Genomic DNA, 52609 nt, shown 5'->3' on the forward strand with positions numbered 1-52609 from the left:
CTTAAAACCTCCCACAGCTAAGTCAAGAAGAAATAGAGAATCTGAATAGCCCAATCACAAGTAAAGAGATTGAAACAGTAATCAAAAATATCCCACAGAATAAAAGCCCAGGACCAGATGTCTCCGCTGGGGAATTCTACTAAACTTTCAGAGAGGATGTAGTACTTATCCTTCTCAAACTATTCCCCAAAATTAGGGAAGATGGAACACTTAATAACACATTCTACTAGCCTAACATCACTCTGATACCAAAGCCTAACAAGGACAACACAAAAGAGGAAAACTACAGGACCATATCACTCATGAACATAGATGTAAATATCCTCAATAAAATTTTCAAACCAGAATACAGCAATACGTCAAGAAGATTATACATCATGACCAAGTGGGGATTTATTCTAGGGACGCAGAGATGGTTCAACATCTGCAAATCAAACAATGTGATACATCACATTAACAAAATGAGGAATAAAAACCACACAATCATTTCAATAGATGCAGAGAAAGCATTTGACAAGATCCAATAGTCAATTATAATAAAAACTCTTAACAAAATCGCGAGAGAAGGAAATTGCCTAAACGTGATAAAGGCCATATATGAAAAACACATAGCCAACATCATACTCAGTGGGGAAAAACTGAACTCCATCCTTCTGAGAACAGGCACAAGACAAGGATGCCCACTATCACCACTCTTATTCACCATAGTACTGGAGGTTTTGGCCAGAACAATTAGGCAACAGAAAGGAATAAATGAATCCAAATAGGTAGTGAAGAAGTGAAACTCTCATTGTTTGCAGGTAACATGTCCTTATATAGGAAACCTTAAAGAATCCATTGGAAAACTATTAGAAGTAATTAACAACTACAGAAAAATTGTGGGGTACAAAATCAACATACAAAAATCAGTTGCATTTCTGTACTCCAATAATGAACTTACATATGGCAAATTCAGGAATACAATTCCATTTAGAATGGCAAAAAAAGTACCTAGGAATAAATTTAACTAAGGAGACAATGGACTTTTACAATGAAAACTATAAGACACTATGGAAAGAAATAATGACTGAAAGAGATAGAAAGAGATTCCATGCACATGGATGGGAAAAATAAACAGTTAAAATATCCGTACTACCCAAAGCAGTCTACAGTTTTGATGCAATCCCAATCAGATTCCCAGTGACATTTTTCACAGAAATAGAGCAAAGAATCCTAAAATTCACATGGGGCAACCAAAGAACCCGAATTGCTAGGCTAATCCTGACAAAAAAGAGAAAGCTGGAGGCATCACTATCCCTGACTTCAAAATGTAGGAGAAAGCCATAGTGATCAAATTAGCATGGTACTGGTAAAAAAACAGGCACACAGATCAGTGGAACAGAATTTAAGGCCAAGAAATAAAACCACACATCTATGGACAGCTAATCTTTGACAGAGGTTCCAAGACCATACAATGGAGAAAAGATAGTCTATTCAATACATGATGCTGGGGAAACTGGACAGCCACATGCAAAAGAATGAAAGTAGACCATTGTCTCATGCCATACTCAAAAATAAACTCTAAATGGATCAAAGACTTGAAGATAAGTCCTGAAACCATAAAAGTCCTGAAAGATAACATAGGTAATACACTCTTTGATATTGAACTTAAAAGGTCTTTTCAAATATCATGTCTTCTCAGACAAGGGAAACAAAGGAAAAAATAAACTAGTGGTAGTTCCTTAGACTAAAGAGCTTCTGCAAGGCAAAAGAAACTAGGATCAAAACCAAAAGACAATCTACCAACTGGGAGAAAGTTTTTGCAAATCACATATCTGATAAGAGGTTAATCTCCATGATATTTAAGGAACTCACAGAACTGAACAACAAGAAAACAAACAGGCCAATCAAAGAAAGAGCAGAGGATATGAACAGACATTTTTCCAAAGAAGACAGACAGATGGCCAACAAACACATGAAAAGATGTACAGCATCACTAATCATCAGGGAAATGCAAATCAAAACTAGACTAAGATACCACCTCATGCCTCTTAAAATGCCTATAATCACTAAGACTAAAAATAACAAATGTGGGAACGAAGGGAGCGGAGAGAAGGGAACCCTCATACACTGCTGGTGGGAATTCAAACTGGTGCAGCCACTATGGAAAATAGTATGGAGATCCCTCGAAAAATGAAAAACAGAACTACCATATGACTCAGCTATCCCACTACTGGGTATCTAACCAAACAACTTGAAATCAGAAATCTGAAGTACATATGTACCCCTGTGTTCATCGCAGCACTATTCATATATGTATATATATATATATATATATATATATATATATATATATGTATACACACACACACACACACACACAAATACACACATACAATGAAATACTACTCAGTCAGAAAAAAAGGCAAATTCATCCCATTTGCAACAACATGGGAAGACCTGGAGGGAATTATGCTTAGTGAAATTAGCCAGACTGAGAAAGACAAACATCAGATGATTTCACTCATATGTGGAATATAAACAAGCACATGGACAAAGAAAATAGTTCAGTGGTTACCAGGGAAAGGTGGGTAGGGGGCGTCACAGGGGGTGAAGAGTAGCACCTATGTGGTGAATGACAAGAAATAATGTAGAACTGAAATTTCACAATGATGTAAACTATTATGAACTCAAAAATAAAATGAGATACCACTACATATGTATTAGAATGTCCAAAATCCAAAACAGTGACAATCACAAATGCTGGCAAAGATATGCAGTAACACAAACTCTCATTACCTTTGGGAATGCAAAATGTTACAGCCACATTGGAAGATAGTTCGACTGTTTCTTTCCAATCGAATTGTCCTTTTACCATACAGTCCAGCCATGGCAGTCCTTGGCATATACCCAAATAAGTTCAAAATTTATGGCCACCAAAAAACTTCACACAGAGTTTGTAAGAGCTTTTAATAATTGCCCAATTGTGTAGGGAGGTTCATTTGATGCAGATACTATACTATATCCAAAGAGTAGAATCTTATTCAGCGATAAGAAGAAACAAACTAGCCAGCCATGAAAAGACATGGGGGAAATTTCAATGCATATTACACAGTGGGAAAAGCCAGCCATATAAGAGTGTATGATTCCAACTGTATGACATTCTGGAAAAGGAAAACTATGGAGACAGTAAATAGATCAAGGTTCCAGGGGTTTGGAGGAAGAAAGGGAAAAATGGAAAAATGGAGCACAGAGGACTTTTAGGGTGATGAAACTATTCTGAAAGCAGACAGTAATGGTGGATACAAGTCAATATGTGTTTTTCAGTTTTTATGGAACTTAACAATACAGAATGCACCCTTATGTAATCCATGGCTATCACTTAATTATAATATATCAGTATTGGCTCATTTGTTGTCATAAATGTCTTACAGCAAAGGCATCGTGTTAATGATAGGGATAACTGGGGATTGGGCAACAGTGGGGAAACTCTGTACTTTATGTGTAATTTTTAGTTTATTCTGGTTAATTTAACTAACTTTTTGGAGTACCTAAGTGTCAGATTTTGTGACTGTCTTATGATACCACTGTTAAAGGATCTGATACTCACGTAGTCATAATGTTGGTAATTCTGATAGCTCTGGAGTCTGTGAAGGTGAACTGGGATAAGAGATGAGTTCCTTTTCTGATAATGACCTACATCGTAATGAACTAGCCTAGCAGGTTGCCAGACTTACTCACATGAGATCGTGTGGAGACAATTTTGAGGAACTGGTTTTCAGAGGCATATTACCTTCATAAGGAAAGTGGAATCAAACCTCAAGGGACCTTCCACCTCTGTGAGTTGACCTGCTTATCTCTGCAGGTTTGTGGCAGCTCTCCTAGGCTAGACATTTTCTGCCTGCACCAAACTTAGAGACGCCAAAATTCTTTTATAATCTTTCCAGAAAAGTAAAGTTTCATTGCATACTGGCTTGCAGTAGCACAAAGGTAAACAGCAGATATTCTCTGGGACTGTAGGCCGGTTCAGACATGAAACTGGAGAGGACATGGTCTGTGAATGTCACATATGCCAAGGAGAGATTACAACAGTCTTGCAAGATTTGCAAGACTGAGTTGTAGTTGTAGAACTGAGCCAATTGGCAAAATTCCAAGCTCAGTAATAATTTCTACATTACCTTCTATGGAATTGAAGCTACCCAAAACATTCCTTGCCAGTAAGAGCCCAGGAAAATTGTTGGGTGGAATTCCATGAGTGGAAAACTCATGGGATCAATTCCATAGATTCAGCTAAGATACTCCAAGAAAATGTCGAAGAGTTATACCAATATTGTTCTATTGGAATCAACGTTAGGCTATCTGACTTCAGAAGGAAGAGTGAAATAATCCTGAATCCTAACCTAAGACCTGGAACCACAAGAGTTACCACGAGGCCCCAGGTCACACAGTTACAAGACTGTTTCTCAAATAAAAAATAATGAGGCAAGGAATGAATTCGACTATCATGAAAAAGAACCAAGAGACCCAACAAATAGAAAAAGAAAACCACAATAAATATAATAGTAGAGTCAATTGAACAGGACGTGAAAATAATTGGCTTAGCACTTTCAAAGGAATTAAGAAGGGAAAAATATTTGTGAAAGGACAAGGAAACTAAGTAAGACAATGCAGATGGGAGAAAGAACTAATTGGAAGCCTTATAGAAAAATAAATTATTTGAATAAAAAAAGGGAAAATTCAATATATTCAATAAACAGGAAATTAGACACAACACAATGAATTGTCATTTAAATTAGTGATTGCTTTTAGAACCTGTTTGATTTCTCTTTAGCTACCAAAGCCAATGGCAACAGTGTACTCTGATGACTGCCATATAAAAGAGGTTGATCTCTGCTATTTTACCAGGAAAAATCATTTTTCCTCTAATGTTTTTTGGTGTTTGCTTTCAGTGTTAAGCCATACTTACAAATATTTATGCTTCAATCTTTATATAATTTGTTATATAATTTTCAAGCTTCAAGCCCATTCCATTTATGCCAGGCAACCACTCTTGGCTCCATCTTCCTGCCTCTCCTTCAAGTTCCTTCACTTCTGTTCCACAGTGGAAAGCTGAATCAGGTCAATTCATATTTAACCAGAAAATTCAGTGATTCAGTCACTTCAGCTTCATAATGTGTCTCTTTCAGGAACTTTCGCCTCCACAGAAATATATGCAAAGGCACTGCATGCTCCCTCACTTCTTCCTTTGCAGGCTCTCATGTTCTGACCGGAAGATAATGGCATTCCACAGGCTCTGATTTTTTTCTCACAGGTCACTTTTCTGTTCCCAGCACAACCCATGAAAATTTTCACATGTTGTGTTTTCACCTGTAATAACATCAAATCACTGGCATTGCCATTGGGACACACAAAATGGGAGCCTGAGGAATTGTGTCCAGCAGGAAAAATTGCTGATACTCTCCAATGACCTCCGAAACTAGGTATGGCAGAACTTTGTCCCATTATCAAAAATCTCTTGACTGACATTGTTACAATTCAAACAATATTCTCCATTTAATAGCCCCTATGGCCAGTTTTAAAGGCATACAAAACTGAGTGGTGACTCACAACTGACTATTATAACGTAAATGTGCTTGTTGTGCCAAATATTACTGAAGTCATCAAGGATATCCAGAGGACTCTCCATGACTACCTTGCTGGCATGATCTGGCTACTTACTCCATACCTATGTCTGGTTTGCCCTCAGGTATGAAAGCACTCAATTGACTTTATCCCAGCCTCCAGTGGATACCTCAGAAGCACTGCAGTGTCATATAACCTCTGCCACCAGGTTCGAAACAGACAAATAGTACCAAATTTTGTCTTCATATGAGGGATATCTTTTTGTAGAGCCTTGCTTTAGAACAGGTTACCCAAAATCTTAACTCTCTCACAAGTTGTTCTCAAAATAGTGGCTGAGCCACTGCCTCTTACAAGTTTCAAGGGCCCGCCAAATCAGTCATGTTCCTTGATTAACCTTACTTATTCCTGGCTACCACCACTATGCCTCTTGGAATTTATGGACCAAATATGGACCTAAGGGCTGCCCATGGGTTTTGAAACCAAACAGCTGCCACAAGGCATTTTGCAGGAGACACCTTAGAAAAGCTGATACTTGAGCCTACTGTGCTCTTGGATACTGACTTCCTGGGCCCTAGTCAGTTGCCTGAGGACTCAGAATCCTCTCTGCCATGGGTAAGAGACCCTTCATGTGGGCAGCTGTGCCTAGACATGGAACCTCCTTGGTTAAATTGTAATTGCTCCTAATTACAGGGCCAATCTACAGAAGGATGACTTCCCCCATGCTCAGGCCCTCACCTGTGACCATGGGCAAGTTGAAGACATCCCCTCTGCCCCAGGCAAAATGAGGAGTGCCTTTGGATGATGGAGGTGACATCATTAAACAGAATGGAGCTCGTGGGCCAGTGGCAGAATTCCACCCGCCTATAGCACGTCCCTGACCTGGAGGAGACAAAGGGCTCTGGTCAGTTGACAGGGTTTAAAGCTGTTCATTTGGCCCTTCCAAGATGCCCTGAAGAGAGCCTACCTGAAGTCTGAGTTTTTTCTTATTCATGGGCCGTTGATGGCACTGTTGTGACATGGCTTGTAAAATGGAAAAAGCATATATTGTTTTTTTATTACAATTGAAACTGATTTGAGCAGTCTACATTTGGCAGGCATTGATGCACTTTCTGCTCCATCTTGGGTAACCCTGTCTCAGCTTTCACCCTTTATGATGGGTATAAGGACAGTCTAAGAGGTAAAGAGCCAGGATGACTCATCCAACACCAGTATGTTTAAAGGAGGAATGTAGAGAGAATGAATGGAGTCTGATTTAACTTAATTTAATTTGTTACCTAAGCTAGGTTGGATATGTAAACTTCTTTGGGAAATGAAAGCATGAAAAGGAGAAAAAAACTCAGTGATTAAAATTCTTGATGAATCAATAACTTTACGGACTGAGGTGTAGTTCAAACCACAGAGGAAGAGAATTGATCAGGATGCACTAAGTTAAAGTTGAGACATCAGAGATGAAGCAGTTCTAAGAAGCAAACTTGGTATTGCTTACCTCCTGTAGTGTAGGTACAAGTAGACTCTCAGGAGTTGATAACATCAGAACACTGAGAAGCTTGCCTTGTTGGCATGAACAAGGAGGATGTCTACATATCCTGAGAAGGATTTACAAATGTTATAAACATTGCAAAGACAATGAAGGCAGTGTACTGAGAAGTAGGTAATATGGTATTGTCAACATGATGTCATCCTTAAAATGAGAGTCATGTGCTTCTCTGTAAGGAATTTAACATCCTCGATGCCATGGGCTATTGTCTGAGTATTCCCTGTTCTAACCTTTGCCCTCATAATATTACATTCTCAGTATTAGGTTATGAATAAACGTAGAAGGAAGCACTGGTTGGGATGAAGTCCAATTCTTAACAATTCAGAACAGAGTTCCATAGCACGGGGGTGTAGGGGATGTTTGGGGGAGCTTTGCTTAATTGGTGCAGCCTGTGTGTCTCTCACCTTGGCACTGACAACAATAATGGTGGAGCAGCTTCCCCTTAGTTCCCCCAAAGCCACACCGCTCTCTTTCAGACGTTGTAGTTCAGGAAACTGAACTTAAATCTTCATCTTCATTAAAGTTGTAATCAGAAATTATTCCCATTCTATTCTATTAGAAATTATATATAACACAATTCTATTCTAACTCTTGCAAATAGTTAACTGATATTCATTATTTATAAGGTGGACTTAAAATATCCTCTGATCTATATTTGATGTTGGAAACTCTTTTATCAGTATTTCTAATTAGGAGCAAATCTCTCTACCCACACTATAATTCCCCAGAAAATGAAAAGAATAGAAACTCTTATCTTTCTTTCATTTCAGAAACTAATTAAAAGAAAAACCACCATTCCTTCCCAAAGTGTGGAAAACTGACTATGATTCAGGTCTGTGAAGGAGCAGAGAAAAATAGAAATGATTTTAATATTAATCCAGACCCCTTCAATATACATATCAATGCTATAATAAGTATACTGTTCATCATATTAGGACATAATTGTTGGTGAAAGTTTACACAGAAAAAAATGGGTAAGAGTTTTTGGGTGTAATAATTATGTTTTATGTTATATAAGCTTAGAAAATAGCTTTCAAAATCTTTTTGGTAACTTAAAACTTTCAAGTTTGCTAACTTAAATGATGAAATTTCATTGAAGATCTGGATCATTTTCCAAATAAGATGAAATTTTAAAAATTGATTACTAAGCATATATTTCTCTATCTTTGGCTTTTTGTTTCAGATAAACTGAAAAATGCTTGTGTTTTTGATAAACAAGTTTTGTGTGTGCTGAAAAATTTCCTTTTAAAAAGCATATATTTCTACAGTTTGTATACAAGGAAAGTAAATGTATGTTTTCAGTAAAGAAGGTATAGAAAATAGAGATACTTTGTTTTTTCAAGAAAGATAAATTTGTCCTAAAGTAATAGTGAAGTAAACAGGAAAGAAAGTACAGGGCAAATTCCTAATGTGGAAAGTAAGTGACAGAATGTTTGTGGAAGTAAAACCACGAGGATTTTCTTTTTGAGGAATTTTAGCCCTGAGCTAACATCCACCTCCAATCCTCCTCTTTTTGCTGAGGAAGACTGGCCCTGAGCTAACATCCCTGCCCATCTTCCTGTACTTTCTGTGGGATGCCTGTCACAGCATGGCTGGAGAAGCAGTGCATTGGTCCACACCCAGGATCCGAACTGGCAAACCCCAGGCTTCCAAAGTGGAACATGCAAACTTAACTGCTGTGCCACTGGGCTGGCCCCAAAACCCTGAGGAGTTTTATGCATGATCAAGTTGGCTAAGATTGAAATAGATTTAATTAAGTAAATAAATTTCAATATCAAATGTAAGTTGTTGCAAAATTAGAATTTGGCTTTCTCTCTCTTGTGGTCTGTTCATGATAAAGAGGTTATAATTTTGTTTTCACCTTTGAGTAAGTCTACCTAAAAGACAAAACATCTGTTTAGTTAAAATAATTTCCTAAGTTCAAAAAGACAGAAATCTCTCTGATAAGGTTTTCTTGACTTTTTCTGTTGTCACTTTGATTGAATGCATAACTAAGCATTGTTTTCTATTTGACTAAGTATTTTAAAACTGTTTCGTATTTTTGACAAACTTGCCCCAAAGTCAAGTCCTTCTTTTGACTGAAAAAGGAACTTTGAGAATTTTCAGTCAGCCTTGGGACTTCTCAAAGAATTTATTCTCTCACTCTGTAAGGAAAAAATAAGAAGTTAATTAGGCTTATTTGGTATGTTAAATTGCATGGGAAGCATTGTCAAGTAAATGACGATAAAGTTTCTTAGGTTATATTTTGTGGGTAAATATTTTACTATAAATGTCTTTTTAAAAAATTATATAACATTCCAAAACTTCTAATGAATGCCAGTTGCTACTCATAAATCTATTTATTATCTCAAAGTATGTTATGTCACAGAAATAGCTGCATGTCTTTGTCAATTGCCATTTTTGAGTGGTTTGTTATTTATAGACAGTATTTTACTCTGAGACACTTTCAAGTATGTTTTATCTTCGGAGAGAATCATGGCAAGTCCTCAGGTACTTGCCCTGAAATACAGGTTTTGATAAACTTTTGGAAAATGAAACTGAGCTGGGTAAGAAATTACAGAACTCTAATTGAGAAACTGATGGCTTCCTAAAACTGCCAACAAAAGATCAATAAATTATTACATGGGGTTAAATAAATTCATGTGAATGATAATTTTTATGATTTTTCATAGAAAATATTGCTGATGTTTAAAATTTTTTGTATTTCCAGATTTAAGGAAATATTTTTCTCTTTCCTATTAAGCTATCTGTAACTTATAGTAATTTGTTAACAGAATTGAAGCATTTATCTTTTTTCTCTATTTGATCCATCCAGAATTTAAAAATTATTGATGACTGAGTATTCTTATTTTCGTGACAATATAGTTATTTGCATAAGTTTGATAATAATCTGTTCTATTTACTGAAGGACACAATTGGAAACACTGGCTATATTAACAGGGCTTTGACTGGAATGCCGTATGAAATAAACATGCGTAGATTCAGATATGACCATACGGCTTTAAGGAACCAGGTTTGACTATGGAATACATAAAGCCATGTGGAAATATTGGCCTAGTACCTTGTTTATACGGTTCCCAACAATCTTACCAGGTTAATAAATAAGGTCACTTCTCTGGCAGGTGCAAGAATCTCAGGATAATTTGGGGAGATCAAAAAGAGAGTAAATCAACAATATCTGTGTTATTGTAGGCACAGTCTGATGGCAATTCCTTGACTTGAATTTCCAGGCCTGGAGAGGCCTTTAAAATTCCGTCTGAGATTCCTTATAAAAAGATCCAGCAAAGCAGATTCAAAAGAGCCTATATGATCAATTGCTATTCTCGCTGTACTTATGTAAATAAATCGGCCAAGTTTATTGAAACTAGACTTATTTAGCAATGAGGCTTAATTTGGCTATTTTGGGAAAAAATAAGGATGATTTTACAGAGAAAAATTATGTTTCAATAGAAACTATAATACACATTTGTGGATGTTGGATTCTGGCTTTGTTAATTGTCTTTGAGATTTCTTTTTCTATCTATAAGCTGGATTGGATCCTGAATGCTTCTAGTTTCCTCAAATAACTGGTCTAAACTAATGTTTTCAATTTTTTACATCTTTTTCATTTGGAATCATTGAGAGCTGGGGCCACCGTTTTTCCTGAAGCCCTGCAAACTGAAGCGGGGCAGTATAGTGTCAACTTAAGAGAGAGAACCATGATATCCCATGTTTGCACAGTCCTCACGCCTATTGCTCTAAATGCTTCTTATTAAACACCTTGTTGCTTGCTTACACAATATAGGCCTAACTTTGCGAGACCCTTCCTATGTTCTAAATATGATCCAAAAGACCCAGAGGCAGCTCTAAATGGACAAATAAAGTCCTGAGAGACTGCAAGTTGCATTCAGAAGATGGTCTCCTAAAAATAAGGCATGAGTGACTCCTAGATTTTTCCTTACTGGTTGGACTACTAGATGGGAGGCTCCTTGGCTGCATCAGATTTCACCTGAGCTTTTAGGCACTAACTTTGATTCATTCACAGGCCTCTTCTCCTGGGTTCCCCAAGGATTGAGTTCCATTATGAAGGGGATCCTAAAATTTGGGCTATTTTGCTAATTTTGTGGTCATCTATGTAATTATAAAATGTGGACACAAGTGTTCTTCCCAAGCCATTGTTCAGAGTACTAAAGTACTAGTCATGCAAGGCATATCTCACTCTCCCCATTTGGCACCCGAAAGCATTTTAAAATAAAGGTAAAACAGTTTCACTTCTCTGACCCTGATCTTTGTCTTTTTGCGGCCTGTGGTAGCTAGAGCAGTCTTTACCCCCATTTCCCAAGATTAAAGAATGATCATACATGGGGGGAGTTGAAACTGAGAATGAGTTAAAATCTTCTCTAGGGCAAAAACTTTGAGATAAGCTTTTAAAACTGCAGCTGTGCATACACAACATGAGCAACTGTTGTTTACAATTAGCAAGGAGATTCTGTCCCTCCTTAGTATATCAGTGAATTGTTTTTCTGAGGAAATCAATGTCCACACAGCAAGATTTAGCCTCATAAGGCCAAATGCAGGCTGAAGATTTAATCTAACCAGAAAAGCACAGATAGTCAAGGAAAAGAAATTCAACCTTGAAGTTCAAAACACACCTGGTTGTAAGGCACCTACCAGCAAGACCACATGATCCCCACATCCTACATAAAACCATAGAACATGCTCCTCCTCACTTACCTAAAACCCCAGATTAAAACTCTACCTTTTTTGCCTCATGGTGGTGGTTTTGAGTTTTACCTGCCATCTCCTGTCGGACAGCTTTTCGATAATAGATGTATTTCCTTGCCACGACCATGGTGTTCCAGTTCTTGGCCCTCCTCTCTGGTGTTTTTCTGTTCAGTAACACCCTTACACAGAGTAGAGCTCACAGGACAGTGGCAACCTTTCACCCACATATAGCAATTCCTTGACCATGATGAGACATAGGGCTCTGCTAGGTTGGCAGTGTTGAAAGCTGTCCATTTGGCCATCCTGCAGTGCCATGAGGAGAGACATATTTACCTTCCATGTTCTTACTTATTCCTAGGTGGCTGCTATTGGTCTTGCCCCATGGTCTTGAAAGTGGAAAAGCACAATTTTTAATTTCAAGGAAAGCCACTTTGGGCACCATTTTTAACTTTAAGGAAAACCACTTGGGGCAGTCCACATTTGACAGGCAATGGTGGATTTTCTCCTCCCATTTGGGTTACCCATGTCTTGGTTCTCTCCCTGTATGTTTAGTGTAAGGAAAGACTAAAAGCTGAAAGAGCCAGGAGGCCTCACCCAGCAGCAAATCTGTTTAAAGGAGAAATGTAGAGAGAATGAGCACTCTTATTTAGCTTTAATTTAATTTGTTACTTAACCTAATTTGAATATGTAAAGTATGGAAACTGAAAAGATGAAACAGAAAAACTATGCACTGATTACAATTTGTGATGAATCAAGAACCTGATGGATTGAGACATAGCAGAAACCACAGAGTAACACTATTGATTGGCATGGAATGTGTCATATTTAATATTTTAGAGGAGAAGCAGTTCTAAGAAGTAAACATGGAAGTAGTTACCTCATGTAGTGTAGGTACAAAGAGAAATGCTCAGGAGTTGAGGACATCAAAACACTTAGAAGTTGGAGTTGTCTTTGTAAACAAGAATAATGTCAACATATCCTGGGAAGGAATTATAAACCTACAAGCATAATAAAGAAAAGAAAGGGACCGTAGGGTGACATGCACAATATGGTAGGGTCAAGATCATGTGAGAATTAAAAAAACACTCATATGCTTCTCTCTTTCTAAGGAATTTCACTTCCCTGATGCAGTGGGCTATTGTCTGATCATTCCCTGTGCTGAATTTTACCACAGTCACGTTGACTTCTGCATATTGTATTCTGAATAAACAAAGGAAGGAAGCCCTTGTTGGGGTGAGGTCCTAATCTTACCAATTCAGAACACAGTTCTGTAACACTGGGATGTAGGAGGTAGGTGGGGGAGCTTTGCTTACTTGGTGGAGGCCGTGTGTCTCTGACCTTGGCACTGACAATGAGAATGGCAAAGCAGCTTCACACCAGTTCTCCCAGAGCCACATTTGTTCTCTTTTAGATGTTGTAGTTCAGAAAATTGAGCTTATTTCTTGATCTTCATTAAGCCATAATTAGAAATTCTACCTATTTTATTCTATTAGAAATTATATGTAAATTCTACCTACTTTATTCTATTAGAAATTATACGTAATACTACTCTATTCTAACTCCTGCACATAGTAAAGTGATATTCTTTATTTATAAGGCAGTCCTAAAATGTCCCACTTGTCTATGTTTGATGTTGGAAGCCTTATCAATATTCCTAACTCAGAGCAAATTTTCTCTACCTACACTATATTCCCCAGACAATAAATGATTAGAAACTTTGATTTTTCTTTCTCCTCAGAAATTAATTAAAACAATAGCTACCATTGTTCTTAAATCTTGGAAAACAGACCAAGACTCAGGTCTGTGAAGGAGTAGAGAAAGATAGAAATAATTTTATTAATCCAGATATATTCACTACATGCACACCAACACTATAATAAGTATAGTGTCCACCAAATTAGCACTTCTTCCCAATCAGTGCTTCCTTTCTGTGTTGCTTCAGAAGTTAATACTCAGAATGCAGTGTGACTGGAGCAAAGGTTAGAAAAGGGAATTGTAAGACAATAGCCCATTGCATCACTGGATGTTAAATTCCTTAGAAAGAGAGAAGAAGATAACACCAAACTGCCAGTACTAAACTATAAATCCTCTTGAGGGTATCCAGATATTATAATTTAACAATATTCCTTCATTATACCTGCCATTTTAATAAATGACTTCAGTAGGACAGCTCGAAGGGAAGTTGAATAATTGGAAGGCTAAGGAAGAAAATTCAGCAGATGAAATTCAAATAACATCCACAATCGGAGAGAGGACAAGGGAGGTTCATGCTATGGAACATCAAGTAATATATACTTGATCTCAGTTTCATCACATCACGGTCTCTGTATTTGAGATCATGTAGCAAATCTGGAACTTCCACCATTTGAGGTAGTCACTGGGGTCTCCCTATTCTGGACAACCTCCTCACTGATCATGAAAGATCTTTGGAACTTTGAACCTGGTGGCTGTCAATAGGGTCATTACATGTGGGTACAGGAGATCCTATTCATCCACCCACTACAAATTCCACTCTAAATATTATTTTTATAGTGACTTAATGGTAAAATTTACACAGTTTGTCATGAGTAAATCTTGGCTGTCTGGTTTTCACAAACGGCGTTAGGGTATAACAAGACCCCTATCATGATACAGAAATTTTCTTTCTCCCAGCAAACTTCTTTTGTGTTCCTTTACAGACAATTCTTCCTCACCTGAAGGCAAATATCTTTCTGATTTCTTTTTTCAACTTAAGATTAATTTGGTATGTCCTAGTACTTCATGTGTAAAAGAAGTCATAGAGTAGATACTCTTTTGTGTCTGGCTTCTTTGGCTCAGTGTAACATCTGTGAGGTTTATCCATGTTGCTGCAGGTATATAGTTCAATACTTTTTACTGGCGAGTAATATTCTATCTCATGGCCATAAATACTCCAGTTGCTTCTCCATTCACCTGTCACTGGACATATTAATAGTTTCCAGTTTGGTACAATTATGAATGCATCTCTACAAATGCATGAAAGTCCTTTTTAATCATACCATATTTTACCTACTTCTCTCAATTATCTGAAGAATATTGGGAAAAGGACACTCTAGATTTTCAGCCTTAAACCTTTCTAATATGAGTTTTTCTGTTTTGTTTTAAGGATGGAAAGTGATATTCCATATCCCTTGGAGGAATCAATCTTGAATGCCATTGCCAAGAAACACAATCGAAACCCAGATCTGGTTGCCCTGCACTATCAGCTGCAGCAGGGGTTAGTGGTCCTGGCTGAGAACTTCAGTGAGAAGAAAATCAAAGAGAACTTCCACGTACAGGATGGTTAGTCTCTCCAAGGTTAGAAATGGATGCTCTATTTGGAGCCATTTCTCTTGCTTTTCAGAATCAACTCATGTTCATTTTTTCCCAGGCTTCTCTCCCTATGTGCTGTCTGGGCAGCTTAGAAGGGTGCAAAGAGAGCACACTGGCCACAGTGTCCTATGTTTTATGACTTCTAGACCTGGCTTTTACACTTGTGTGATGCTCAGCACATTTCATCTGTTTTTTCATTAGTTGTAAGAGCCCTTCCATGCACTAAAGAACTTATAAATTCCTGATTCCTCTTCTTCAACTTATACCTGACGAAACTCTATTTGTGTGTCAGTATCAAACCAAATAGCACTAGTTGCTGTGTAAAACAATTGAGATAGCCCAGCACAGTTGTTTATCACCATAGCACTTAGCATGACTGTGTTAGTGAGATTTCCTTATTAAACTAAAAATGTTTATTTTTCACTGTGCTCTCTAGACCATGATACTCTAAATGTATTGACTCTTTGTGTGTCATCTTTTAGCACCTTACAGGTAGCAAGCAAATATATAAATTTATAGACTGATCAAATTAACAAACAAATAAGTAAAGTCGTTGCCTGGGTTCTCCCCCACATATGTTTTGGTCCCTTGCATTAATCAGTGATACTCATGTTTTTTGTTGTGAACATCATGAGAATTTTGAAAAACTACATAAGCTCTGTCTCATTTTAAGGTGACAACTAAAAATTTCATCATGAGTTTAACATTTGCAAAACATGACATTTGCAGCATATTATTTATAATATATTTGCTCTAAAACCTTGAAGATGTAGATTTAGGTCACTCAATTTTTTAAAATATTGAATACAGAAATCTGAATCTCATTGTTATACCAACCAGAAAAAAAATCTTTTTATGTTTCAATTCAACTCAAAATGTTAACACATAGCTCCATGACAACAAATCACTTCTGTAATATATTTTTAAGATGAATGGCAGGAGGATATGTAGATGAAAGATACGTGCATACATACATACATGCATACGTACGTAGATACATAGCGAGATGGACAGATAGAAAGAAAAGGCACTGAGCTTTCCATAAAGTTGTGCCTCGTTGAAATAATGAGCTTCTTGCTTTCATATTTCTTACTAAATATCTGGCTGCTTTGCTGGTAGTGTTACCGAACCTGAAGTGAGTTCACTTACCTGTTGCACAGCAAGCCAATTTCTGACACCGGGTGTGGTGGAAGAAAGTAGGAATTTTATTTTTTCACAGCGCTGAGCAAGGAGAGAGGGCAGCTAATGCTCAAATCCCAAACTCCCCAAAAAGCTAAAAGGAATGGTTTTTATTTGGGGTTTTAGGTAGGGGAGGGGGAGCATATGGCTTTGCTGGTCGGAGCTTTCCCACCAGTCTGTCTGTGGCCTTGAGACACTTACAGAGAGAAGGAAGCCTGTGACCTTACTGGTCAGCAGCTTTCCCACCAGTCTGTATCTCTTTGTGGGGAGGAGATAATCCAGGAGCTTGTCCTTGATGGTGTCTGTCTCCATGGAAGATAGTGGATTCTGGAGCTAGGAAGCCAGAGAGTAAGCAGGGAATGAGTGTTTTGATTTTAACCCCATATATGCTGGGTTTAATGTGGGGAAACTGATATCAGGGTCGATGTCACTGCCAGTCCTCCTCTTTTTGCTGAGGAAGCCTGGCCCTGAGCTAACATCCGTGTCCATCTTCCTACTTTATATGTGGGACGCCTACCACAGCGTGGTGTGCCAAGCGGTGCCATGTTCATACCCTGGATCCGAACTGGTGAACCCCAGGACTCTGAGATGCAGAATGTGCGAATTTAACCACTGCGCCACCGGGCCTGCCCCCTCCGTCTGTTCCATACCTCTTCCCATAGAGCCTCTACCATCTCCTGCCTTTCTCAAGGCAATACAACCTGAGATTTGGCCTGTGCAGCCCCTCAGGTCTCCATATCAAACCCACAGGCCTCTGTCAATTTGAAGTTTACTCTATTTTTCTTCCCACAGGACACCACATGACCCTTCTCTCTCCTCAGATAATTCATTAGACAAAACTGGTCACACCCTAGTGGCAAGTAATACTGGAAACATAAGATATATATTTTAAACAATATCAATATTCTCTTTGCTGAGCAAATACTTGCTGTTCTCTATACACTGTTAATTATCTTGTAAGGAATGAGTAAGGAGAAAAATCAAGCAATTATTTACTGGTGAACACAAAAATTACTTGTTTATAACTCAAGGATGCCCTCCTCTTGTCCCTCTCCTGCAGGACTGAGGAGTCTTGACATACAGTTTTCTTGTTCAGCTTGATTGTATAAACTGGGGAAACTTTGAATCCCCACCAACTCTGGTAACCCAGCCTGGCCAAGCACAAGCCCCAATGGACAAGCCAGTGTCTCCAGTGAAACTTGGGAGGCTGGCAGATTCCAACTGTTCATTAGATTATTAGGGAAATATTGATCGTGTTCTTGCTGTGATACATAGTCTATCCTATATGTCCGATCCTGTGCAAATGTCCCCAGTGGAGCAGCACACTGGGGCTCACATCCCTTTTGACTTTCCCTCCAAGAGTCTGGGTCTGGTGAAGTCAGAAGTTGCTAAGGTCCCAGGCTTATCCTGCTGCATCCAGTCTCTGCAAGACACATTTTCTTTGCATAACAAATGCAACTTCTCAAAGTCCTAGCAGTCCCTGCTTGTTCTAGCTGCAGAAGTGGGACCAGCATGTTATTAGTGCCTGATAGCCAGTCACATTGTTTGCAAAAAATCTTCAAGATTGGAGACAAACTGGAGGGTGTAGCTCCTGACTGAAGTCCTGGCTTGGTCAAGGATTCCTCCCTGTTGATGAACTTGGTTCTCCTGTTATCTCCCTATACCTTTATCTTCTCTAGTCCAAGGCCACACTGGAGCCAAATCCACACAAAGGTCTTGTTACCTGCAAATAGCCAGTGTCAACTCACTGATTACTTTCTCCTAAATCCCCAGGTGGCCACAGGAATCTGAATTTTTATAAAACCTTAAGTGGTGGGTTGAATGTTGCTATTTTGTAGACTGGTATTTGAAAAGTGATTTTTAAAGAATTTGAGTAGTTTATGGTTTTTCTTTCGAAACATCCTATCATGCCTGAAAGTTATGTTTTATAAGGCTTTCCTTGCTTCTCCTTTTTAACATCCCTTAGGCAATGAGCTATTGTCTGACTCTTCCCTTTTCTAACATTTGTCCAGTTCACATCACGTTCTTGGCATTACTTTATGAATAACATTAGAAAGGAAGCATTGGTTGAGGTGAGGTCAAATTTTACCAATTCAGAACAAGGATCCATAGCACTAGGGTGTAGGGGGTGATTTGGGTTGCTCTGCTTAGTTGACGCTGGCTGTGTGTCTCTGACATTGGGACTGACAATGAGAATGGCAGAGCAGCTTACCACTAGTTTCCCAAAGCCAAATCTATTCTTTTTCAGAGGTCAAGTTTCAGGAAACTCAACTTATTTCTTCAACTTCTTTATAGCTGTAACCAGAAATTCTCTCTGTTCTATACGATTAGAAATTATACCTAATGCTCTCTACTCCAACTCTTGCCCATAGTCAACTAATATTCATGATTTCTGAGGCAATCCTAAAATATCCTGTTGTCCATATGTGATGTTGGAAACCCACTTATCTATCTTGCTAACTAGGATCACATATGCTCTACCCATCCTCTAATTTAACAGAAATGAAAGAGATTAGAACTATGATCTTTCTTTCTTTTCAGAAATGAATTAGAAGAGCAACAGCCATTCCTTGCCAAAGCATAGAAAGTGGACCATGACTCAGGTATGTGAAGAAGTAGAGAAAGAAATAATTTTAATATTACCCAGACACACTCAATATATATATGTATTTCAATACCGTAATGAGTATAGTGTTCGTCACATTAGGACCTCATCCCAATCAGTGCTTCCTTCCTATGTTTATTCAGAAACTAATACTCAGAATGGATTGTGACTGGAACAAAGGATAGAACAGGGCTATGAATGGACACTAGCCCATTGCATGGGAGCATATTGAATTCCTTAAAGAAGAGAAACAGGGAGCGTTAAATTGCTGCTAGAAACACTATAGTTCCCTCTGAGTGTGTCTGGATATTAAAATTAAACAACGTTCTGACAAGATGCCTGCCATTTGAATGAGTGACTTCAATAGGACAGATGCAGGGTAATTGAATAATCAGAGGACTGACTAAGGAAGAAAATTCAGCAGGTGAAATTGAAATACCATCCACAATCCAGGAGAGCAAAAGGGAGGGTCAGACTGTGGAACTCAAAATAGTATATTCTCGATCTCAGTGCCATCAATTTGTTGTCTCTGTAACTGTGATCATGGGGCAAATCCTGAGCATCCCGAATTTGAGGTAGTTCTTGGTGCCATCCAATTCTGGGAAACCTCTTCACTGATTTTGAAAGATCCTTGGAACATCTAACCTGGTGGCTCTCAGTAGGGTCATTGCATGTGGGTACAGGAGATCCCCCATTAGAAGACAGGAGCTACACCTGGCTGTTGGGATATATAAGGAATCCATTGAACGTATAAATCACTTTTGTTAGTATTTACATCCCAATAATAAGTCTTTCATTTGTGGACATGTTTGTCTTTGCATATATTTTTGTCTTCTTTAATTTCTTTAAATACTTTTTTGCAGATTTGAATGTAAATTTGAACGTAATTTTGAATGAATGCATTTTGCCTCCTTAGTTAAGTTATTCCTAACTATTTTATTCATTTCATGCTATTACAGATTGAATTGTTTTTACAAATCTCCTTCTCAGATTGTTCATTTTTAGTGTATATAAGTGCAATGGACTTTTACGTGTTGATTATGTATCCCACACTATTGCTGAGATTGTTTATTAGTTCAAAATGCTTGCCATTTGATCTTTAGGCTTTACTACATGTTAAAAAAAAGCACATATCATCTTAGAACAGAGGTAATTTTATATTTTCCTTCCAATTTTGGATGAATATTATTTATTTTTCTTGTCTTATTACTATAATTGGAACTTCCAACACTATGCTGACTATGAGTGGTGAAAGCAGGCAAATTTTTCATATTATTGATCTTAAGAGGAAATATTTTCAGGCTTTCACCTTCCGGTATGATGTTGTGAGTTTTCATATATAGACTTCATTATACTCTGGAACACTCTTTCTTTTTCTAGTTTGTTGAGTGTTTCTTATCAAGAAACTTGAATTTTGTAAAGCCCTTTTTCTATATCAACTGAGATTATCATGTGTTTTTTCCTTCATCTTGTTAATATGTTGTGTTGCATTTACTAATATCTTTTCTTAAATAGGCCTTCCATTCCAAGAAGTCATCCCACTCGATCATGGTGTAAAGCTTTTAATATGCTAAAGAAATCAGTTTTCTAGTTTTTTTTTGAGAAGTTTTAACTCTGAAACTACATGGAATATTTATCTTTAGTTTATTTTCTCATAGTATCTTTGGCTTTGTATCAGGGTAATTTCATCAGGATTTCTCAAAAGTTCACACATTTTTCATAGTACTCTCTTTCTTACTTTCTTATTGATTTTCTGTCTCATTGTACTATCCATTAATGAAAATGTTGTATTGAAGTTTCCAACTAGTTTTGTAGTGTTGTCTATTTCTCCCTTGAATTATATCAATGTGGTTTTTATATATTTTGGAGCTCTGGTGTTTGGTGCCTATATGTTTACATTTGTTCTATGTTCTTGGTGCATTGATCCTGTGATCAATACATAATAACCATTTTTTGTGTCATCACAACTTTTGTCTTAAGTTTTGTTTTGTTTTTGTGTCTGTTACACGTATACCACAGTAGCTCTCTTTTGGTTACTATATACATGGGATATCTTTTACCATCTCTCCATTTCAATTTTTTGTGTCCTTAGATCAAAATTGAATCTCTTCTAGAGGATATGCACATGATTCTGGTTTTTTTTTTTTTTTAATCCATTCTGCCAATCTGTACCATTTGCTTGGGGAGTTTATTTACATGTAAAGTAATTATTAGTATGTAAAGACTTACCTTTTTAATTCTTTTCCATATGACTTAAATTCTTTATTTCCTCCATTGATATGTTCCTTTGTGATTAGATGATGTTGTGATATGTTGTAAGTCCCTTGTCATTTTAAATTGCATCTTTCTATTGTCATTTTCTTTGTGGTTACCATAGGGATTACAGATAATATTGTAAAGTTGTAATAATCTCTTTTGAATTGATAACTATTTAACTACAATGCCATATAAAAACTCTCCTCTTATACGTCTCCATTCCACTCTCCCAATTAATGATTTTGATGTCATTGATTTCATCTTTATAGATTGCTGACATACTAGCATAGATGTATAAATATTTTTATGCATTGATATTTTAAATCTTGTAGAAATGAAAAGTAGAGGTAGAAACGGAGATTATGAAAGTGCTCAATTTTATATTTGTCCATATATTTACCTTTACTCAGGTCTTTATATCTTTATATGGCCTTAAATTACCATCTAGTGTCCTTTCATCTGAACGTGAACAACTCCCTGTACAGTTCTTGTAAGGCAGTTCTAATGCCAATGAAGTCTTTCAACTTTTGTTTATCAGAGATTGTCTTAATTACTCCCTCATCTTTGAAGGATATTTTTACCTGATATAGAATTCTTTGTTGATGAGTTGTTTTTTTTTTCTTTTAACTCTTTTAAGTACATCATCCCACTGCCTTATATCCTCAGTGTTTCTGATGAGATATCTGTTGACAGTCTCAGCCAGGATCTCTTGTACCTGATGGGTTGTGTTTCCTTTCCCACTTCAAGATAGTCTCTTTTCGTTGTTCTTCAACAATTTGAATAGAATGTATGTAGGTGCGGGCATTTTTCAGTGTTTCCTATCTGTAAGTCTTTGAGATTCTTGGACTTATTGATTATCCATGCCTTAATATGCAGCGTGGGTAGTTTTGGCTCATTCTTTCTTCAGATAATCTCTCCATCCCACTTTCACTCTCTTCTCCTTCTGGGACTGTGATAATGTGGATATTAGTGCACATGATGGTGTCCTATAAGTTCTTTAGAGTCTGTTCACAATTGTTCATATTTTTTCTTTCTTTTCCTTAGGCTTCATAAATTCTATATATTTTATGATATCATTTTGTTCATATAAGACTTACCTGATTTCCTTTAGTGCTTTGTCAAATGTTTGCTTTACCAGTTTTAGCATATATAAGACAGTTGTTTTAAAACTCTTTGCCAAATAAATCCAATCCTTATGTTTGTTCAGGAATAGGTTTGGCCATGTTTTTTTCTTTTTAGATGATATTGGTTTTGTTTTTTTCTGCATGTTCATGAGTGTGTTTAATTGGACATTAGAAAAAACAGCCACTTATCCCGTTCTTCTCAGACTTGTTCTGTATCCTGACAATCCCTCACTTATTAGCTTGGCATGCTCCGATTCTTGGGATGAGCACAACATGAAAGCTGACAGTCTATTCAGTTATTTTCTGAGCATGCATCTTGCTTGGCCTGTGTGTGATTTTTTAATTCTCCTGGATACATCAATGTTTTCTGAGTGTCTTAGTGTACAAAAACTACACACCCCAGATTCTCCTCAGAGCTTTATGTAGTCTATTCTATGTCTTCACTGTTAACCTCTTGCCTTTGGCATCTGTGCATCCACAGTTCCCCCTTGCAGCAGTAATGAGCATTGCAGCTACTGTTCAATTCGTGTTTAGAGTTAGGCAAAATAGACAGCAGTCTTTCAGGCAGCCCCAGATATGTTAGAGCATTGCCAATAAGATCTTCTACAATCACTCTGGTTTGATACAGATAACTTGGAACTGGTCTGATGCCTCTCACACACCAAGCCTTCATGGTTCCAGGCAGTGAGATGGGAAAGGGTGAGAAAAACATGATGTAATTTCCTACCATTTTGAATCTGGCTTTTCCTCACTGATATTCACTTTGTTGATGTAGATCTTTGTTTGACAGTTTTCTAGACTTTGTATAATTTTATTTCAGTTAGTTTCTGGTTGTTTCCTTATCTTCACACAGGAGAACTCAGAGCTTCCTTGTCCTCCATTAAGCTGACATTACTCTATGGCTTCAAAATATTCCATTATATTAATGCATCATAATACCCCTAATTTCTCCCAAGTTTATGGTAATTTAAATTGTTTCCAGTTTTTTATTTAATGAATACTGTTGAGCAAGATAATAAATTATACAAAATATTCTTGAGGTTATTTTGTAGTTACATCATGATAGTTTTCTAAAAGTTATATTACTGGATGAAAAGTAAAAACACTCTAAAACTCTGTTTGCATACTGCAAATGATATGAAACAATTGTCAGTAATTATTACTCCCATAATCATCTTGCCAAAATGTCTTTTTTGAGCACACTTTTCAGGTTTCCACCATTCTTAGGATGGGATATTCTTTTTATGAAGCAAAGCAAAAGTAAAAACAAAAATAATTTTGCTCATGAAAAAGGTAAAAAGACAAATTTTCTTTCAATTTGAAGTTCTAATTTCCTATTGAGGGTCAACATTTTAAAAAATATTCGTTAATCGTTCTTCTAAATTGTGTGTCTTTTTGTGTGTATGGTGTAAGACACTTAATTGTGTCAAATGATGTATGATGAGGAAGGGGCTTCATCATGGCAAAAACAAAAATAAGCGGTTGTTATCTGGAGGTTTCTGGTCTAACATATGGTCAATAACTTTTCAGCTAATCTCTTGAAGTAATTTACTAATGTGCATAGATCCTGAAGGTAAAATTTGCTTATCATTATAAAATAGATCATTAAGATTCCTCTTTGATAAAACAAAACCAACAAGCTAACAGGTTCAAATTACCTTATCACTCCATGGGTTACTGTTTTAACCTTGCTCCTCCCACATTCCATTTGATAATAGTTGGACTGTGGACTCAGATGTTACCCTTCTTTTATTTATATAAGCTGTGAGAGCAGAAGATTACACAGAGTCTGCTTAGACAGAGAAGCAACAGGCAATGGATCCCAAAGGTTGGCGTGTGAAACTAAATGATGGCCATTTCATTCCTGTCCTGGGATTTGGCACCTATGCACCTGAAGAGGTAGCGATAATGATGGTTGGGTTGTGGGTTCCAAAGAAATTTGACTGAGCATGAGCAGAAGCTGACTCAGGTGGTCAAGTCATTGAGTTCCTGTGTGACTTTGGGAGGCTCACTTTGTTCTTGTAACCAGCCTAGAAACAGGCGTTATACAGAGAGACAAAGCAGCCAGTGTTCGCTCTGCATCAGGGTCTTACTATGTGGTCACCTGTAGAATGTTCTGGGTTTTTCCCAGTTTCTATCTATTTCCCAGGTTGGCAGAAGAGATAAAACTTAGCAGTTAAGAACACTGACATTAAGCTGCCTTGCTTTGAGGGTGATTACACGGGAGTGGTTTCTCCGTATAATACTGAAATTCAAAAGATCTTTCCTCACACCAAAAGGATAGGATACAGAGAAATATTTGTGATAATATGTCCCAGAGATGAGGCGAATGATAAATGATGGGAAAGAGTTGCTGTTCTGTTGAGGGGTAGCCTGCTGAGTGCCTGGCAATTGTACACCACATGTTGTTTCCCTTCAACTTCACCTACTGCTTCAGAATTTATCCTGAATGGAAAATATAATACTATTTGAGAGAATAAGCTACAGTCTTCCAGGGCAATGTTTCAGTTCTTCATCTTTGTTATTACATTAGATTGAAGCGAATAGGTAAAGTTGGACCTTGGGCATAGAGAGAGAAAAGTCACTGAGTCACTAAACTAGAAGGCAGAAGTGTGCCTTTCAAAGTTGGATGTAGACTATTTAGTTGTATGACAAGTGACTAGCACTTAAAAGTTGAGTGTCACTTTCTCATCTATAAAATAGAAGTAAATGTTGAAAGAGACATTTTGGAGACAGAAGACAGGACTTGTTTACTTTGTAGTGGAAAGTGGCATGAAGGGGAGGAAGGGTCAAGGATATCACTGAAACTTCACCTTTGTAAACCTCTGAATGCTCCTACATCTAAGGAATGAGCATAACCAGCAGAGGTCAGTTAGACCAAGAATTTAGCTCCTAGCAACATCGTTGAACAAAGGAAGCTTCTGAAATACTTAAAAAGAAATGGAATGTTGGTCAACCATAAAACAGTTGGAAATCCCACCATTTGCAACCACATGGATGAACCTGGGGAACATTATGCTAAGTGAAATAAGACAGACACAGAAAGACAAATACTGCATGGTCCCACTGATACATGGAATCTAAAAAAGGCAAACTCATAGAAGCAGAGAGTAGAGGAGTGGTGGGGGAGGGGCTAATTGGAAAAATGTAGAGATATTAGTCAAAGGGTATAGAAACTGGCAGTTGCAAGATGAATAATTTCTGGGGAAATAATGTACAGCATGGTGACTATAGTTTAAAAAAAGTATTATATTCTTAAAATTTGGTAAGAGTGAAGATCTTAAGTGTTCTCACCACACACACAAAAAAGTTTACACAGTGATTTGATGGGCATTTTAATTGGCCTTATTGTGGTAATCATTTCATGATGCATACGGTTATGAAAACATCATGTTGTACAACATATTGTATACACTTTTTAAATTTATGCACAATTTTTATTCAGCATGCCCTGTGTGACAAAACTGGTAGTGGATACTTAGAAGTGATCACCTTGCTTTTTCACACTTTGGTCCATGTACCTTTTCTGTTTCTTGATTTTGCTTAGTAATCTCTCACTATATAAGTTACATCCATGACTATAACTATATGTTGAGTCCTGTGATTTCTTCCAGCAAATCACTGAAACTAGGGGTGGTCTTGGGGACCTTCAATGTTTGCGATCATCCAGTGAATGCCACTGAAGCAGTTCTTTGGATGTCCAACTTTTATTACTTACTAGGCAAGACCCAGGCAAACTGCCATGGATTCATTACTACACATGCAGATCTAAGCTAAGACATAAGGAAAAATTAATCCTTGGGAAGGTCAAAGCTGTGCCTTAGCTATCTGTCAATCACATGGATATCCAACTATGACCTTTGGTTGCACCTCTAGGTTCCTAAAAGCAAAGCTATAGAAGCCACCAAATTAGCTATAGATGCCGGGTTCCGCCATATTGATAGTGCTCATGTTTACAACAATGAAAAGGAAGTTGGACAGGCCATCCGAAGCAAAATTGAAGATGGCACTGTGAAGAGAGAAGACATATTCTACACTTCAAAGGTGATGTGTATGTGGTGTGTGTGTGCGTGAACATGTGTGAATGTGATTGTGTGGAGATGACAAGTATATAATAGGATTAGTAGTTTGCTGAATTGTGCTTATTGGTACAGCTATTTTCACACATATTCGTGTTTTAAATGTAGTGTTAGAAAAAAAATGATGGCTTTCTCATCATTGCGTTGTTCAAAGTTTATAATTTTAAAGTATGGTCACTTTACTTTTCTGAGCCTCAGACCATGTCAGTGTGATTGTCCATGGACTATTGAATCAGACAGAACTGTTATCAGATTACAGCTTTATTTATCATCTCGGTGACATTGTAATTTCTTAACATGCTGAATCTCACTTCTCACCTCACTTACTAAAGAGAGAAATATAAGAGGCATATTGTGCACTAAAATAGATACAGCTATACGTATAGGTATAGATAAAAATATAGCTTAATTGGGCCCAGTACATATTAATATGTTTAAAGTACTTTTTCTCTACAGTTATCTGAACAAATGGATGCTACTTATTCCCCGTAAGATTAAATATTTGATAGAATTAACCTACCTTTGTGAACTGCTTTGTAGCCTCCATCCAACAGAGTTCAGATAATGGGCATGGCTATTATTAGATAACACTTTTTATTTCTTGGTTCATTTCCTTCCAGTATTAAGAGAGGCACTGATGATAAGTCCAAACAAATATCAGTATATCTAGGAGTAAGTCATATCAAAAGGGAATACAAGAAAGAAAAAAGTATTTTTCCTTTGTAGTCATCAGTTTCCAACAAGTAGAAAAATGTCTAATTATTAAGAGAAACAAGAAAAACAAAACTGGCTGAAGTATTAATCCAATGCAACTTCCATTCTTTAACCTCTGCAGCTTTGGGTCACTTTCCTTCAACCACAGTTGGTCCGGCCAGCCTTGGAAAAATCTCTGAAAAATCTTCAACTGGATTATGTTGATCTCTATATTATTCATTCTCCAATGGCTATGAAGGTTGGCAATTTGCATGATCACACTTATTTTACTTCTTGTGTCAGAATGTCTATCAGCTTGTATGGATGATGAATTAAGATTTTGCTTAGAAGGATGTAGGGATTATTACACGAGGAAAGAATCCCCAAAATAATAATTTCTGAGTAGGTTTTTATGTACTTTTTTTTGAATCCTTAATTTCCTTTCCATGCCCCCAAGAGAATAGAGCTCAACAATCTCAAATCCTCTCCCTCAAAACCTTGAGGAAATAAAAATAGGCACGCTCAAGATTCGGTCCTGATTATGAATCCTGAGTCTCTTGGGGCTGTCACAAGCACAGAGATTCACACAGCTGTGATGAGCAATGCAACTGACATATACTTTAGGATAATGAATTGATAACCTCTCCCTCCATTTCAAGTTCAAAGTAGATATGATGGTGTAACCTTTCGGTGGGTCTAAATCTAGCAGCCATCATAGGGACTTGGGAGACTTTGCCTGTACCATTGGCTACCTTCCCAATGGAGCTCTGTAGATTGCACTTAGCCATTAAGGATTATGTTATGTACAATTCTTGATTTTATGTTATAGAAAACTATTCAAGCTACCCTATGCAGAAGAGTTTATTTGACTATGTCAATGGAAAATCCAAGTGGACAGATTTAAGGATTTGGAATAGTCTCTGGAAATGTCTCCTTTTCTCTGTCTCCTAATTCTACATTACTATTGGTTTGCTTTATTTTTGTTGCAAGATTTTCCATTGGTGGCAAATATGGTCATGGGGCAGTTCAAGTCTCATGATCATTAGCACTTCAGAATGTCTCTGGTTTTCTAATATGCATCTTTATTCTTAAGAGAACCTCGGATGTCCTTGTTTGGTCATGTGTCTGCCCATGGACCATTGAATGTTCAGACAGATAGGAAACTCATTGTCTAGGCTGGGTCAAGATGGTAATATTATTTTTCCAGAAATAATGCCGTGTAACGTACTGTCATCCCTAGCGTGAGGGAGACTTTTTTAAAAAGGAAAATATAAGGACAGATAAGGGTAACATAAGATACTACTAATTCCCTTTAGGACCTAGGAAAATGATTTTTAAAAACATATAATCAGTGTAAGAGATTAGTGGAAGGAAGCCTGTCTCTTAAAGACATTCCTTACACCTCCATATGCAAATCAATTTATAAATATTAGTATCTAATATGTTTCAGATCCTAACTGACACAGGTTTAGTTTCCTGGCAGCCTTGCTAAGTTTGGAGAAATTATTTTGTGGCATCACTAAAATGATTGCTTCTATTCCAGCCAGGGGAGGAACTTCTTCCCAAAGATGAACGTGGAAAACTAATATTTGACACAGTGGATCTCTGTGCCACATGGGAGGTGAGTGCTTGGAAGAGAGAACACAGAGGGTATCCGAAGAAGTGGAATCTTATTTCCCCTTCCACTTATGAGAATGGGATATGCACCTTTGGATTCAGCAATTCATAAACTTTAAAAGAATGGGGATGCTCTAGCGGTGTGGAGGAAATCATTACCTAAATATTTGTTAAGTGAAATGGAGCAGAAGAATTTTGGACAATAAAGACAGGCATCTCTTTACTTCAAGTTGTAATGCTATCACATTTTTCTCATGAGAAGACAATAATTCTTATCCTTGCTGTCACTACATTCTTTTGCTGTTTAATTTATTACATTTTCCTCTTTTCGTTATTCATGCCAATTGGTTTCATTGTTGTTTCTTGACAGTTGTTCCTTCTATCAGATTATTCTTGCATTTATTCTTGATCTATAGCCAATTGCACAAATGATTCTTCACCATCCCTTCCTCAACAGGCAATGGAGAAGTGTAAAGATGCAGGATTGACCAAGTCCATTGGGGTGTCCAACTTTAACCGCAGGCAGCTGGAGATGATCCTGAACAAGCCAGGGCTCAAGTATAAGCCTGTCTGCAACCAGGTGAACACCCTTGGTTTTCTCTACTTTCTGTTCTTCACTTGTTTCTTCTTGCTCTCTGCCAGATGTCTATTTGTTCTGTACTCCTATTCATCCTACATTTATGGAACAGAAGATTCTAGACAGCAGAACCTCTGTCTAGATGGGCATGAATCGAATCCATAATTGTATCTGTTTCTAGTGAAAAAAGTGTCACAACTTTACTTCTAAATTTTTCATAGGAATTTAGAGAAGGTAAAGGAGTTAATAGCAGTCTAAAACAGTTACCTAGAACTTAGAGGGAAGGTGACATTGCCCTGAGATGTAAATCATGGTCAGAGATTGCATTGGTGAAAATTATTTGGATACCATTGTGTACAGGAAAGAAGGTCCTGAAAACCTGTAATTGGCAGTAAATAATGAAAGAGAGAAACAAGATGGGGTAGATCTTAGGGTTTTATATGGGGTTTGGATGTCTGAATCCTTCATCTTGGTATCCCTGCTTTCAGGAGTCTTTGAATAGGAAGCATGAATACAAGAAACAATAACTAGACACTACGAAAGTTATCCGGACTAGAGGGATGATTTATGGTGATATTAATGGTGGATGAAATCAACACTCTGGAACATTTTCAGGAATATAGAGCAGACCTTGTGATTTACTCAGTCTTAGTCTGGTTCTCCTCATCAATCCCTGCCCTTAAATGAACTGTTTATACACATTATTCTGTGTCTGATTCTGTGGTCTTACTTTTTTTGTCTACATTTATTTTATTATTGTAAGAACATTTAACATGAGATCTACACTCTCATCAAATTTTGAAGTGTACAATACAATACAAAACAATATTGTTAACTATGAGGGCAATGTCATACAGCAGATCTCTATGTCTTATTCATCTTTCATAATTGAAACTTCATGGCCGTAATTAGCAACTCCAGATTTCTCCCTCTTCCCATCCTCTGGTAACCAATAATCTAGTCTTTGATTCTGTGAGTTTGAGTATTTTAGATTCCTCTTATAACTGGTATCATGTACTTCTTGTCCCTTTCTGAATGTCTTATTTCATTTACCATAATGCCTTCAAGGTATACCTTAGTATTAAGACGTTTGTGTCTTCAATTGGAAAATGTGGCTTATAAAATTCAAGAATTTGACATATAGTGATATAACACTACTGATTTTCAACTATAAAGGGTAAACATTCATGTGATTCTAGCATTAGTTTTACTCACAATTTTTGTTGTGAAAATTTTCAGACATTCAGAGAAGTTAAGATAGGACATCCATGTTTTCCTTCCAATATTCAAAATTTTTCACATTTTATCACATTGCCAAATATATGCATATATGTGTGTGTATATATATGCATTATATATGTGTGTGTGTATATGTACATACATACACACATATATGTAATATTTTGCTGACCATCTTCAAACTAAGCTACAAATATGACAACTTATCCTATGGACCTCAGAAGGCATATGGTCTAGTATTCAATCCATATTCAAGCTTTCCTGTGGTATTCCCAAAGTGTTTTATACACCTTCTTTTTCAATCAGGAGCCAATTGTGACCTACAGATTATTTTTATTCATGTTTTTTAAGCTTTCTTAAGTAAGAATGGTCACTCAACCCTTTTTTCCCCATGACACCCAGGCAGGTCTTTGTTGAATATTCTGGATTTACCTGATTATTGTCTTGTGACATCAATTAACTTGTTTCTCTCTTCCCAGTTTCTGTAAGTTAAAAGTTAGATCTGAATGCCTTATTACACTAAGATTAAACACTTTTGGCAAGAAATTGTCCTTTGCATGATCCGTCTCTCAGATTTCACTCCAGCAGGCAGCCTGTTGTGACAAGTTGTCCCATTATGTGAAATTTTACTTTTGTTCTTTTGATTAAGCTAGCTGTAGTCAGGTGTTTTCTTTGTCAGTGTATATTTTCACCTCTGAAATTACCCAGCAATTTCCTGCATTATAATTGTAATCAGAGGAAGCCATATTGCCCCAAGTTTGCACAAAATGAGTAACTACCAATGTTTTTATCCTGAATTGGTTATTTCACTGGGATTTGTATGAAATTATTTTCAGTTTTAAGCATTATTTTATAATCTTTTTACTTGACTTTTTTGAAACAGAGAATTCCTTTATCAAGTCAAAATAAAATACAATTATTCATATACGGCATGCTAAAAGCTTAATTTCTTAAATTTAATTATCAATGTTTCAAGAAAGCAGTCACTTTAATAATCAACTTCAGTGGGAGAAAAGATTTTTGGATTTCTCTCTCTCTCTTTGTCTCATCACTATGGACTCATGGATTTTTATTTACTCTATGTGTTATAATTGCTGTTAGTCATTATTCCCTTTGATGCTCAAACCCACCATATGTCACCACTGAGATCCCCATCAAACTGGTTCTTTTGTCTTTTAGACGTCCCTTCATACATCTTTGAATAATTTTTTTGCTCTATGGTACAATTTTATGTCCAAGGCTCAAAAACTCCTTTTCCTGTCCTAGATCTGGAATGAGCCATGTCTCCTGGTAGTGTATAATGATACTGAGAAAACAAGATCTGATCCATAGAGTCACTTGTTCTCAGGAATGTCACTTTTCCTTGCCCTTTTAGTGAATAGAGATATAATATTTATTTTTTTAAAGTCATTACTTTACATTGATATTTTCAGTTCAAATTTAATAATACACAGTATTTTATTCAGCTTTTTTTTGCTTTTAACCTTTCTGTTTACTTTAATGTTGCCATTTGGTATAATCTGACACTATTCTATTGTGGCATTCTGCAGGTCGAATGTCATCCTTATTTCAACCAGAGGAAACTGTTGGATTTCTGCAAGTCGAAAGATATTGTCCTAGTTGCCTATAGTGCTTTGGGAACACAACGTCTAAAGCAATGGTAATGAAGATAACAAGTAGTTTCCTGAAAACTACTTTTGATCAAATAGTTTTAATCATATTGGACTCAGTTTTCTGGAATTAACTCTCAACTGGTTTGGGAGAGAAACGTGAAGGATGAAAGAAATCCTTCTCCATTATCACCCAATCACCCTGCCAAATCTTTATCATTATATGTGTCTGCTTCATCAATAACAACTACAACTGCATTAAAATCTATATATAATCCAAAAATCAAGACAACAGTCAGAAGCCTAAATCTGAATATAGCTATTTATTAACTAATTAACATGTTTCTAGTAATATACTCTCTTAGCCTCATTTACTTCATGTCTCAAATCAGGATAGTAATATTTAACTCACAGTTAAATATTGTGAGTTAAATACTCACAGTGCCATAGTGCTTAAGTTTATGTGCTCTCCTTTGGCAGTCTGGGGTTCACAGGTTCAGACCCTGGGCACACATCTATGCACCACTAAACAAGCCATGCTGTGGTCGTGTCTCACACATTAAAAATAGAGGAACATTACCACAGATGTTAGCCCAGGGGCAGTCTTCCTCAAGAAAAAAGAGGAAGATTGGCAATGGATGTTAGCTCAGGGCCAATTTTCCTCACACAGACACACACATGTAACTCCCAGGTTTATCATGAGAGAAAAATTACAATCTGAAACATTTTTGGAAACTTCTATAGAAATATTGCACATGATATGTGATGATAAAATGAGTAATTATCCTTTTGAGACTACTCAACTTTTATCAGTATTTTAGAAAAGTTAAAATAAAAATTATCATATTCTTTCCCTCTCTGTTTCTCTTTTCTGCTCTTGTTCTTTGAGGGCTATGATCAGAGAAGAAAGACAGCCACTGAGAAGTAGTAAGAAAAATCTATGATTTGGAAGCATTTGTCTCAACTCAACCATGCATCAAAATGACAGGGAGGGATTTCAAAACACGGGTTGGTAGGTGCTACACCTAAGTTTTTGAATGAGGTAACCTTGGGTGAAGCCATGGAATTTGCCTTCCCAAAATGTTCCTGGATGATAGCAATGTTTCTGGTCCCAAGACCAAATTTTGAGAAGCAGCGGTCTAGAATGGACATTCTGAGCCTGTTTGGAAACTTCCGAACAAATTGAGTACTGAGTCTCTGGTCTTCAGCATCACTGCATTTCCTTCCAGGGTAGACCTGAGCTCCCCAGTCCTCTTGGATGATCCAGTTCTTTGTGCCATGGCAAAAAAGTACGAGCGAACTCCAGCACTGATTGCCCTTCGCTACCAGCTACAGCGTGGGGTGGTGGTCCTGGCCAAGAGTTACAATGAGAAGCGGATCAAAGAGAATGTGCAGGTGATGAGTGAAGCTGTGGGCATAGGTCTTCTGCATAATATCCTTCATGTGTGTTCTTCTTTGTAAGGCTCTCAAGATGTCTTTGGGCCCAAATGAGTTATCTGTTACTTCCCATGCATGTACACCTTATGTGTATTGCCACTGGTTTTCCCCTGTGTTGCCACAGTAAGAGATTGGACAGAAAACATAGATTTTATTTCTAGCATGAAGTCTTCAATGTACTCTTTAGCCCTGTGCATGTAAATCTTATTTTCTTCATTCTAAAATGGATTATGGGATTTTCCTTACCTATTTATGCTGCTGTAACTAAATACCACAGACTGGGTGTCTTATGAACAACAGAAATTTATTTCTCACAGTTCCAGATGCTGGAAGTCTGAGATCAAGGTGCCAGTGTGGTGGAGTGAGAGCTATCTTCCAGGAACTCGCACTTCTCATTGTATCTTAACATGGTAGAAGGGGCAAGGGATCTCTTTCATGTCTCTTTTATGAGAGCATTCATCTCATTAAAGAGGGCTCCACTATCATGACCTAATCACCCCTCAAAGGCCCCACTTTCTAATACTATCACAAGGGTGGTTAAGTTTCCAGCATACGATTTTGTAATTATGCAAACATCAGAATGTAGCAGTGATCCTCAATTTCCAAATCAGCGTGGGTTTAGCTTGTATTTCCTTGAATACTAATGTAGTTTCATTTTCATGTATTTATTTTCCTTGAGTTTCCACTTTGTGACGTGCCCATTCAAGTCTTTGTTCATTTTTATTAACTTATCGGTCAATTTATTAACGTGTAGAGACACCATTATTATACCATTAGCTATAGCTGCATAGCAGACTATCTCCAGTTTAGAGTTTTGCTACAACAGCCATTTATTTAGTTCAGGATTCTGTGGTTTGACAATTAGCCTATGTTCAGCTAAGCAGTTCTCTTCTTGGCTGGGCTGTCTCATGTATTTGCCATTAAAAGCAGAGCAACCAGCCACCTCTGATTTAGGAGATGTTTTGGCTGTTGTCAGTGGTGTACAAACTCTGTTCCATAAAAGTTTTCACGCTGTTGGCTAGATTATAGCCAACTATTCTGTTCTTCCTCTCATCACAGCAGCACGACCCCAAGCAGTGTGTGGATACTTTGCAGTGCCTTTTTTTAAATATATATAAATGGAAATCCTCATGTCCATATTGTCCCACAGATTTTCATTGTCTTCTCTGTCATATATCAAATGTTCCTCAGTCCATGTCTGACCTCTCTTTTCTATTCAACTACTTACTTTTCTCTACTGTGTAATTGTTCTGTAAAGTAAATCTTGCTTTTCAGAATGGTAAAACGTTTTCTTCATCCTTCTCTCTTCTTTAAGAATGTCTTGGCTATTCTTGACTTGTTATTTAATGTCAGGCAGAGTATCACTTGTAAACTTTCATGAAAAATAAGCATGTACATCTTTGGTTCATATTGCATTAAAACTATATATGGATTTGGAGAAAAATTTCTCCTTTAAAAATACCTCCAATCAATGCTTATGATACAATTTTAAATTACTTTGGTGTTCCTTATATATTTTAATACATTTCATAACTAAATCCAAAGGTATTTACATAATCCTTTCATTAGATTTATTCATAGTGAAGTGGTAACTTAGATATGCTTTTGATAATTTTTTCCTACTTTTCATTTTGAAGATTTTCAAATGTACAGGAAAGTTGAAAGAGTAATGCAATAAATTCATTACTTAAATTCATGAATTGTTATGTCATTGACATTTTGCCTACTATCTATCTATTATCGACCAAATTATCTATACATTACTCTATATGTCCAACTTCTCTATCAACCACCATCTTGGAGTATTATTACTGATTGATGGATTTACTTGGTTCAACATATTAGCCATTATTGACACTTTTGGTGTTTAAAATGGCCCACATTTAGACAGTGATATTCTCTTCAAGCCATTCACTGTCTTCTTTGAACATGACATCATAAATATTTCTAGAGTTATTGGTTTAAATAACCTTGAAAATTTTTTTTCACATTCTAACTGTTCATTGGTGACATATATGAGAATCCACCTTCATTCATCAAAATTAGTAAATTATGTGTTGTATTTTTAAAATGTATTTCTAGATTCTTCTGGATTTGCTAAGTTCATGACCCTATCTCTTTGAATGATGTCACCTTTGATCCTTCAGCTTTTTAAAAGATGTCCTTTGGTTTGTAGTTTTGTGCAGTTTCAATAGATTATATCTAAGGATGACTTTCTATTTAATTTTCCTGATGTTTATTATCACTTGAGTATTTTGCTTGATGTCTTTAAAAACATTTGGAAACTTCTAAGATATTTTGAGTGTTGCCTCTGCACCATTCAGTGTAATTTGCTTGGATTTTCTGGATTGGTAAATATGCAATCTAAAAAGCATAAAAATATTTCTACTTCTGTGATAGGTTTTTGAATTCCAGTTGACTTCAGAGGACATGAAAGTCTTAGATGGCCTAAACCAAAATCTTCGATATGCCACTGCACAAATGTAAGTGACTTTGGTAAATATGTTTGCCTCTATTCATATTCTGATAATGAGTGTATGATGATTGTTAACATTTACATCAGTACCAGGAAGACAGAAGCCAGTTTGAGACAGGGGTTGGACAGGAACTTTCTGGAATCTCATCCCAGACATACTCCAGATGTTTGCTCACTGACATAACAGGGGAACTGAAGCAGGGTCAGCTTGAATCTATACAAATACCTCCTGCCCTCATCACTCCAAGGAACTTTCCAAGAAGCTCAATATCACTGCTGAATCTACACCTTCCATGTAGGTCTCCCATATCTACAACAATCCAGTGGACCTACACTGTGGCTATCACCAGTGTAGCCTAATTCAATGTTTCCAAAAGTGTATTTATCATCTTCTGCTCCCAACTTCTCAAATTTTTATCAGGTTAAAGCCTTCTCCATCAAGCTTTTGGTCCGTTCCAGAAATGCCTGTCACCCGCTTATGGGATCTTCATGAGATTCTACTCAGTTTATGTCCTTCATAAGTTTCCAATTCTCTCCCTTACTTTTCACTACATGTTTGTTTAGGAACCAAATATTGTGTTTCCCTCCAGAAAGGCAGGTCTTGTGGTATCAATAGGAATTTTTCGTTTATATTTTCTGAAATATTAAGATCTCATTGAAGAGGACAAAGTCTTCAAGAAGAGATTTAAACCAGAGGAAGTGTTTGGAGACAAAAGCACCATTATTGGAGGGAATTTATAGCCAATAAAGGATCTTTACTATTCCTTTATCCTCTAAGGCTCTGGTTTCTTCAGAAAGACCTTCATTATAAGTGAGGGAAAGAGAGGGCACTTTCCTTCTGCCTATGAGAATTTTAATTCCTAATAGTAATAAGTGTGACAATGTATGGAAAAGGATTAGCATAATGGCAAGTTGTGAATACTCAAAAGTTGGTAGATACATTTTCATCCTTGCTAATATATTTATTAATATAGATTGAAATGAAGAATAAGATAGGGAAATTATTCAGAGAAAAATAGAGTGGTAATGAATCAGTCACCCTTCCAATAAGTTAGATATTTCAATACAAAGCCATTAATTTCTATCACTTTTTATTTTGGGTTATTACTGAATAGAGATTTTCCTACTCTATAGTAAGCTCCATGGAGATGGTACTCAATTTTTATGTGACATTATTTCCATTTCTGAAACTAACTGGGTATATTTTATGTGGTGGGAAGCTAGTAATTAATTAATTTTAAAAATTGAAGTGAAATTGCATTCAGTAATATGTGTCACCCTAAAGTATTTATCAGTGCCATGCATGTGGCTGGACATGTCCTGTTAAAAATGAGGGAGAATCAGTTTCTTCTTCCACTGAGCACTGGAAATAAGAAAGGGCAAGCTATCTTGTTGCTTTCTTGGCAGAAGTAGCTAAGGAGAAGAACTTATTTGAATTTCTGACTCTGCTTCATCTGGGTATTGAGTTCTGGGCAGGGAAAATCATGAATAATTTAATTATTTTTATTATTTTTCAATTATTATGATGTAATGTTTGTGAAAGAAAGAAAGGCAGCCTCCATACCCAGTCAGGAAATAAAATGTTTAACTTCACCCTAATGACAGCTTCATAGAAATCACTTCTCTACCACCCTACAAACAGAGTCACTCAATCCGTATATACATTGCTTTTTCTCATTTTAGGCTTGCTGACCACCCTGAATATCCATTTTTTGATGAATATTAACATGGAAACCTTATCCTGAGTTCTACCAGAAGTCCTGTGTGCAGATAGTGTGGCAAGAAATGTCTCAGATGTTAAGAATTGGACACACTAGCATGGATTTCATGCATGCTGCTTAGCAACTCATACTCAGCAAGACTTAATTCCATAGGTCACTTATTGTAAAAATTAAAGATTTTCCCCCCAAATCTCTTTCCTATGTGAATCTCTGTTTTGTATATTTTATTTCCATCTGACTCATTAAAGCAAAAAACTGATTTGCCTAGAGTTTGTGGTGAAGTATTTATTCTCTGGGGCTATAGGATGGTTCAGACATGAAGCCCAAGATGGTGTGGTCTGGAACCATGAGACTTATGATAAAATCCCAAGACATGCAGGAACAAGCCTATTCCTCAAATCAAAAATAATGAAGCCAACAAGGAAATATTCTACCATGAAACCGAACCAAGAGACCCATAAAGTAGGAAAAGAATCACACAAGAAGAAATAAAACAATGGAGTCATTTCAACATGACATGAAAATAATTGCTTTAGCACTCTCAAAGGAATCAACAAGGGACAAATATTTGTGAAAGGGCAAGGAAACTAAGTAAGAAAAGACAGATGGGAGAAAGAACTAAACAGAAGTCTTACAGGAAACTAAATTATTTGAATAAAAAAAGGAAACCTCAATAGATGCAATAAAGAGGAGGTTAGACACAACAGTTATGAATTTTTAATTAATTAGTGATTTTTTTACAACCTACTTGATTTCTCTTTATCTACCAAAGCCAATGCTGCTGTTTTCCCAGTAAAAATTATTTTGCCTCTAAAGCTTTTTCTTGTTTTCATTCAACGTTAAGCTATGTTTACAAATATTTAGGCTTCACTCTTTGTATAATTTGTTATGTAATTTTCAAGCTTCAACCCCACTGCTTTTATGCATGTCTACCACTCTTGGCTCCATCTTCCTGACCTTCCTTCAAGTGCCTTCACTTCTACTCCAGAGTTAAAAGCTGAATTAGGCCAATTCAGATTTAACCAGCAAATTCAGTGATTCGGTCAATTCAAGTTTAAAATGAGTCTCTTTCAGGAACATTCCCATCCACAGAATATATGCAAAGGCAACTGCATGCTACCTCAGTCCTTCCTTTGCTGGCTCACTTGTTCTGACCAGAAGATAACAGCAGTGCATACGCTCTGTTTTTTTCTCACAGGTCACTTTTGTGTTCCCCTCACGACCCAGGGAAACTTTCACATGTTATGTCCTCACATGGAATAAGATAAAATAGCTGCCATTGTTGTTTCAAAACACAAAATGGAAGCTTGTGGAATTGTGTCTGCCAGGAAAATTTCCTAATACTCTCCAATGATATCTGAGACAATGTATGGAGGAACTATGTCCCATTATTAAACATCTCTTAGTTGAAATTGTCATAATTCAAACAATATTCTCCATTTAATAGCCCCTAAGGCCAGTTTTAAAAGCAGACAAAATTGAGTGGTGACTCACAGCTAATTGTTATAACCTAAACGTGGTTGTCTTGCCAAATATTACTGAAGTCATCAAGGACATCCAAAAGACTCCCAGTGACTAACTTGCTGACATTGGTTTGGCCACAATGTTTTACTCCATCTGCTTTGAACTGATGTCTGAAGGCAGTCAGATGACTTTCTCCCAGCCTCCTGTGGGTACCTCAGAAGCACTGCTGATTCACATAACCTCTACCACTAGGATTGAAACAGTGAAATAATACCACATTTGGGGATCACATGAGTAATATCTTGTTTTGGAGCCTTGCTGTAGAACAGCTTACCCAAAATCTTAAGTCACTCAGGAGTTATTCACATAATAGGAGCTGGGCCACTGCCCCTCACAAGTTTCAAGTGCCTGCCAAATCAGTCATATTCCTTGATTAACCTTATTTATTCCTGGATACCACGGCTATGCCCCTTGGAGTTTATGAACCAAGTATGATTGTAAAGGCTGTCCACTGAAAGCCTGATGGAGGTCCTTTGTAGGTTATTTTCTTCTGACTTGCTGCCCTTAATATTTTTTTTCTTGTCATTGACTTTTCCCAATTTCACTATTATTTAGCTTAGGCAAGGTCTTTTAGTATTGATGTAATTAGGAGTTCTATTGGTGTCCTGTATTTGTAAATCTGGTGCCTTCCCCAGGTTTGAGAAGTACTCAGCTACTGTTTCTTTGAGCTCTATACTCCTTTCTCCTTCTCCTCTTCCTCTGGAATACCTATAACACTTGTGATGTTTTTTGTAATTGAGTCAAATATTTCTCGAAGATTTCTGTTATTTTTTTAGTCTTATTTCTCTCTCATCCTCCATCTGAAGCATTTCTACATTTCTATCCTCTAAATCACTAATTCTTTCCTCCGCAATATTAGCTCTATTTATTTAAGGATTCCGGATTATTTCTTAACTCATTAATCATGTTCCTTATATCCATAATTTCTGCTTGATTAGTTTTTCTTTTTTAGAGCTTCAGTCTCTTTGGTGTAGCATTCCTTCTCATTAATTTTATTCCTGAGATCATTGTATTGTCCTTCTGAGTTGCCTTGTAGCTCATTGAGTTCCTCTATGATGGTTATTTTAAATTCTCTATCATTTAGCTTGCAAATTTCTGTGCGTTCAGTATGGGTTTCTAGTAACTTGTCATTTTCCTTCTGCTCTGAATTGTTGCTGTATTTTCTCATGATATTTGATGAACTAATCCTTTCCTGGCACATTTGTGGTAGTATCAGGTTGCAAATTCCTCCTTCTACCATGAAGGGGAAGCAAGAGCAGTGTTTCTCATCCCACTGAATCTGCTAGAATGTGTGGGGCTATTGCAGGTGCTGCCACCACCTAGGAAAGCATTTGCATGCAGTCTCAGGGCCCCCACTGCCTCTTCTTGCAGTCCTGCCAAGGCACATTCCCACTTGTGGGGCCCAGCAGTACTATGGATGCTCCTCCTGGCTCGGAAAGCATGTTCATGCATGTATGGATCTGCTGCCACCATTTCTTGAGATTGTGAATTCCACTGTGCTTGAAGAGTGGGACTTCTTCACAGAGTCCAAGGCTAGGCCACTCAATGAGACCCCAGCAAGATGGTGCTATCTCCCCCAGGCCAGGAAAGCATTTACATGTGTGCACAGGGCTGCCTGGTAATGGTAGAGGAGTGCTCACCTGTCTCAACCACTTCCCCAGGGGCACAGTCCATTCACTTTCAGATGAATAACCTTGTGAGTCTCTCAGGCATCCAGTTTTGCTGTGTGACTATCCTCAATTGGTCAATTAATTTACATTTAGTTGTTGCTCAAAGAGGGAGAGACAAAGGGAATATCTCAACCTGCCAAGTTGCTGACATTCTGCTATGTGTGTGTTTAAATGAGCATTTTAGAAAATATCCATGTAACCCAATCATTTCAGATTTATTCTGTGTCCTAACAATCCTTCACTCATTAGCTAGACATGCTCCAATCTTGGGATCAGGCCACCATGAAAGCTGAAGATACCTTCAATACTTTTCTTCCATGGCCTGTGTGTGGTTTTTTAACTCCCCTGAATAGATAGCTGCCTTTTGATTGCCTTAATATCCCCAAAACCTACACCCCAGCTTCTTCTCAGTGCTTTACTTGGACTATTCCATGTCTCCACCCTTAATCTCTTGCCACTGGCATCTGTGTGTCTATAGTTCTCCTGAAGCTGTAAGGAGCCATTCTAGTTGCTTTTTAGTTCAAGCTTAGAATTAGACAAAACAGTGATACTCTCTTTTAGGCAGGCTCAAAACAGGTTAGAACATTACAAATAAGAGGTGTTCCCTCTGGTTTGTGCAAGGTAACTAAGAACTGGGTTGATGCCTCTTGCAAACCATGCCTGCACTGTGAAAGACATGGGGAGGGGCAAGGTTGAGTAAAAGCATGGTGAAATTTCTTATCACTTTTAATCTAGCTTTTTCCTAAGAGGTTGTCTACTTTGTTGTTGTAGATCTTTGTTTGTCTGTTTTACAGATCACCTATAAAGTTATTTCAACTAGTCTCTCGTTCAATATTTATGTTTCCACAGGAGAACTCAGAGCTTCCTACTCCACCATTTGCTATTGTCACTATATGTGTTGAATTTTAAATCACTTCATAACATTCTACTCTACCTATGCTTCACATTTTCCCAAAGTCTTCCCAAATTAATGTAATTTAAGCTGTTTCTAGTTATTTCTTTAATGAATAATTTTGAGCAAGATAAAAACATTTCATAAAATGTTTATCAGCTTCTTGGTAGTTGCTTCATCATAGTTTTCTAAAAGTTGTATAAAAGTTCAGCACAAGATACACAAAGCCTGAGAATCTGTTTGCATAGTGCAAGTGATATCCAAAAACTGTTAATAATTAATACTACGCTAATCACTTTGGCAGAACTTTTTTTTTTTTTTTTTTGCCTCCTTTCCAGGATTTCAGCAACGTTAGCATTGGCTATTCACTTAAAAAACAACGACAACAAAAACCAATTCTGTTGCTTGGAAAGGTATAAAGGCAAATTTTCTTTCAACTTTAAGCTTTAACTCTTTATTAATGCTCAACTTTTTGAAAAATGTTCATTAATTATTCCTCTAAATTGTGCATGTTTTTGTGTGTGTATTTTCTGTAAGACAGTTTGTTGTTTCAAATGATATATGATCAAGAAGGGGATTCATCACGGCAAAAATAAGAGATTGGTATCTGCATGTTTCTTTTTTTAATTTTTTTTATTATTTTTTTTATTCCAGTAAGAGGGGTTTATAATGCAATATAAATTTCAGGTGTAAATCATTATATATTTCAATTTCTGTGTAGATTACAACATCTTCACCACCCAAAGACCAATTACAATCCAACACCACTCATATGTGTTTAACTATCCCTTTTGCTCTCCTGCCTCCCCCCTTTTCCTCTGGTAACCACCAACCAATCTCTGTTTCTAGAGGTTTGTCATTATTTTTAACTTCTACTTATGAGTGAGATCATACAGTATTTGTGTTTGCCCTCTGACCTATTTCACCTGGCATAATGCCCTCAAGTTTCATCCATGTTGTCACAAATTTTGTCACACCACACACAGCACCTTTGAGGTGTAGAATATATCTTCTCTTTTCATAGGACCATCTTCAGTTTTTCTTTGAATTGTCCATCCAACCTCCTTGTCATTATTATACAAATGGATAGAATCAATATGGCAGAACACAGCATCTATAGCTAATTGGTGACCCCCACAGCTTTGCTTCTAGGAACCAAAATGGGCAGCTAGAGGTAGTAATTGGATATCCACATGACTCTGACTTCCCTAAGAGGTAGCTGTTCCTAATGTCTTAGGTTAGCTCTGTGTGTGTGCTGAAGATCCCATGGTAGTTTATCTGGGTCTTTCCTGGTAAGTAAAAAAATTGGGTCATCCCAGAAATCCCTTCAATCCTGGGCAATCACTGCTTCATCATTACCATCCAGGGTTTCCAAGACCACCCCCAGGTTCAGTGATTTGCTGAAATAATTCACAGGACTCAGCCTATAGTTGTACTCATGGATATGATTTATACTGTGAGAGATCACTAAGCAAAATCAACAAAAAGAAAAGGTACATGGAACATCTCACAAGAAATAAGCGGATTATTTCTAAGAGTCCTCTACCAGTGTAGTCATACAAAACATGCTAAATAAAAAGTACATAGAAATTTAAAAAGTCCATTATTATTAACTACAGTCACTATGCTGTACATTAGTTCTCCAGAATTTCTTCATCTCATGACCAAAAGTTTGTACCCTTTGACCAACATCCGCTCATTTTTCCCACTATCTACTCCCCCAGTCCCTGGTCACCACTCCTGTACTCTCTGCTTCCAAGTGTTTGAATTTTTTAGATGCCATATATAAGCGGGATCGTGCAAAGTTTGTCAATCTGTGTCTGTTGTATTTCACTCAGCATAATGTGCTCCAGGTTACCTATGAGGTTGCAAAAGGCAGGATTACATTCTGTTATAAGGCCAAATAATATACCATTTCTTTTTGAATATTTCAGAAGGTTTATTTTTTTCTTGATATTGCAAACAACTAGATAATTGTTCTAACTGCCCGTTCCTGGTCATGCACTTTCCTTAGATGTAGAGGAAAAGAGAGTTTTAACGAAGCTGAGGTTTCAATGGTATCCTTGACCCTTCTCTCACCTTCATCCCACTTTGCACTACAAAATAAATAAGTCCTGTGATCTATCCCTAAAACATCTCTTTGTATATTTCTTTCCATTTTATATATGAACAAATGAGACTCAAAATTTAGGTGCTACTGCATTTTCATACAACTAAATAGTCTAAGTTCAAACTTTGAAAGCAATTGTGTGGCTTCAGTCTAGTATCTTGTCCTCTTTGCTCCCTCTTATGTCCAAGGTCCATCTATGCCTATTTGCTTCAATCAAAAGTACATTAACAAGGACCAAGAACTGAAACATTGCCCTGGAGGACAGTAGCTTATTATTTCAAATGGTATTATATTTTCCATCTGCGATAAATTCCCAAGCAGCAGGATAAGTATAAGGGAAACTACATGCGGAATCTTTATTACCCGGCACTTAGCAGTCTACCACACAGCAGAAGAGCAACTCTTTCCCACAATTTGTAATTCATCTCTTCACCATGATGTTTTATCAGAAATATTTCTCTGGATCACGTCTTCTTAAAAGAGAAAAGATTTCTTGAATTTCAGATATAGAAAGAGAAACTACTCCCATGAAATCATCCTCAAATTAAGTCAGCTGAAATTCAGTCTTCTTGACTGCTGATTTTCATCTCTTTTGCTAACCTAGAAAATAGATGGAAACTGTCAGGAAAACCCAGAATAATCTGTGGGTGAAAACATGGTCCGACCCTGATGCAGTGTGCACACTGACTACTTTGTCTCTTTGTATAAGGCATTACTCTAGCATGGTTACAAGAACCAAATGAGCCTCCTAGAATCACACAGGAAATCAATGACTTGACAATCCAGGTTAGTTTCCACTTATACCACATACATTTTATTTTGAATTCTCAACACCAAGACCACTATTGTTACCTTGTTGGGTGCATAGGTGTCAAATTCCAGTACAGGAATGAAGTAGCCAACATTTAGTTCCACACACCAATATTTGGGTTCCATTGCATCTTGCTCTTCTGTCTAAGCAGACTTTGTTTTATTCTCCTGCCTTTACAGATTGTGAACAGAAGGGAAGGGACACCCATATCTACTGTCCAACTATCAGCAAATGGATTACAGGAGGAGCAAGGTTAAAGTAGTTGCCTGTCAAATGAGAAGAGAATTGGAACCAGTTAACTTGCTTGTTTGTTTTTATCAAAAAGTAATCTCAATGAATTATTATATAAAAGTGATGAAATCATTAAACTCTTGCACAAGAAGTTTTATTCACGATTGCAAACATCAGTAAATGATTACAAGAGACTTACCAAAAAATTATTCACCATATGTTAGACTAGAAACCTCCAGATACCAATCTCTTATATTTTTGCCATGATGAAGCCCCTGCTTGACCATACATCATTTAACATACTTAATTATCTTATAGATCACACACATACACATATACACACAATTTAGAGGAATTAATAATGAACATTTTTCAAAAAGTTAATCCTCAATCAAATATTAAAACTTCAAATTGAAAGAAAATTTTCCGTTTACCTTTTCCATCAGCAAAATTACATTTCTTTTTTTTTTCCGTTGCTTTATAAAAAGAATATCCAGTACTAACAAGGGTGTAATCCTGGGAAGAGTGCCCAAAAGTGACATTCTGGCAAGACCTTTATTGGAGATTCAATTGTTAACAGTTTTTGGATATCATTTCCAGTATGCAAACAGGATCCTAGAGTGTTTACACATTTCATGCATTTATATAACCTTTAGAAAACTTTGATGATGTAACTACTAAGAAAACTGATGAAAATTTTATATAGTTTATCATACTCAACAGTATTCATGAAAGTGAAAACTGGAAAGAACAAATTACAATAATTGTGGGAGGATTTAGAGAAATTATGGTGCATTAATACAATATATTATTATGGCTTCCTTTAAAATCGAACATCTAGAGTGATGCCAACCAAATGATGGACTGTGAAGCTCTGGGTTCTACGATGGAAACATAAGAGGGCAACAACCAACCGGCTGAAATAACTTTGTAGGAGCTCTGGAAAATGGTCAAAGATCCACAGCAACAAAGTGAACAATTAGGGAAAAGCCAGATTCAAAGTGTTGGGAAATTTCATCATGTTTTTATTCACCCTTGACCCTACACCTACCTGGCACAGTGAAGGCTTGGTCTGTAAGATGTATCAGTTCAGTTCTCAGTTACCTCTCTCAAACCACACTGATTATGAAAGATCCTATTTACAATGTCCTAATCTATCTGGGGGCTGCCTGAATGACTGCTGTCTGTTTCACTTAACTCTAAGCCTGAATTGAAAATAATCTGGGAAGGCTCATCATGGCTATGGGGGATCTGTAGATGTACAGATGCCAGGGGCAAGAGATTAGAGTGTGAAGAGGTGGAATATACAATACAAATCCCCTGAGGAGAAGGTGGGCTGTGAATCTGAGGGATATCAAAGAATTCAAAAAGCATCCAGGGGAACTGAAAAAGCCAAACACAAACCAGATAAGACACCTGCTGAGCAAATCAATGAATACATTCACCTTTCATATTGTGCTGATCCCAAGACCAGGAGCATGCCAAGATAATAAGGGAAAGATTGTCAGGACATGGAACAAATCTGCAAAGAGTGGGAGAATTGTCTGTTTTTTTCAAATGCACAATTAAACACATACAAACGAACACATACAAAACACAAAAGAAAATAACAAGAAAATGTGATTCATTAAAAAGGAGAAAATACATTGAAAGAAACTGTTCCTGAAGAATCGCAGACATTGGACTTCTTAGATAAATAGTTTTTAAAAAGCTGTCTTATATATTATGAAATTGCTAAAGCATAAATTTGACAAAGAACTGAAAGAAATCAGGTAAATCATATAAGAATAAAATGATAATATCAAAAAAGTTATACAAACTGTGGAGCCTAAATAAAAGAAAAAGATGAAGAAATGTGAACAGACCTTAAAGGACTTATAAGATACCATCATGTGACCTATATACACATTATCAGAGTCCCAGAAGGAGTAGAGGGAAAAGAGTGGTACAGAGAGATTAATTGAAGAAATAATGAATAAAAACTCTCTATGCTGAATGTAAGACATGAATAATCAACAAATCCAAGAAGCTGATAGCTTTTCTAGGGCTATTCCCTAATGTAGTAGCTAATAGCCAGCAAAGTCAGATATTATGAGATTTGTCCCAGTTGTAGAGTCTGAAGGATGCTTGTAGCAGCATCACTCTCCTACTCAGGTCTCCAACTCCTCCAGGGAAGGCTGTGTACCTTACTGTTGCTTCCAGCTGGCTGGCCCTGAAGCTTCATGGCTCATGAAGGTGGCTTTTTTCTCTGCAGGGTGGAATTTCTGCCTTGTTGTAGGTGTTCTTTTAATCCAGTTTTCAGTTCTGTCTCAGGAGTAATTTTTCCAAAAATAGTTCTGACTTGGTTGTGTTCATGGGCAGAGGTGAGTTCAGAGTCTGCTGATGCCACCAACTTGTCTCCCTCTTCTGGATGTTTCTAGTCGAACAGATGGTCAATAATTGTTCAACAAATTTCTTGTAATAATTTCCCAACGTATGAGGATCCTGAATAAAATAATTACTTGTGCAATAAGTTAATGATTTCTTTATCATTATATAGAAATTGGTTAAGATTACACTTGAGAAAAAAATCAAAGTAAATGATTCTAATTCCCTTCTCATTCCGTCAGTTCATCCTTTATCCTTGGTCTTCCTAAAATCCATTTACTGACAGTTGAATAGTGGAATTGGGTGTTATCCTCCAGTAATTCACATAACCTGTGAAGGCGGAATAATTAAAAAAGTATCTACTGAGAAAGAGGAGCAACCAGTAATGTATTCCAAATGTTGATGTGTTGAACTGATGGCCACTTCACTCCTGGACTGGGATTCAGCACCCACGTACCTGAAGATGTACCGATTGTGGTCTTGGAGCAGAGGGTTCAAAAGAAAATAAACCTAGCATGAGTGGAATCCAGCTTGGTTTGTCATGACATTGAGTTCCTATGTGACTCTTGGAGTCTCACCTGGTACTTGTAACCAGGCTAGAAACATTCCTTATACAAAGATACGCAGTGGTTGGTATTCTTTCTGCATCAAGGTTTGTTGATGAGGTCACCTACAGATTATTGTGAGTTTCCATCCAGTTGCCATCTATTTTACAGGTTGTCAAAGAGATGAAACTCAGCAGTCAAAAACACTGACTATCAGCTCTCATGATTTGAGGATGATTGTCTTGGAGTAGTTTTCTCAGCATATTTCTGTAATTGAAAATCTTTTCTCCCACAAAGAAGACATGATCCAGAGAAAAATTTGTGGTAAAAGGTCCTGGAGATAAGGGAATGACAAATGATGCAAGAAAGTTGCTGTTCTGCTGTGTGATAGCCTACTGAGTGGCGAGAAATAAATATTCCACCTGTAATTTCCCTCAAAACTCTCCTACTGCTTGAGAATTTGTACTTAATGGAAAATAATATATCATTTGAGGGAAAAAGCTACAATCTTCTTGGCCAAAGTTTCAATTCTTGGTTCTTGTTATTTCTTTTGATTGAAGAACATAGATAGAGTTGGAACTTGGACATAAGAGGAGCAAAGAATATAAGTCACTGGACTGGAAGCCAGAAGTTTGCCTTCCAATTTTGTCTTAGACTATTTAGTTGTGTGATAAGGGACTAGTACTTAAAATTTGAGCCCGAATTTCTCATCTATAAAACAGAAGGAAACATTCAGAGATTTTCTTGAGACTGTTTATAGGGCTTCTTTGTAGTGCAAAGTTGGATGAAGGAGGGGAAAGAGCCAAGAACACCACTGAAGTTTTAGCTTCAATAATCCTTTGGATACTCATACAACAAAGGTGAGGGCATGACCAGCAGAGGGCAGTCGACTGAATATCCCGGTCTTAGAAATATCACTGAGAAAAGAAAGTTTCTGAAATATTTAAAAAGAAATGGAATATTAGTGAACCTAAAAACAGAAGGAAATCATGCCAGTGGCAACCACATGGATGAACCTGGGGGACATTATGCTAAGTGAAATAAACCAGACACAGAAAGACAAATACTGAATGATCTCACTTTAATATGGAGCCTAACATATCAAACTTATGGAAGCAAAGAGTAGAGGAGTGGTGACCAGGGGCTTGGGGAAGGGGTAGTGGGAAAAATGGGGAGATGTTGGTCAAGGGTACAAGCTGTCAGTTATAAGATGAATAAGTTCTGGAGAAATGCAGAATAAGTTCTGGAGTGTACAGCATGGTGACTATAGTTAATAATAATGTATTATATTCTTGAGATTTGCTAAGGGAGTAGGGTTTTAAGTGTTCTCACCGCACACAAAAAGAGGTTAACTATGTGATGTACAGGATATGTTAATTATCTTAATTGTGGTAATCATTTCACAATGTATATGTATATGAAAACATCACATTGCGCCTCTTAAATACACACTTTTTAAATTTATATAGAATTTGTATTTAGGGTGTTCTCTGTGACTACACTGGTAGGAGATTCTTAAAAACTTTCACCTTGTTTCTTGAGACATTGTTACATGTACCTTTTCGCTTTGTTGATTTTCTTAGCAACCTCTCACAAAACAAATTGTATCCATTACTACAATTATATGCTGACTCCTGGGAGTTGTTTCTGCAAATCATAGAACCTGGGGATGGTCTTGGGTGGGTATTTTGTGAGTGGATTGTCATCATTATTAGCTGGTTATTTAACATATATTGCATGCCTACCACACATTTTAAGTAACTTCCATGCATTACTGTTAATTCCTAAACTCTCCTAGGTAAACTATTATTATTCTAATTTCTTACAGGTGTAAAATCTAAGCTCAGGCTGCTCTTCCTGCACTCATCTGCTGACTCAGTCAGAATCACTCTGCTTTTTGTTAGAAACTCCTGATTGGCAGTGGGCACAGGAGGAAAGGACAAGTAATGTGACTACTTTGTAGCAGCTTTGCTTTAGGTTTCTCAGGGCCAGAAGGATTTGCCAAATAATTTACCAAATATTTCCATTATTGAAACCTTTTGTCATATCAAAAGCCACTATGATTCCAAGCATTAGGTGTTAGAAAGGAAGACATAGGAGACATAGGAGGCATGAAATAATAATGGAGAGAGAATTGTGCTTCTCATCAAATGTATTCTTCACACTTCTGTAACCCAAAGTTTGGTCCCTGAACCCGATGCCAATCCAAATAAGGAGAACGGAGTCTTGAGTGGAAGAGGAAAGGTTTTTTTACTCTGCCAGGCACAGGGAGCAAAGCAAGGGCTCATGCCTCAAAAATTGCTAGCTCCCCGATGAGGAACGGATAGGGATTTTTATTTGGGGTTTTGGGTTGGGGAGGAGGTGCATGTAGCTTCTGCAGGTCAGCTTTTTCCCACCAGCCTGCGTTGGGCCTTGAGAGGCTGCTTGCAGCAGGTCGGGGGGATGGTGAGATAGGAGGATGGCAGGTGGGCATGATGCGGGGTCGGTGAGCCGAGGAGTCGAAAGAAAGATTTCTTAGACTCTCAAGATCTGGCAGTGGTGCTCTTTTATTTAGAGAATAGTGTGGAATAGCATGAGGACAGGGCCCATGGGCAGGCAGAGCTCCTGCTGCTGCCCCCACTGGCATGAGGACAGGATCCATGGGCAGGCAGAGCTGGTGCGTGGGGACAAGACCCACGGGCAGTCAGAGCTCCTGCTGCTGCCCCCACTGGCATGGGGACAGGACCCACGGGCAGTCAGAGCTCCTGCTGCTGCCGCTTCTGCTGCCCCCGCTGGCATGGGGACAGGACCCATGGGCAGGCAGAGCTGGTGCATGGGGACAAGACCCACGGGCCGTCAGCGCTCCTGCTGCTGCCCTGAGTTGAGGGTTAGGGCTAATTTTATAAGGCATGGGTACGTGACTTATTTTTACTGGAAAAAAAGAAAAGATGATGTAAAAAGTCATTAAATGATTTCAGTGCAGATGGGGTCTGGTTATTGTGCGGTCATATAACTTTAGATACGAATCTGGCCATATAGATCGGCATGTAGGTGAGGATGCCCTGGGCTTCTCTCCCTGGGGCGGTCCTAATTTATACCATAAAAAAAGTCCACTGGGTCGTATAGTTTGGCATGTAGGCCAGGTCACCTTGGGCTTTTCTAGTTGGGGCAGCCTTAATCCACATCAGGCATCTGTTGTCTCTTCTTCCTGTTTGAGGCGGGTTTGAGCACTGGGAGTCGAGGAGGAGTTGAGGTCTGGGAAGCCTCCGCTCCTTGATATTCTTGAGACAGCGGCTTTCCTGGCAAACTTCAAGGACACATATTAGCTGAACTTTAGTGTGCCTTCAACTCCAGGCCACCTGGGCTTTTAGTCAAAGGTTAAAGAAAAAGGTATTTACATATGAGTGGAGCTAGAGAAGCACGGAAAGGGCGTCCTGGGTTTTAGTTTTAACCCCATATACGCTGGGTTCAATGGGGGGGAACTGATATCAGGGCTGGTATTAAGAGCCTGTAACACTTCCACATGGTCGACTACAGTATATTTAAAGTGTCAACATCTAGTCACGGTGAGGTAGGGGCAACTTTGGGGTTGATTGGGAGGGATTGCCCCCATAAATGATGGTGACCAATATGTTCCATCTTGGCAGAGCTATGACATGAAGTAGCAATGGCTAATAGTTCTCAGAGAGGGCCAGTTTGTTTGCAATGACATAATTATGCATTGTATCCACCATTATATCTTAAGTGTAGAGTATGTTTTACCTATGTTATATCCTTTTTTATTACTGTTGTTAAAGACAGAAAAGGGCTACAGAAAATAGAACAAATAGTCCATGTTACATGGGTTCTTATAATGATAAAGTCAACTCTCTGCAGCCCTTACATGGTAATGCTATCTGAGGGACTGTGAAAAGAGATGGCAAGCTCATACAGAAAATTTATCAGTCTCAGTAAAGACAAATTGCTGTTCAAAGCTGAATAATATTCCATATATGTATATACCACATATTCTCTATCCATTCATAGATCAATGGAGACAGAGGTTATTTTCATATTTTGGCTATTGGAAATAGTGCTAAAATGAACATGAGAGTCCAGATGTCTCTTTGAGATAACGATTTTATTTCCTCTATAAAAATACTCAGAAGTGGAATTGCTGCATCATATGGTAATTCTAGCTTTAATTTCTTGAGGCACCTCCACTCTATTTTTCTTAGAGGCTGTACCACTTTAAATTCCCACTAACAGTGCACAAGGGTTCCCTTTTCTCTACATCCTTGTTAATATTTGTTATCTCTTTTCTTTTTGATGATAGGTATACTAACAAATGGAAGGTGATATCTCATTGTGGTATTGCTTTGTATTTCCCTGATGAATAGTGACAATGAGCAATTTTTTAGGTGCTCATTGGTGATTTATATGTCTTCTTTGGAAAAATGTCTATTCAAGTCCTTTGCCTATTTTTAAGTTGCTTTATTTACATAATTTTTGCTATTGAGTATTATGGGTTCCTTGTATATTTAGGATATTAACCCCTTTGTGGTTTGAAAATATTTTCTCCCATCCCTTTGGTTGCCATTTAATTTCTATGGTTATAAATAGGGATTTCTTTGCCCCACTGATCGGGTTGAATCTGGAAGCCCTGTAAGGGGATCATCAGAGCAAAGTCAAGAGGAGTTAGAGCTCCTTCTCAGG

General features: G+C 37.4%; 1 protein-coding gene and 1 long non-coding RNA gene across 2 annotated transcripts; one reads left to right on the forward strand and one right to left on the reverse strand.

Annotated features, from left to right (window-relative positions):
* Positions 1 to 24074: 24074 nt before the first annotated feature.
* Positions 24075 to 38054, forward strand: LOC103540777 (aldo-keto reductase family 1 member C23-like protein). The gene is made up of 9 exons (XM_008507435.2): positions 24075 to 24235; positions 26213 to 26380; positions 27251 to 27367; positions 28652 to 28729; positions 29183 to 29305; positions 32092 to 32201; positions 33381 to 33546; positions 35989 to 36071; positions 37748 to 38054. Exons 1-9 carry the CDS (start codon positions 24152 to 24154, stop codon positions 37788 to 37790), a joined length of 972 nt encoding a protein of 323 aa, XP_008505657.2. The 5' UTR covers positions 24075 to 24151; the 3' UTR covers positions 37791 to 38054.
* A 4431-nt stretch (positions 38055 to 42485) lies between these two features.
* On the reverse strand, positions 42486 to 47431 carry LOC139080564 (uncharacterized). Its single transcript, XR_011535176.1, has 5 exons — positions 47209 to 47431; positions 46469 to 46545; positions 44834 to 45058; positions 44345 to 44581; positions 42486 to 43729 (listed from the first exon to the last, which is right to left on the reverse strand). It is a non-coding gene; the product is annotated as an uncharacterized lncRNA (long non-coding RNA).
* Between the last annotated feature and the right edge of the window lie 5178 nt (positions 47432 to 52609).

This window comes from Equus przewalskii, chromosome 30, assembly GCF_037783145.1.
Source record: "Equus przewalskii isolate Varuska chromosome 30, EquPr2, whole genome shotgun sequence".
NCBI classification, from domain to species: domain Eukaryota; kingdom Metazoa; phylum Chordata; class Mammalia; order Perissodactyla; family Equidae; genus Equus; species Equus przewalskii.

What these genes read in the sequence shown, in the direction of transcription:
- LOC103540777 (XM_008507435.2), top strand. Translation starts at nt 24,152, where the DNA reads ATGGATCCCAAAGGTTGGCGTGTGAAACTAAATGATGGCCATTTCATT. An exon ending in ACATATTCTACACTTCAAAG is followed by an intron (nt 26,381 to 27,250) that starts GTGATGTGTATG and finishes TAACCTCTGCAG; the next exon opens with CTTTGGGTCACTTTCCTTCA. An exon ending in ATCTCTGTGCCACATGGGAG is followed by an intron (nt 28,730 to 29,182) that starts GTGAGTGCTTGG and finishes CTTCCTCAACAG; the next exon opens with GCAATGGAGAAGTGTAAAGA.